At 39.4% G+C, this 72,089-nt stretch overlaps 1 protein-coding gene across 1 annotated transcript; it reads left to right on the top strand.

The window, feature by feature from the left end:
• Positions 1-23,060: 23,060 nt before the first annotated feature.
• LOC149777708 (steroid 17-alpha-hydroxylase/17,20 lyase-like) lies at positions 23,061-49,802 on the top strand. Its single transcript, XM_089938759.1, has 7 exons — positions 23,061-23,257; positions 25,819-26,025; positions 27,039-27,177; positions 28,721-28,934; positions 32,980-33,031; positions 46,412-46,539; positions 47,631-49,802. The coding sequence occupies exons 1-7, from the start codon at positions 23,093-23,095 to the stop codon at positions 47,836-47,838; spliced, it is 1,113 nt and encodes a 370-aa protein (XP_089794885.1). The 5' UTR covers positions 23,061-23,092; the 3' UTR covers positions 47,839-49,802.
• Positions 49,803-72,089: the final 22,287 nt, after the last annotated feature.

Raw genomic sequence — 72,089 nt, 5'->3', positions numbered from 1 at the left:
GGGAATTCCTGGGAGAGGATGGTTTTCTCGCGGAGAGGAAACTATTTGATGCTATTGCTTGTTTGTGTAAAAACGACCCTGTGTCAGTGTGGTTACTTCGCAGCGCTGAAAACGACATGGATACCTTTGATCAGTTTGTAAGACCAAACGGTGAATTATATCGCACTGAAGCGTTTCACAACACGATGAAAAAAACCGCCATGGAATTTGAAGAGCATGATGAACAACTGCTAACAAATTGTTTTACGATTCCATCGGTTGCGGCTCATGTTGCAGCAAGGAAAAATGCGTGGAGACCAACGCGCAAGGAATTTCTACCGGATGTACAATCCAGTTGTTTGGAATACTATCACGGTGGACTATGGAACACTGAATACAACCGCGACGCTATGATTTCCGTTGATATGGTTGCCTGTTATCCAGCGAGTTTTCTCGGGTATGGATCCGCCGCTGAGTACTTTAAACGATTTGGACACCCCAGACATGAAATCACTCGTGTTGCTATTAATGGACCACTGCCTGATTTTGATTTAACCGGATTCGCTCGCATAGTATCATTTGAATTCGCGGCAGGACTTCATCGCTGTTGTTATATTTGGATCGGTAGACACATGGCTGAAAAGAAGTGGCTGCCAATAGCGCTGCTACGGTATATGATTGATTGTAGCATGCTTGTATCGTTGATTGTCAGTGACGCGATTATATCATATCAGGCGCAGACTGAAGTCTGGTTACCAGAACCAGAGCGTCTAGATAGCATAATTGACGAATCCAGAAAACACATTGATGCCGACGAGGAATATATCATCGAATGGTCCAAAAAGATATTCAACCAACGAAACCGCGAGGCAAAAGATCTCGGTAGAAGAATAATCGGTAAGTTCACACAAGGTGGAAAAAACTGCGACTACAAACGATATTGCTCACGGCTGATTATAGATGACGCAGAATATGATTTCGTAATCAAGGACGCAGTGGCAAAAAATAGATACGTGAACTGCAAAACAGCTTTCTTGTCCAATGGAACAAAGTTGGGTACAGTTGTTACCTACAGCGATGGAGACAGCCCGGCATATCCACATTTGAGGGCGTCTATGCTGGGTTACGCCGATATCAATTTATTCTCGATGATAAATAGATTTCCCGACACCGCGGTTAGAGTTGCGATTGATTCATTTTACATAGACGTAAAGTATAAGGGAAACATAGCCGAGTTTACTAGTCCGGACGAGAGTTGGGGTATATGGAGAATTAAAAATGAAATACGACGCGATTATTCCCCGTCAGCAGATGTCACCGTTGAAAATAATTACTTACGCGGTGATAATCTATCAGAATGGTCTAATGCTCCACCGTGTTCTGATCCAATTTGTAGATATAAAACAGTTTATTTAAGCGGCTGTGGCGGGTCAGGAAAGACGACTCGGGCAATTGAATTATTTCGAACGCGGGCAAGTATAATCGTGCTTACACCGACCCATAGACTAGCGCGAGAGATAAAACAACGAAATGTTGACGCCGTTACTTATCACAGCTTTTTTCGATACAGCGGCTGTGAGTGGACTCCTGATCGAATGGGGGAAAAATTTATTCCTGAGGTTATCATCTGGGATGAGATATGTACTGTTTCGTTAGATGTTTTACAAATGTTTCTTGAGTGGTTGCTGCGCGCGAATACAGCGGTGATAATGTGCGGAGATCATGGCCAACCACCACCATTTGTCGGCGAGGGTCCACATGATTGGTTAAAGGGTTTTGTGGACTATTATGAAGAAACCGATACTGATTACCGAGCACTTGATGAACAACTGCGCGAGGTTAAAAAATTAATCAGATTACAGCCGGATAGAGTTCAATGTGAAATAATCCGCGAGGTGATTCCGGAAACGCCGTTAAATGAATTCTGGGAAACATGGAGACCAAACGATTTGATTGTAGCAAGTAGAAAGATAGTCAGAGACACACTTCAGCGGAAGTTGTTTGCGTTGCATAAGGAAAAGTTTCCAACGCGTCCAGTGCCGTTATGTTATAGACCCGCGGACACACGGCGGCAGAACATTGAAGTTGAAATCCCGGGCCCGACAGCGTCAGGGACAAAAAAACAAATTCTTGTGCTGAATGATATTGTGCTCGTTGATATCAACGTCGTCGAGAACGCGCTACGTGCTGATAAATCCCCGTGGACGCTAGGATACGCAACGACAATACATTCCTCGCAGGGATTAACCATCACGGACACAATTGTTTGGATAGTTGATAATCGCATCGAATGGTCAAATCTAGTCTATCTTGCAGTGTCCCGAGTACGGAGGATAAATCAGCTTCGAAGAATTGTTATTGACGAAGCCAGTGACAACGATGACATTATTGATGCTAGCGTCATTGATAGAAAACTCTCGGGTTACCGCCAACAGGATAAAAAAAACAGCGGCGTTTTGATATTGATGCCGAATTAATAATTGCGTTACGACAACAACAGAATAATCACTGCGCGAGTTGCAATTGTGTAATGCGCTGGCGTTATTCGGATAAAGACGCTCGCCAATTTACCGTGGACAGGATCGATAACAGTCTCGGTCATGTCAAAAACAATGTGAGGTTGACCTGTCTTGAGTGCAATAGACGCAACGGCGCTAGTTAAGACCACGCGGGGGCAATTGAGTATCGTCAGGTATCACTTGTAGTTGCTCGCGTGTAAACCCCCGCTGTGGGGCAGTTGAATCCAGTCTATAGATCGGTGGTCTACCAGTTGATCGTGTTATCGTTGATATGTTATGTGTGGTAACACTCCAAATAGGATCAGTAGCTCTTTTTTTACCGCCTTCAAGCTCTCCTGGTTCATACAGATATCTAACAGTGACATCGCCGAGAATCGGCTTGGAAACGCTACCTATTTTTGATCTTCCGGGTATATACTTTTTTTTAATCGCGTCGCTGGGCTCCATGTTGATTGCTCGGGTAATCTCGTTATTTAACGCTGCAATTACGCCTGGCAACCTTTTGACCCATTCACGAGATCGTTTTTCTTGGATGAATTCCTTCGCGTATTGATACCCAAATAACCGTTCAGCAAGAGTCCGATTGAATCGTTCAACAATTGCCTGATCACGATGTAGCGCAGTATGACCTCGTCGTATCGCGACGCTATGATGTTTCAGCGTTAATAAAACAGCGCCGCGAAATTCACTACCAGGATCAACTTGTAATAGATTTGGCCAGCGCAGAGGACCCCTTCGGTAAATCCGCTCAAACGCATCGGCTACTTCAGTTGCTGACTTTGTTTTTAACGGCTCCGCTTGTTTGTATCGACTCGCAACATCAACTACGGTTAGCGCGTATTTGTAACCGTTGTCATGCGGCAGAAATAGTATATCAGCCTGATGAACTTCATTAGGTACGCTGACATCAAAGCGCGAAAAGTTGATTTGTTTAGGCGGTGGTAGATAAATTTGCCATATAGCCAGTTTGGATAACCAATTAGCCGCAACGGCCTTTGTTACCTTTGCAGCGCTTGCGAGTTTACCAATTGCGGCCTTCCCCTTCCAGTATCCTCTCGGAGAATAATAGATGGATTCCATGTTGTTATTATAAACGCTAGCGTTTTCAATTACCAGCGCGAGAAGCTCCGCTTCCAATCATTAATTTACCTTTCATAGCCGATTTTACCAACCATGAAGCCAATTTTTCTTTGAATGATTTATCAGGAATAGCATTTAACGCGTGAATTAATTTTACATCCGCGATATGACGCTGTTGCAGATCGCTACTTTTGTAGTAAGCAACATCATGAGCATGACACGCCTTATCGATAGCGTTTATTGGATACTCACCGGGTTTGGGCTGATTTTGATCATCGAGTCTGATATCTAATCGTGTTCCGGGGCCACAGTAGCTATATCCTGGGAGGTGCTTTCCTCCTGGATACTTTGCCCACGGTGTTCCGGGGAGTTTTGATAACTTGGCTGCAATATCACCTCCTCGCTTTTTTTTAAAGCATCCCCGGGTCTAATAGAAATAAATCTAAATTTCTTTGTACCGCATTGGACACACTTACCAGTAAGTGCCGATCTGTTATTTCTTGTTGTAACGGTTGTCATATCATTTGTACCAGTACGCACTCTACACTTCACACAATATAGATCCATAATTTATGTATAGAGATATGAATATAATTGATTTTTCGGCGACTAAAACGAGAGAACCAGTTAAGCATGTTGCAGCGTTACCAAACTCGATCCGGATGATTATCATCGGACCATCTGGATCCGGCAAGACGCAATTGTTACTCAATTTAATAATGAGATGGATGAAGTGGGATAAGTTGTATTTAATCGCCCCTAGCGTAGATGATCAACGATGCTACGAGGTGTTGAAAGATTATAACGAGAATGCATCAGCGATCGCTGAAAAAAATGTTATTGAGTTTATTACAGATATCAATGATGCCCCAGGTATTGATGATATTGATGGCGACGTTAACAATCTAGTCGTGTACGATGATGTTATGTTAGACAATCAAAAAGACCCAGCTAGGATATTTTCCAGAGGCAGGCATAAAAACACCGACGTGATATATGTCACTCAACGATACACTCAGATTCCAAAAGTAATCAGAGACAACTGTAATATTCTTGCTGTATTCAACGGCGTTGATACACACACGCTACGAAATATTTGGCAGACATGGTGCGGCGGTGACATGGACTTTAATGGTTTTCGAAACTTTTTTAGTCATGCTCAGTCAACCCCACATGGATTTGTAACGATAAATTTACATGATCCTCGGACACGATATCGTATCGGACTTGACCAAATATTCGGTTAAATTGTAACTAATTTTCATTGTAAATAACTTCTTAGCAGCGGGGGGGGGGGGGCAATGACATCGACGCGGTCGTCGCTGTGTTTACCGGACGCTGACGACGCTGGGATCGGCGCGCAGAAAGTATCAATTAAACCAAATGACGATTGGACGACCCCCCGACGACGACGTCGTTTTTTTTTTACCGGACGCTGACGACACCGGATCCGCTGAGTGCAGAAAGTATTAATAAAGCAAAATAACGATTGGACAAAATGTCGGATTCGCCCCCCCTGCTGCTAAAGGTCTCCTGTTTTCAAGCAATAATAGGACCCTAGAATCATGGTTAAGAAGGAAAACGATTGAATCTGTTAAAAAGTAAGTTTCACAGATGTGCAGAATACTTGCATGCAAAGACGAGACTTGATAATATCTGAACACGTTTTAACAGCACATCAATCCAAAGCTTATGCAACGCAGGGGCATGGCAAGTTTTACTTGTCGGTTATTTGGAAATATGATTAGCTCATCCGGTGATGATGATGTATGGGTTTTTCAGCACATTATATGCTATACATGCCGGCCAGTATATTGTTACACGCACACGGGTATTTGTTTGACCGAGCGGTTGTCAAACCCTGGCGCGATTCTCGCTAGAAGTCATAAGTTTGCCCCGACTTTCCAAAGACTTCCATACAACCTCAGTTGTAAATTAGAAATCCCGACGTGTCCATTCTATGCCTAAATTTTCCTCTAATTAATGCAAGACCACAGATAAACCAAACTGTCAACTATTTATCAACCGTATATCTGCGTGTTTTGGCTTCATTATGTTTCCGTACCACCAACCGTTCACGCGTTGGAACATGTATGAGTACTCCTTAACAATGGGAACTATTTTAACTCCACCACCTTAGGCCAGTCAATGTATGCTTTTCAGGTACATTTCGCCGATACAACTGCACCATATTCACCCACATGGCGACATAAACGGTGCCTGTAAAGTCCATTTTTATTTATGCCCTTGTGTAATTTACCGGTTTAATACCGTTAAGTACTGTCCTTGCAGTCACGCTACTAAGGTATACCACTAGATTTTAATATGTACTATTTTACGACAGGGACATTCATTCGGTTTTGGTCGGAATTCACTACTAGTGAACTAGGACATCATGGAAACACACTAACAATTCACTCCGTGACGTTTGCTCCTATTAATTAGCTCATTAGTTCGGGCCAGGAATATTTCCATGGCGCCGAATTCCAATAATCAAACAAGTAATCACACAGATCAAAGAACTGCTTAAAACGGGGCACTACAACCAAGTGCACATACTCTAAATTTACTACAATATCTTGTGGAGCAAGAACCCGGGCAAAAAGCATGAAGAATCACTGACCCACTGGAAGCTACTGGAAAGCCATATGATATGCCCAGGTTGGCCAAGCCCGAGATTCGACCCCATGTGTAGGGGTGAGATGGCAAGAATGGCGGGATTATGACAATCTTAATACTCTATTCGGCATTTCCTAATACAGAGCAGGTATGACCATGTAAGGTGGTGCAAAAATAGAAAACGTGTTTAATTAGAAAATTATATTAATATATATCCTGTTAAACAATTCCGTTTCAGAGCATTTTTGACAAGTTTCGTCTGCTCCGTAGCATTCGAAAATCATTCGTACAGTTAACAGATGTGGAGTAATCTGAGATAACTGAGAACGGTATGTTTCCCTACACCTATGAGTCATTTAACCTATAGAAACCCGGGGAAGTTTAAATTAATATAATTACATGTTCTTTCCTTCCCAGGTATAATAGCGTGTGTCGGAGCAGCACATATCCTTTATTTGGGCAATAGTGTGCAGTCTGCAATGACAAGAATTTCATCCAAGTGTAGAGTATGTTTTCAGAAAAATCATGTATCCCACGATTAAACTCGAAATATAATTCCACGCATATTTCAATGTTTTCATTGAAAAGATCAACTCTAATCGTTAATCTCACCATCTATTTTTTATTCTAAGTGTAAGATTACACCCAATGATCCTCAGCGATAATGGAATTTAAAAGAAATATGCTGTAACTGGAGCAACCCTAAAATGTACACCAAACTATCACTAGCAGCTAAACAGAAGCAAAACATGAAAGAGAGCTGCTTTTCTAATTACCCGAGAAAAACTCGCCTCAGTTGATTCATTACCCTGCGATAATGCTATGCCACTTTTCATCACAAAATAGAAGGATGAATCTGTAACTTGTAGTACTCTGGTCATTTCGTTCATTTATATCCTTTTCAATTTTCGTCACAAAGCTAAAAACGTCTTACAACGCTTACGATGGAATATTGGCGGGTACATGGTGCAAATGAGTACACTGTGGTATAAGTACTTCTGTCCGTCCACAACACTTAAAATGTCTGCATAAGACAAATCACATTTTCTCCTTGTTTATTTTCACACAAATTGAAGCATTACATAAAGCAAATTACTTTTTTAAGTCGCAATGACCTAATTGTTGACATAATTGTTGTCGCGTTTCAAATGAAGATATTCATTTTCATGTTTCACGTATATATATATATATATATATATATATATATATATATATATATATATATATATATATATATATATATATATATATATGTATGTATCATTGTAGAGGACGGCCGGATGTCATTGTAATCGTACGCAGAGGATACGCTACTATATTACTATTTTTACAGGACGATGCGGCGTCGCTGTTGTGGAGATTAAAGCCTTTTTCAGCACATGATAGACTATATATAGCGGCAAGTATAACTGGCGGTTCAATACCCAGGAGAAGAAAAAAAAAAACGAGAAGAACCGTTGACCTACGAAAAGCCATTGTAATATGACCTGGAGGAAGCACTACAATATCACCATTTATGCAGAACGGCGCGGCACCATTGTAAAATGACCCGGACGACGTACTTGGACAGAATTTTTGAGTAAAAGCACTAAGACTGAAGCTTTCTCTAAATTGCATTAAAAGTAATGTTTCATTAAACTATATTGAAAGTAATTTTCTGCTAAAATATATTGGGATTAATTTTTTTTTATTTCTGTACTACAACTGTATACTATTTTTAATAAAGATTGCGCCGTTCCTAGCAAGTGCAAAACCCCTTTGCACTATACAATACATTTCCCATGTATTCAAAAGTCTGCAAATTTTACACTCGGTAATAAGTTGCCGAACAAGCAAATTACTAAATTCTCTTTGAATGAGTAAGTTAGAAGATTCACGAGTTTCCTGTAACGAACAAGCCGACGCGGCAGAATTGTCTCTATGATGACACACACAGATGCAAAACAGCGTCAGTTAGAAAAGACGAGAGCTTCATTCTGAGTCGAAATGTACGATCACAAGTATCTAGACGATGGTTCATATTTGGTCGTGAGGTTACCTTCAAAACTGCGTATCAGTTGAGAACAAACTTGCGCAAAATCAGTTCGTTCATCGAGAATCAGAATACTATGTCCCTTACAGGCAAGAATGTCTGTGTTTGTAAACTTCTTTAAAATATAGGGACTTTTAAAATCTGAGATTTTCACGGTTCCCTCTAGACTTTATGTTTTTGATATATTTTTGTGAGTTCTTTCAATTATGTATCATAATCTGATGGAATGTTTAATTGTTTAAAAAAAATCGTATTTTTGATACGTATTATTACAGAGACGAATTCGCAACTAATTTCATGTTTAACTTCAATTTGGAAATAAAATACTCTATAAGTAATAAAGAAACATGTTTTAATATTGTATTCCAAATAAGTATTCCATTTAAAATTTAGCAAAATACATATTTTCAAAAGGAGTGTTGCATCAAGCCTCAACTATTGAATTGTATACTCTTTGGCTATCATGAATTTAGTCGAGATTCAATTATCTGTATTATATTCTAAAAGGAATAAATTATACAAATGGATGATGTTGGTAAATTCGAAGGAAAAGTGTAATTTTACAAGTATTTCGTGTATGTTGTGTATTTTAACATAAAGTTTTATAGATGCATCTGTAGAATATATATATATATATATATATATATATATATATATATATATATATATATATATATATATATAATTTAAAAAAGATCGTTCATCGCGACTCAAAAGACTCTCTCTCACCTTACAGTTACTCCCCTTACCTCTCGTTCAGCCTCCCCAAGAATGTAGCATTATCAAGAAGGTTAGGATTGACACCTTTTCTTAAGGTATGACGAAAATGTCATTATAACAAGTAGTGGACGAATATCATGGACAAAGACGTCACTCAGTAAAGACTGATTACCTCTTCTTTCGAACTTTTTGCACACAGGAAGGGTCTGTTCTGAAACATCAGCACTAAGAACATCACAAAAGGAACGAACACAATTACAATAGAGAGTATTTCCAGCATAAAATGTATACATCACCGGTGAGAATTCTTCTTGCAGTAACACCTGAAATTCCCGACATGTCGAATGCATACAGTAACTAGTACAGCCCCGAATCCGAGCTGCCTGCAACCCAGGCTGAAATACATCTATCCATGCCATTGCACAGACAAGAAAACCCTCTTCTTCAATTAATAAACAAATTATGGGAAGCCTTGGAAAAAGCTACATTCTTATTTTGCATCGATTTTATTTATGAGAAGTAGGAATAAATAAATATAAATAATGACATTTACCAGAAAAAGTTACAAAGCTATTCTGAAAACCTGTCCCTCCTAACATCTGCCTGCCTGTCATTACATAATACAGAATTCCATTTATTATACATTCTTTGTCTACATCGACTTGAGGAATCACAGACAAAATCTTAGCAATTTTCTCTCATCCGTTCTGATATAGTAAGGAATCATTTGTCAGCACTTGACGAATCTCCCTCCAACCATCCCAATGTCCCATTCCCCTCCAATCATTACCATAGGTCAATTGTGTATTTTGTCAGCTTGGCATCGGTTACTACATAGATTTTAACTGGTGAAAGAAACACTGATGCATAAAATTAGGTACACAGTGCTTATTGTTTCCTTTGGTTGTAAAGGTTAAATTTACACTCAGATAACTTTTGACAGTGACAAATTCTATACCAGAAGAAATCCGATATACGTGCAGTTAGGAAGCACCCGTATCAAAATGTGTATATGTTAATAAAGTACAATCGAGCCTATATGGGGCGGTCCATTTAGCAGGTACGCATGGAGGGGGAGGGGGTAACCCAAATGCATACGCTTGCGTATGGTTGGGGGTATAATGATAATGTAAGTACGAATAGGAACGGGGTTGGGGGAACCTCGATAATAATTTGTCTAATACGTAACCTGGCCGACTGGGTTCAGTCTGCGTTCGAATTTTAGCGGACATTAGAGAAACATTTTAAAGTTACGCAGCTTATTTCTTTGATGCAACTAGACATTCAACGTCGGTGGACAATCTGTTTCATTAAACACGTTAATATTATTAATCCTTGATCGTTTCTGCATGAATTAAATATAGGCCGTTCTGTTGAATTTGGGGACAGGGATGTGTCAAGCGTAGGTATGCAGGTGGGCGTGTAAAAAAAGTACGCATGTGTACAGGGAGGGGGGAGGGGTCAAGCTGATATATGTACACATATATACACGCACGTGGTCTTTATATGCACGTTGTTACTAAAACAGGTTTGATTGAAAGAATCGTTCTCATCTTTTAGTTTATTATTCGAAATACAATGACTGGACACACGAGCCCATATTCCCTCATGACTAATCACACATCACCAAAAAGTATGTTACTCATTCGTTTTCATATGCACTCGTGTGTCGCATGCACACTTGCTTAACGACCTAGTAATTAATTCCCATCTATCTACACAGTCATTTCTGATTCCTATGAAAGAAATCAAGGTATAAATAATCAATTATTGAGAATTATAAATATACACCAGACAGAACGGAACGCGCTATCCCTAGATTCCTATAGAAGAATGCTTAATAATAGTAGGCAGAAATACTATTTTAATACGAATAATACTATTATACAGGTTAGATAATTTTTAATTCGTATTCTACGAAGATTCGAACACAGGTCCGTGGGTAATCGCCAACCACCGCCTTGCATGCACACACGAGCCCAGTTTCCCTCACGATTAAAGACACATCACCGAAAAATGATGTTACTCTATCGTTGATATATGCTTTCTCTTATATAGCCCCATATTTAACATACGTTGATCACACGATTGGCGCAGAAAAAATGTTGACAACGGGTTGTCAACGGCCAGGATTTTTGGTGAAGGCTTACAAACATGAAATGGGGGCCCCGAGTGGCCGAGTGGTCTAAAGAGCTCACCGTTACGGATCACTGCCATCTCACCTCTGTCTGCGTGGGTTCGAGTCGTGGGTTCGGCCTATGTTGGTATGTGAGAAAGCTTGCCAGTAGCTTCTCGTGGGTAAGTGGTTCTTTCCGGGGGTTTTCCTGGTTCTTCCTCCACCATTAATACTAGCCGCCATGTATAGCCTATCTTGTGCTGAAACAACAACAACAATCATGAAATTCGGCTCCCGACTCCCAAGTATTGTAATATTAATTACCGTTCTTACAAGACATCCAAAACGTTTTGTCAACGATTTTACATCAGAAACAAATGTGTTTTGTTATTTAGGCACACATGCCATGGTCGTTGGCAGTTAAAGCTGATTACGTCCCGTTCGTGAGTTTTCATTATATAGAAGAAACAAACGCCCAACGGTCCTTTTCAGGGTCACCCACCTTTCTCGAAAATATATATTATTCATTTTGCCGAAATCAATGAAAACTCAAAATCCCTTTTCTGCTCCATGAAGTACGTGTGTGAGTGCGTGAATGTAGGTCGTTTTTCTAAAGCATCAAAACCACGAGACACCTACGTTTTCTGTCTGGTCTATTCTGGTACAAATTTTTCACTTTTTCTGTTGTTTGAAATTTCTTCACTTTCACAGTTTTGCCCTCCTTTTCGTCTTCTCTTTCCTCTCGTCTTCTTTTGTTCTCTTTTTTTTCTCATTCTCTTTGCGTCGGGATCCTTCCTTTTTGGAAGGTACCTCGTTTTTCTGTTTGTAACCCTCTCCTCTTGCTCCTGTTGTTTCTTAGAGCAGTCTGAAGACCAATGTCCTTTCTCATGAGAAAGATAACAGGTATCAAAACGTTTGTCTCTTTTGATACCTGTCTTGCTTTTTTGACGGTCTGGACATTCTGTAGCCCAATGCCCTTCCTTCTTACAGACACAGCAAGCATCTTGACTCTTTTCTCGAATAGACCAGACAGAAAACGTAGGTGTCTCTTGGTTTTGATGCTTTAGAACACTAATGACGATACTAATGACAATTATGTTTATCGCTTTACGGCTTGATGGAAGTTAACCATATTTGGTATTTATGAAGTCCATGCGATAACCTTGTATAAGTTTTGAAGGGGGCTGTAACAATTGTTAACAGCGAGGTCACTTGCGATGGCCAACAACGTTGCATCAGTTATTGTTGTTGTTATCTTTATTTTATGGTCGTTTTTTTTTTGGTGGTGGTGGTGATGGTGGAGATATTGCTGTTTTCATAGAGAAACGATATTTGCTGTGTGTAAAGTTCCCAACATACAAGGAAACTTGAACTTGAGTACCACGGACTACATTATTTTCCAAAGGCGCAGATAAGTATTTTGTAAAAATCTAATCAAAATTTCCTGTAACTTATTGAATAGAGAATTACTGAATACATGAATTATACAAAATAATGTTTCAACACTTTAAAATGTGGACTTCAGTATATGTTTATACTAGATGCCATAGCACAGACACTTCGCAAAAGAGCATGCCGGGATCGGTCCAACCAAACCATGTAATGAGAAAAGGAAGAACACAGTACAAATAAGAAAATGATTCGTAGTCATAGTAGTCTTGGAAGTACTGCTAGCGTAAGACGATAATAGCAATGAGATAATGATAACGACGATGATAAAGCTGGTTGTTACGAAATGTTCAAGCAAAAATATAAAAAAATACCCACGAAAATGAGGAAGAAAAATGAGACGAAAAGTAATGAACTTGCTCACTCGACTTAAGTGCAGTTCATCTAAATGGTAGCAAATCTGAGGAAGTCGATGTCCCCTACTTTTATGATACCTACTACAGCAGATGCTTATGTCGAGTTACTCTTGCAATAAACTGAATGAATGAATGATAAATGGACTGTTTGATTGGTTAATTGCTTGCCTGATTGATTAATCAAACTACGTAATTGAATGAGATACATTAAACAAAGTTGAATCCGATTTTTATCCAGTTAATTGCCACAGAAGTAATAATCATGGTGGAGCTGCTTAAACAAGTAAATCCAATAGTCTGTGACCTATGATTACAAGTCAATCCAATAGCCTGTGACCTATGATTACAAGTCAATCCAATAGCCTGTGACCTATGCTTACAAGTCAATCCAATAGCCTGTGACCTATGATTGCAAGTCAATCCAATAGCCTGTGACCTGTGATTACAAGTCAATCCAATAGCATGTGATCTATGATTACAAGTCACTACAATAGCCTGTGGCCTATGATTACAAGTCAATCCAATAGCCTGTGACCTATGATTACTTGTTTTACATCCGTAAATAACGCTCTGTTTTCCAACACTTTTTCTGAAACGTTAACTTTGGAGGAATATTCCATTTGTTGGACATGAATATTTTCTGTTCCGGCATTTGCTTGGATTCTCTCTGGACATCCGTTTCTTTTTCCCTCTGTTCATTGAAATAGTTGTGATATCCTATCCATCAACATGGATATGGTTCAGGAGAGAGACTGACGTCCGTAAAATCTTGCTTCGAACCTTTGGCATATTCTTCTCCTTGGAGCAATCTCACTGTTCTCTGAATAAAAAACAAGTAACCCATTGAAAAAGCGTTCATCGGTATCTATGCCCCGAGCCATTAATTTCTTGCAAACATGGAGGCATCTAAAATTACCTCCTGTATGCTATTTTACTTTTGGCTATTCAGTTCAAAGTTTGTTTGCTAAGTATTAATATGAGTTTACTGCAAAGCAATATAATATTTTTCGATTTGTTTGACCTAATTGGAAATAAACCTGGTTAGGACCATAACTTGTTAAAGTTTGTGTATTGTTAAAGTTTGTGTATCAGCACAAAGTACCAAGATTTATTATCAAAATATGTCGACTTACTATCTGTAAAATTTAAAGCTACTAAATTGAAATTCAGAGATACTAGGTGTTTTTTCGAGTTACTATATAGAAAATTCAAATTCATAATTCGAATGTTAGAGATTCTAAGCTGCAATTTCAGGATTGTACCTGAAATTTCGAGAAGGTTAGCCAACTTTCGCGTAACTTTCAAAACTCACAAATCAATCCACTTGGCCCTTGTGCTCCCTCGCAGTTTTTCAAAGTCCCAGGTGGTGTCATATTTCCGGATAATTTCAGTTGGTGTCTGTAAAATACCATCTGGCTTCAGTCGGATTCGATCAGTTATCACACGTTTCCTTCCATTGTCTTACAGCTATAAAATAAATCCTGCACGTAATAGTTACAATAAAATATTAATTTTAAGACTTGATTCCAGCAATGTAAAGATAGTCTGATGAGTTATGGTCACGTTAGCTCGCTCCGGTGGCCTGAATAGTTAGAAAGGCCGCATCCGATGCGGAAGGTCATGGTTTCGACCTCCGCCCAAGTCGTACCGAAGACTTATAATACTGGTACTAGCAACTGCCTCGCTTGGCACTCAGTAATAAGAGGTTAGTGTTAGGGCTGGTTGGCCTGGTGTCAGGATAATGTGACTGGGTAGGACATGATTCCACATGTATACGGCATGATGTTCAAAAGCCATCTTCAACAGCGTGAATACTCCAAGCAGGCGACCCATTTGATTTGTTGTTGTTATAGGATTTAACGCCATTTGTAGCACAAGATAGACATGGCGGCCAGTACAAATGGTGTAGGAAGAATGAGGAAAATCTCCGAAAGAATCACTGACCCAAGAGAAGCTTCTGGCAACCTTTTTCACCTACTCACTTTGGCTGATCCTCAAGCTCAAACTCACACAGACATAGGTGATATGGCAGTGATCCGTAACGGTGTGCAACCATTTTATTTGTAAAAATGGAACAGCCATTGAGAAACTTCTTGAATCGATACAGCTGTTTTGTTTAGTACATTTATTGTTCAATGAAACAAGATAATTTAGTACTCCTTTTGTATATTCTATATATAACTCACGTTCTCATAACGTAAGAAACAATTATATTAAAAGTATTACCTTTTCCTTTCGACATCGGTAATGGTTCTCATATCAAAACATTGTGATCTTTTTATAAACATATTGTACGTCTGCACAGAGAGAGAGAGAGAGAGAGAGAGAGAGAGAGAAGCAGCCTATAAGCATCTCGTCCTCACCGATGCAACGACTGGGTTCACTATGTTCGCCGATAGAGACTAAAAAGTTATGAACAGGTCTCCGTTTGCATGATGTCCGCATGTTCTGTAAAGCGTATTATAGCTAGTTGACCGACCACTTTATTCTCCCGTTGCGCTTTGTTTGTGTAGTACAGCATTGCCTATTCCCAAGGTAAATGTTAAATATAGTGATTTTAATGAACTCGGATATCACGCTTTGCACCTAAAAGGAAGGAGTTATTTCTGCTTGAAGGTGAGGTCAAAATGTTCGCGAGAATAACAAAATCTCCTCCTGGTCCACTGGGATGGCCTATCTTGGGATGCCTTTTGGAAATTGATTCCAGTCGTCCTCACGTCAGTTTTGATAAATGGGCGAAGCAATATGGGCCCCTGATTTCGTGTAAAATGGCCGCCAAAACTTTGTTTGTAATCAGCAGTCCTCTATTGGTCAAGCAAGCTTTGGTGCAGAAGAGTTGTTCTGATGTCTTAAATGACCGACCGGATACATTCATTTCCAAATATATAATGGATAATGCAAAGGGTGTTCTGTTTGGTGAGTTTCGTTCATTTTTATTCCTCTTGCCCTCATTTCATTATGAACCTCTTATCATATTTGTTTGCTTTTCAATATCGTGTTGTTTTTTTTTTATGTTAAAAGATGTGCAACATTACTTGAATAGCAAATCCATTCTACCGCTTTTCTACTTAGAAGAGGATTAAACCGTGTTGTATTTGTGCTTTACATTGACCTGATGTTTTTCGCAGGTATAGTATCATTCTGTAAACGATTTCAATACGTTGCACATTTTGTTTTCTGTATGCAAAAAGAAACGTCCCGGACCAGCTGTGACGTGGAACGATCAAACGGCCCAGTCTGAATTAAAGCACGAGGCAAAATTCACAGCTGCAATAACATGGCTTTCTTTGGTACATTAATTACATGTATATTATATTTTAAGCATGTTTGGTAACTCTACACTAAAAATCTGTCTAATATCCCCTCATTCGACTTATTGCGACTGGATCTCTCCAAAACAATAATAATGGCGTCTATTCTGAACCAGCCGATATTATTTTTTAAGCTACATTGATTGAATAGGCACTTCCATGAAGCTACTTACAGCTGGACCGCTCCTGTGGCCTAAGTGGTTAGTGCGTCCGCCTCGGATACGGGAGGTCGCGGGTTTGAACTCCGGTCGAGTCATACCAAAGACATAAAAATGGTACTAACAGCTCCCTCTCTAGGTGTTCAGCATTAAGAGGTTACGTTAGGACTGGTCGGCCGGTGTCGGAATGTCACTGGGTGGGAAATCATGCCACATGTCTGCGGCCTGATGCCCCTGTGTTAGACATCACTATAAACTATAAACTGCCACAATGCAGACATCGTAGCGACATGACTGAAAAAGTATTGAAGCTAAGTTAAAAATCTAAAGCACGTACACACACGCACACTTTCTGTTGACATGGGGACGTATGAAAACATTTTCTCCCCATAGTACTCGATTTTATTTATTCTTTTTGATACTTTCGTATAATGTACACATATAAATATCGAAGGAAACATTGGTCCATGTCTATCAGGCACACTGGTTTACGACCTCATCACAGGCATACTGGATTACAACCTCATCACAGGCATACTGGATTACGACCTCATCACAGGCATACTGGATTACGACCTCATCACAGGCATACTGGTCTACATGCCACTCTAAAGCATGAGAAGAATATGTTGTTACAAATGGAAATCACCCATCGTTATATTACCTCGAAACCCTTTGTGCTTTGCACGATGCTCGAGCGTTTTGTAAACTCTTGTTTAGAATTAAAGAGAAAATGTCTTACACAGAAAATGTGTGAACCTAAGGGTGCCAAAATCCACATAAACACAGTCATACCATGAATAGGTACCGTAAATATATTCAAACAGTTTTGAGCACGGTTCTGATCTAATACCTGTTGTTACTTTTGTTGTTGTAGGTTTCACGCCATTTTTCAAAACAAAATCGGCTATGCATGGCGGCCAGTATAAATGGTGGATTGAGAACCCTGGAAAACCCATGAAATAATCATCGACGCACGAGAAGATACTGGCAAACTTTCTCACATACCCACCATGACCGAACTCGAGATGTAACACCTGTGAATGTAGCAATGGTAGATAGTTGTACTTCTTATGTTAGGTGTTTCGGCTGGAATAAACAATAACGCAAGAAAGAGTCAAAACAACAAGCTTTGAAAATTGTAACAAAACAATTATTTCCCTATAAAATACTGTAAAAATAATAAATAAAAAAACTTACGGTTTTAAGAATCAAATCCAAAAATAATTCAAGAATAACCCACGGATTAAATTTTCAAAGTCCTAGTAGTGAAATGTTCTAAACAATTCAGTTCGAGTCCCGACGAAGAATCCAAGATGGAAAGCGGTGACGTATACTGTATCCTTTGTGGTGTTGGAATGTCTACCGTTCTGTGTTATTCACGAACAATACTCATGATATTTGAATTTCCTAGTACGATTTACTGAAATATCTTTGTTCTAGAATTCTGTATGAGCACTCATATATTTCCAGGAAACATAATTAATCCTTTTGAATCAAAATAATTCGAATTAACATTAAAATAACTCCAAACTGACACAGCAAAAGAAATACCTTTAGGTCAAGTGTTTAAGCCTAAACTAAGAATGATCTCTACAAACAATGATTATATAGTAACTCGAAAGGCAAAACAGATTCCTGGATGAGGGTCAATTTTCCAGAACCGTCGAGAAGTATTTGCGTAAAAAAGCACATATGACATTGACAAGAACAAATCATTTTGCTCTAAGATAAAAATGAAAGGTTGCTTACTTCTCTCACTGATTTCTGAATTAAGGTCGGGAATTAGGTCAGGTTTAGGTATTTACAAATGAACAGTCAAACTATTTTATGGAAAAGTGATGTGATGTGATGTGATTTTGATTTTTAACGTAGCTTTAACAATTTTTCAGTCATATCGCTACGATGTCTGCAGTGTGGCAGTTTATAGTGATGTCTAGCACTGGGGCATCATGCCGCAGACATGAAGCATGATGTCCCACCCAGTCACATTATCCTGACACCGGGCCGACCAGTCCTAACACTAACCTCTTAATGCTGAGCGCCAAGCGAGGCAGCTGTTAGTACCTTTTTGTAAGTCTTTGGTATGACTCGGCCGGGGATCGAACCCACGACCTCCCGCTTCCGAGGCGGACGCTCTAACCACTAGGCCACCGGAGCGATAATTATGGAAATGTAACGAGTTCCTAGTAAACAAAACTACATTATTTTGACATAATGATATCAAAAATGAAAAGATTTTAAAACTTACAAACAATTAAATTATATCAAATAATATTTAAATTAAATATACATAACACACCAATTATTTGATTTGCCTCACCCTTTCATTATTCTGCATACAACAGTTTTAGTTTTCTCTGATTCTACAGATGATTGGTCCTATACTATGTTCAATTGTATTGAAGTGGAGTTGGTAAGTGTCAGCTCATTTCTTTTTTAGACGGGAGCTGGGATGTCGAAGGAAAATACAGAGTGCGAACTTTAGATAATGACACATCCAATTTTTAGTGTCAGAAAAAAGAACATGTAATTATTGCTCTTCGCTAGTGACATAAGATATGATTCATTACGATTTGATATGTGCCAAACGTAGGATATGATTCATTACGGTTTGCTATGTGCCAAACATAGGATATGATTCATTACGGTTTGCTATGTGCCAAACATCAAATCAGCAGTAGATGTCCGCCCTGGATGTACACAGAAGATTCGTATGCTTTTCATGGCTGTCAGTAGTAGTATAAAAATTGGGGTTCTGCACCCCTCTTTCTTGAATGTGATCTTTATGCAGCAAAAGGGGTTCTGGACCATTTTTTTTTTTGTACGGTAAAAAATAGATGTATTGGACCGTATAGGGTAAAATGGGTGTTTTAAACCACTTGTTATGCAGAATAGGGTGTATTGGACCCTGGATTGCAAAATGGAGCCCTTTTTTGATGGATGAGGGTACAGTGAGAACCAGACGTAGTAATCTCATGGGGGTTCTGGACCAGTTTGTGGTGCCTCTTAGATGTTTATCATGAGCATAAACATTGGATAAGGAAACTTCGATTCCATAAATGTTTCAAGAATCGTCAGTGATACCACCTTGGCAATGGAAGGCATCGTCGCCAGACCTGCCAAAAGTGACAGATGACTATGATGATATTTTGAAACGTCACATCGTCGTTTAACGCAATTTCCGCATCAGATCTTACAGATAAACAATATATGGAGGCTGGAATAAGTGCAGCATCAGCAAGTACAATTACTGCAACAAATGCAATTTACGTTTAAAAAATCCTGAGATACTACAACATATACGTGAAACATGGGCGCTAACAAGAAAACATTTACATATGTACCTGCTGCTGCATCTGATATTGTAAATAATATGTTGGAGTAGCTGCAGGTAGTGACAGCACCAAAGGTGCTAAAAATTGCATTGGTCATATTCCACATCTCGTAGACGCTGTAGATAATCGTTGGAGTGTTTTTTGCATCTGCGTCAACTCGGTATCCGTGAAATAATCCAAATTATGGTTTCAGTTTAACAACACGATAACTGAATGGTTAGAGTGGACCACAAACGGAGAAGCATCTACATTTTCAATCAAAATATAGTGTCCAGCGGCCGTTACAATTTGGAAATTTCAACTACAAGTCGACTAAATGCTAATGTCGGAAGCATTTATAACTGGCTGTTAGTAGGATCGACCGAAAATACAACATGTATAAGACATCAATCGTTTGTGTGACTACTTCTCAGTAATTTACGCTTGATCCTGAAGTATCCACAAACAAGTACTCGTATTTCCGGATTTATGTTGTCAATGCTATAAGTCATTATCCTGGAGTTACTGTTTCAGATATATACCAATGACGACTTAATGTAAATCTTGAAGTTTCATACGCAAGTTAACTATTTAGTGTAATCTCATAAAAATGTCCACAGATCCACCAGAGTTGCTTAAGAATTGTATAATCTTGTTTAATCATCGATGACACAAGTTGATGCTGACTCGCTAGACCCAGAAAGTGCAGAAGAATCAAGAGCGGTAAATATAATTGCTCGAATGAAAAAATTAACTTTAGGTTCACCTAGCTTAAATGAGAACATGATAACTTTGTTAGAGTTGCAGAAATGAGAGGTCCTCAGCTGAAATATACAATCCGAAACTTTGATATAATAAGTAAATACTGTCCTCCTAGTGACTGCAAAATCTAGCGGCGGTACAACACCGGAACAAGAACGAATAAATAAAGCTCAGGCTGTACTTGACAAAGTAGCTGATACAGAAGGAAATAAACTTGTAAGAAATCGTACACTAAGAGACAAACTTGCTAAACACCGTAGTTTTCGTGATCTAGGTATGGACTCTCCTTATAAAATCTTTATACGGTATCAGATATAGAATCACCGCTTGAGCGTACTCCGATATAGAAAACGATTTGTTTTATTAAACTGTAGATGAAATAACGCCCTAGAGATTAGCCAGCGGCTAAAATATTACATGCATGGAGTTACACACTCCGTCACCAGCACACTTGGCTACCTGTCACACTGGTCAATCAAGCAGTCAGTATTCCAGGTTGTTCAATCAAGCAATCAGCGTCCACCAATCTCAATCAGAAACGCCCAATCACCTGGTACTCGACCATCAACGCTTTGCTGAACTTCACAGCTGCTACGGTCAATTCCTATGGTTAGCTCTACAGCTTGTACGACGACGACTCCGATAACTCTGGTTAGCTGAAAATACATCTAACACCGTGTACTATGCATGACGCGGGCATATACGATGAATCGTAATGACTTTACACACAGATTACATTACGAGCACAATAATTACAAAATTACAGAAGTGAACCGAACCGTGCCGAAAAGAATCATAAGGTATTAAAAGTTTTAAAAAATGCAACTTTATATATTGCTAATATAAATATACTGCTAAGTCCCAAACAGGAATAGAAAATATTTGCATGGTACTACGTAAGCCAAAGTTACATAGAAAATATTAAAAAATAAACGTAATAGTACGATAGTTATAACTTGTACACAAAAAATTAATAACTCAACATACCTCTACAGCTGAAGATTTCCAAGCCCATAAAGTAGACCGCTCACTGACAAGACGTTCCATAATGTAAAGATTTTGTCTTACGGTGAGGTATTTACACACAGACGATGCCGCAATTCAGCTCTTCGCAAGTGCGGCATAGGATGAACCGAACTCACTGTTTCGAAATATTTGTACAATATACTTAAATTACCCTTGAGTACCGTTGTACACAAAAACTAGACCCGAGTACAAGTATTTCATAAATAAAAGGATTTATACAAATCCATGACATTTATAAAGCGATAGCTTCACATGAAATTGTTCTTAAGATGCTTGAGCATGGTTATCTCATCAGTTGTAAGGTTAATTTGTATTTATTTTGTCATGATGATGAGAGTTACATGATACAAATAGCTGAGACGTTAAAAATGTCTCGAAAAATCGTAAGTGATCTCATGTAAAAACCGCAGTAGCCTTATATAACGAGAGTTTCCGGATCAGCCCAACATGTGTTCGACGACGATGATGATATGGTCTTTTTCTGAGTTTTCTTTCTGAAGTAAAACTCATCAAATCCTTGGCAAACATTTTATTCTAAAACATCAATACATAACTCTGTTCTTGTGTGCATTTTTCTAACTTCCCTTAGATGACGGAACCTTCTGTCAAATGACCTCTGGTAAGTCTGGTTTCCAGGTTGTTTAAAGCTTACTTGCACAGTCTTGGTCCAGTCTGTTGTCTGTTCAGTAAGATCCACTGATGTTGATATAAGCAACAGTCATGATAATACGTAGTTCTGTCTAGAATTACACTCATCGGACCTTCTCAAGTATTATTATTTTCCCAATACTTGCTGTTTTTATTTGTTTTTCACTTGAGCACAAGCGTTTTCACATTTGAGTTTGATTGGCAGATTATTATAACGGCTGCTACGTAAACAATCGGCAAATCAGTGTGGCATATACTGACACAATTTGTAATTTCTTATGTGTAACCTGAGAGTCGCCTATTAATGATATGGCTGTGGCATATGCCAGATTTCTTTACATGTTTGCCTTCCTTTGCTCCATCCTGTTGTCAGTTTGTAATTAGAAGTCCACCGGATGTTTGCCTTGCTACCAGCATCAGTCATCTCTACCTTGAGATAACACCACATTGGCGCTAGGGTTTTCATCAAAGAGAATTCTTACTGTCTGGGCCAGGAAATCCACAATACTTTCATTGGTCATAATGCGCTTCAGATTCTCTGATTATACTGGCCATTTTTCCGGGTTGATATCCGTAGTAATATTGTCTTTTCAGGGGACTGAGCGAAATCATTGACAGTTGTCTTGACAGTAATGCTCTTGAACATGCCTCTTTTGATCCTGACATTCTCTATTGTATTGCTCAGACATTTTAGCAGCGTACACCAAAATCTATTGCTTTGTGCTATAGTTCTTCGCGTGTTTTCTGTTATGATTATCAGTTTCATTTTTATTTATTCACTGCACCTGTACTAAGCTGTCAACACTTCACCTGTACTAAGCTGTCAACACTTCACCCGTACTAAGCTGTCAACACCTCACCTGTACTAAGCTGTCAACACCTCACCTGTACTAAGCTGTCAACACTTCACCTGTACTAAGCTGTAACAGTCAAATCATCATTATAACATTATTTTCTTGAAGGTTAATACGGACACACAACAACTGAATTAAAAAAGATCATGTACGAAGGTCTGAGCACGCACTGCCAAGGCGCCCCGCAGTTTGAGACCATGGCACAGAAGGAACTGGAAAAGATGATTAAGAATGTAGCAGATCAAAAAGGAAGAGATTTCAACCCAAGCGAGTTTGTGTCCATCTCTCTGACCAACATCGTACCGATTCTGGTGAACAGTCCGTCTCTCTTTGTTTTTCTGACCTTCTTTACGCATAGAACGTATACAGAGATGCCAATTGTTTCTGATTTTGGGAAAACTTGGGCTTGAATACTGTCTTTAGCATAGGTTTTCTATATGGACATAATTAGTGAGAAACGTACTTCAATACTACTAGCATAGTTGTTGTTGTTGTTGTTGTTTAACGCCATTTTCAGCACACGATAGGCTATACATGGCGGCCAGTATTAATGGTGGAGGAAGAACCTGGGATATCCCCAGAAAGAACCACCGACCCTCGAGACGCTACTGGCAAGCTTTCTCACATACCCAAATTGGCCGAATCCGAGACTTGAACCCACGCAGACAGAGGTGAGATGGCAGTGATCTGTAACGGAGAGTGCTTTAGACCACTCGGCCACTCGGGGCCCCACTACTAGCATAGACGGATACAGTTAATTTAAGATTTCAATATAGAAACAATAGCAAAAGGCCATTGGATTAGACTGATAATATGTGAGACATGACGGCGATGTAATAGAAACAATACCAAAAGACCATTAGATAAGATTGATACTATGTGAGACGTGAAAGCAATGATATTGACAAAAGATCACGATAATTCGCAATGAAAACTAAGGTATATGTTTAACACGTTGCGAAACTGATATAGGGTTTCTAGGGGATCAATGTACTCTCGGTAGATTTGTGATTTGGGACATTGATGGCTTGATGCATTGTGACACATGATGGGCCATACTTGGCGGCCAATATATTTGTGGCAGGAAAAGCCCGGAAAACTCGAGAAGACCGATGATGCAATATGAAGTTAAAGGAATGCATTATCATTGGTGTACAATGGTCGATCCAAGACTCGAAGCAGCGCGAATAGAGCTGATATGGAAGAGATCAATAATGACGAGCACTTTAAATCATTTGGCCTCCCAATGCTTCGTATTCTCAATGGAGCGTAAACGTTATTGTATGTGTCTAGGCAGGTTTAGTATCGTAGGAGGACACAGTATGACTATACAAGTTTTTATTCCATAATTTAAATAACGTACTGCGTAATCCAGACTATCTGCCAAGATTTAAACAAGTTAATTGATGCCTGCATGCCCGACATGCTCTGCAGTGACATTACATCATGGAACCAGAGGTCTCATTATGATTTTATATATAGACCAAAACTGTCTAGTATTTGAGTGTCCAGGTTATTGAATATAGACAAGAATGTGACAAGTGACAGTACAGAAATATAAACTGAAGGTCCTGGGTAGTTGGATACTCCTTGTAATGTACGGCACTGCTATGACATCAAACTGAACCTTAACGACTTTAGGCAATCCTTGCTTCATTGTAATATGCAGCTTATCGAAAATTCACAAGAGAATATAATTCAATATTTTCACTCAGAAATTGAACATTGTCGTTATCTTTTCATAGTAAAGTAATTACTAAAGATGAACCTTGTGCGAAATAGGCTTGGTACTGCAGTGGCTGCAACAGGTATCATGGAGAATGATATAATTTTCTGAATTATTAAATATGTTAACAGTAAAGATTTCCTTTGCTAAGTTAGGTGTTTTTGTTAGATTTTGCTGTAAAACAGACTACCTGTTGCCTATTCAATAGGTGATTGGATTGACTGTATCTTCTATGCTGATTCATCCAGTGTTATTTGATCTTGCGGTAATATTGAAAAATGTACATGTCTGGTGTCATGTTTGCACTAGGCAAGTAGTGATTTCATTCAACTTACAACAGGGCATTGACAGAACATTTGTAAAATAAAACAATATTTATTTTGACCATTAGAGACTAAGTTTAAGGCACAAAGTTTCTTTTTTAACTTTCAATCCAGGATTACGTTAGGATCAAATTTATAGCGCAATTTTTCCATGGTTCTTTCAAGTGTTGACATTAAAATCTTTGACAGACGAATCTCCATTTTAGAGCGCGCTGAGCTTAAAATTCTATCTTCAGGTGGAATCGGATAAAGCAGCTGTACCGGTTATATAAATTGTCTAATAAAAAGCTCATTTGTAGCTAAACATTTGATTACCTGAACATTTGGTTAACGAAATATTTTGTTAACTAAATATTTGATAAACTAAACATTTGGCAAGCTTTATATCAATCTCCAGCATTTAAAACACTTGGTTATATTCTTTACATTTTATGACATTTAGACGTATTTGTACATATGTTTGCGTATATATTCGCATAAAATACGTATATACGTACATGATTATAGGCATAGATGTAATACACAAACAAATCATTATGATGTTAATAGATATTATATTCTACATACCAGCCTAATTTTTATTCCATTTAGAGAATTCTTATTAAGCATATTTCTTTTGAAGCTAGGATGAATCTTTTAAGGTTGAACGTTTTTCTTTTACTTTCAATCCAGGGTTTCGTTAGTGTAAAATGTTTAACGCAATAGTTGCATGTTTCTATTAATTGTTGACATTTAAAACTTGGAACCAGATAGGGAATTTACATTGAATCCTATGATGTGATTGTTTTTGTGCATAATCAACATGATTGAAATGTATATCCAGTTTTCCGGCTCCGTGATGGACGAAAAAGATGTAGAGGTGATATTGGAATACAACAGGGCCCTCATGGGGTCAGTCGAAGCAGCGAACGATACTATGCTTTGGATGTTCCCGTTTTTACGCTTTTTGCCGGTGGAAGTCGGGCGGAGATACAGACGCACGATGCAAGCTAAAGAAGAACTACTGAAAACATTCTTCCAATCGAACAAGGTGCTTAGAATGTGTTTGGTTTTTATTTCCTCTGGTCAAAGGACAAGCAAGGTTATGGTATAAACCTTCGTTCTGTCACTCATTTCCAGTCGTCCGCCAATCGGTAAATACGTTTTTCGAACACTATGGCGGTATAATTTCTATTTAAACTTCGATCAAATTTTATTTACCTACGGCAAGGATTTTATGGGAACAAAAATTAAAATGTACCCATTTATCACACGCGATTGGATTTTTGTAATCCAGCAGGTGTTACAAATTCTTGAACGTTAAATCAACTCGATGATGTAAGAATGTCTCTTACTATTACCGTTGTTCCTTCTACCCTCGTGATTTTGGTTCTACGTACCATTGGAATTAAACTTGGGAATTAAATATAGGCTTTTTCGTTCCGTACATTATTAAGAAGATATTGCTCATGTTTATTTCATATGTGTTATTGATGATTGTATAAATCAAGTCATGACACAAAAGGCTTTGTTTGTAGCAGTATATTAGTCATATCGTCATAAATGGTCTTTGAGAGTGACATTGCTTTAGAATTAACTCAAATATCAAAACAATCACTCTTATTTTCTTGGTTGCTGGTAATTTGTCTTTAGTTGGTTTTTGCAGACTATAGTTCACATTTCTAGTTAAATATAAAAGAGGACTGTAAAGGCTTTCATCCTGTCATTGATCACGGATGCCTTCTGAATCAAGCGATAAAACATCATACCGTCCTTGTTTTGTTGCTGCGTGGACAACGTGAATCTAAAAAATATGAGATGTAATCAGACTGTTTATATTGTGAACTGTGCCTCATTTGAAGTCATACATTAATAAAATTAAATAAGATAATATATAATAAACGGCATTGCTCTTACTTGTACACATTTGTAAGTGTCGTTTTCTTGCATTCAGATTTATCGTCTACTTCAGGTCATATATTCTTAGACGAGTATATCACTTCAATGTGTTAGAAAAATACTTGTTCATATCAATAAATACGCACTCTTTAAACATTTTAAAAGGAAACATATGAAGCTGGTCGGGAGCGTGGACTGGTTGACGTCCTCTTGAAGCTCCAATCGCAAGCACAGCTTAATGGAGAAACACAATGGCTGACAGACTCCCATAGCAAGGCTATCATCCAGGATGTAATATTTGGTGGTAATGTTCTCAAAGTTTACCGTTCAAAGGATTTTTTTAAAGACAAAACGGGTGGTAAAATAAAATGGATTCTTAACTAGAACTCAAACATTGGGGGACATCACTCTTTTACAGTTTCAGAACAAGTTCCATTTTGGAGAATGAACCGGCCTACAAATTTCAAAGTCCCCTGATCAATATCAGCATGTGTGGCTTTCTTGGTGGTAGGTGGTGAGCCTGATTACAATACAGGAACACTTCATACTCAAATCAAACTTGATTTGTAGGTGTTGCTGGCAGGCTTGGGCCTGGTTGACATGCACGCAAAGTCAACATAACAACAGGGCCGTTAAAATGTGGAACATCAATAGCAAAACAACAGGGCCGTTACAATGTGGAACATCAACGTCCAGTTCCTTGTGTAAATTGAGATTTAACCTACTTAAAACGATGAAACATTGTCCTCTCAATGTATGCGTTTGAATGTGAGATTGTATGTTTTGCAAAAATAGCAACAATACTTTAAAATGTTATTGTATAAAATAGGTTCTTGTTGGTGAAATCACAATATATGTAAGGTAATCGAGCATTGCTAGAAAAAGGCCATTTTTTATCAACGTGTTTGGTCCTTTTACCGGTTACTATTCTTGAAAATGAAACTAATCTTATTTCTCTTCTTCATGAAACCGGGAACAATGAAGAGATCGACTTGTTGCTAATCATTAATTCCACTTTTCTAAATCTCTGTAATAGGCCATGCATACCATTGGTTATGAAGTAAATTGTTTCTAAAAATGCATTTCTACAGGCGTCTACAAATTTTCCAAAGAAATATTTGTGTATCCGTGATTAACCCCAGCACCATCTTTTTCTTTTGGAATGGAGAAGATTAGTATATTTTTGTTAAAAACAAATTAACTGTTAGCCTAACCTAATGCATCTGAAAACTGCGTGTTCTCATTAATACAGTTAGTAATATACTTGTATGAAAGAAAAACATTATTGGCGATCACTTATGTACTGGCATAAACGAGAGTACGGGTTATGGATAAATTGGATACTATACAAAATTTAAACAAAAGATAGATATCGCATCTAGCAATCATAACCGAAGGTATCGGCTTTGTATTGGAGTTGCTTCAACGAAATGAACGGGAGCAAAGGTTCCCAAAAATGTTTTAATATTTATATTTGCTTATTGTCTGTCTTGAGAGTCGACGTGGACTCTAATACAAGGGTTGCTGGTTCAATACCCGACCATGCCAGAATTAGTCGGCTCCGGCGTAGTCTCCTTGTGAAAAGCATTCAGCTCTCATTTCTCAGTATGACATGGTCAATAATGTGTTGAAATTGCCACTAATAAAGAACCAATCAACCAAACACTGGTAGGGCAAGTTCTATGAATACGTTTAGGTTATCATTAAATTATCCCCTTTTCCCTTTATCGAGGTCTTTTATACTTGCTTAGGTGCAGGAATATTTCTTAATCTGTTATCACGTACAATTTTGAACAAACAAATACTGTTTTCAGAAAGTTCTAATCGGGGAAGTCACATCTTTTCAGGAATTGGTAGCGTCACAAATAGCACCCTCGGCATTCTCGTTGTCCTTCTTCATAACCACGAGTGTGCAGACAAGATATATCAAGAAATCGTCAAAGTGGTTGGCTTGGACAGATATCCCAGTCTTCAAGACAGACCTGCCATGTCCTACACAGAGGCAGTAATACTGGAGGCACTACGCTACATCACACCTGTGCCTATATCCGCTCCTCATCGGTATGTACTTTGGTTTTCTTTAGTCACGGGTCCTCTATTGGTACCTTATCATACTTTTGGAATAAATGGTGTTGGTTGATTTGTGGTGTCAAAGCAACACTTTGAACAACATATTGTGCTGAGACATGTAGTTTGAAGTGCGTTGCCCAAGGACACCCAACTCTGTGTGTGTGTGTGTGTGTGTGTGTGTGTGTGTGTGTATGTGTGTTTTGTGTGTGTATGATTTGGATTTTTAACGTAGCTTTAACAATTTTTCAGTCATATCGATATGATATCTGTAGTGTGTCAGTTTTTAGTGATTTCTGGCACTGGGCCATCATTCCGAAAAAATGTAGCATGATGTCCTACCCAGTCACATTATCCTGACCCCAGGGCGACCAGTCCTAACACTAACCTCTTAATGCGTAGCGCCAAGCGAGAGAGCTGTGTATAATTCTGCCGAGGATCGAACTCGCGACCTTCTGCATCAGAGGCGGACGCTCTAATCACTAGACCACTGGAGCGGTGACACCAGACTGGAGAGGATCCAGAATGATCCGATGGTGGGAATCGAACCTGTACCGTTCTGCTAGGAGTATCATGTATCAACCACCGCGCTTCCGCAGCTCGATGCGGATTAAAAAGCTTGCCCACAACAAGCTGTTCTGCCATCATGTTCAAGAAAAATTACTTTAGTTTCCGTAGGAAGTAATTGCCTTTCAACCTAAATCAAACAACAAAACAGATAAATACGTTGTATGCTACTGTGCAATTGTAGACCAAAGAAATGTTGGGAAAAATAAAACGGTTAAGACATTTATATACTCTAAACCTTGTTTCGGACTAATTTGTTCATGACCTTCCCAATAGTCGAAATGGCGAGAAAGAAGAAACAACACATGCTACCTTGCAAGAAAAATATGATGCCACAGTCATTGCATTCGTAAAAGAGACCATTAAAAATGGAGGATTATGTTCTATTGAAACACACTAATTGACAAGCGCTAATATTGACACTTGGAATTGATATTGTATATCGGGGTAGACAAGCAATTCCTTAACTAGAAGCTACAGTCAAGGCACATTGGCTGTAGCAGGATTGACCTGATAGGATGCTTGGAGCAAATGACAACACAACTCAATGTGATGAAAGATGGAAGTTTATGAAATGAAGTAATAAATATATGTGTATACTCTACAAGATTCGTTGATTCTTTCACGCTCTATACATAAGACTCATTCAATTAATTTACACAATCATTCACAAATGGGAACACATAAGTGTGATTCTTATATTTAAAATGAAGGTGAGATTCATACAATCTCGTGTAATGAAAGTGAGATCCAAATAATCTCAGGTAATGAAAGTTACTCAAATTGTACATCAGTTGAAACAACACCATCAATTGAAACAAATATATTCAATTGCAGTCAACAAAACAATTGTACCAAACAGATGATTTTTGACTCAGTTATTTGTACAGCCCGTATAGTTCACAGCCACGTATGACACATAAATACTTGTAAAACTTGCAAAGGAAACATTGTGACCTGGCTCACGTGTCCATTCTCACACCACACAGTTCTCCTGCATTCTTGGGTTGGCCCACACTTGTATTGGCCACACACACCCTTCATGGATCCACCATGCTCAGAAGTTTACAAATCAGCAGTTCCGTTCTTGTATGGCCTTGATGGTCACACCTACTTATATCCCCATACAGACGGCCAGACCGACAGCCTGTTATACCCGCACATACATACGCACAAACAGCTGCATTAAACCAAACTGTTCATAATAACAGGTACGGAATTAAAATCAGTAGAAACATGCTACTAAATTAAGCTCTTAGTAGCAACTTGTAACATTTCAAACGTTCACACCGTTTCAAATACTCGTAGTGGTAAAGGCAACATTTCACGCTACGACATTAAAACTTAATATGCTTCATATACGAAATTTAAAAAAACATGTAACACTTAACCCTATCGCTGTAAAACAATAATGTATCACGTACCCGTATGGCTGTAGAACAATAATGTAACATGTACCCCTATGCCTGTAGACCAAAAATGGAGAACTTCACTCTTTGACAAGATCCAAAAGACCAATGTGTCAATTATAAAAGAAACTTGCATTAAATCTACAGGAGAATTAGTATTAGTAAGGATAAAATACCAGTGTATACCATGCTTTTGTGTATCTCGCCGCAGGTGGTCTACGACGAGATACATGCTAGTTCAGTCGCTTAACTAGAAAAACAATTATCCACCCTATGTAATGTTGTGCCCATGTACGACAAAAATAATCAAATCGCTCTAAAGCGAAACCAAGTTATGTATTGCCTTATTCTGCGACATTCGCCCACGTTGTCTATAACTGATTCCCACCAACTCAACAATGTTTTCCATTTGCATATAACGTCTGCCAATAAGGAAGACAAACCCTTCTATTAAAACTCCTACTCCATGTCAGTCAAGATAATGCTTAAAAATGTATATGCTAAAATTATTGAAAGTTGCAACAAAAATACCAGGATAAAATGTATAAAATAGGTGAAATGGAGAGGTAATAAAAACACTTCTTTACAAAAGGGCACGTTGAAATGGAGAATTAATAAAATACTTTTTTACAAACGGGTACATTGATATCGAAAATTAATGAGAATACTTCTTTACAAACCAGCACATTGAAATGGACAGTTAATAAAATACTTCTCAAGATATATACTTTGACGGAAGAGAAATCGGTGCATCCAACTTGATGGCAAGGATAGACATCTTGAAAATATGGTCATCTGTGCTCGTTGTTAGTGGATAGTAGTATTGACAGGTTTTCACATAATTGTTTATACCTATACGTTGTTGGTCTTAAATGCAGTTGATGCCAATGCGAACCCTCAGAACCTGACAAATATCATAGCAGATACTTCTCGAGAACGAATACTCATACTGACGTTGAACAAACTAAAAATTAGAACAATTCAGAGTTACTTCTGTAATAAAATTACCCTGATTAATAAGTATTCAATCAATCCCAATATGCTAAGAGAGATTTAGTGTATTATTCCAAATTCAAATACAGTCGGCTCCACTTAAATGCATATCGCTTACTTGCATATATCGCTTAAGTGTATAGCGAAAGTATGGACCCATTTTATATTGTAAATATACTTGAATTCCGCTTAAATGCATACTCCGTTTATATGCATAGCTTGTGTCCTGTCCGGAGGCTATGCATCTAAACGGAGTTGACTGTATTAACAATACGCTAACGTAGTTATGTGTTTCAGCGGTATACAGCTTTGTTTTTATTGTAATGTTACTGCATATGGACACGAGTGTGCTAGTGTGAAAAATATTGCAAAAGTACGAGTGCTCAATTAATGTTTGCATTTTAATTTTAATAGAGCTTGGAGTGTGATGGTGTGAAAAATATTGTAAAAGTACAAGTGCTCAATTAATATTGGAATTTTAATTTTAATAGAGCTTGGAGTGTGTGATGTGAAGAATTTTTAAAATTTAATATTTTTAGTTTTGTTATCTATGATGCGAGACAGTGAAGCACACAAACATAACTTTGTCAGCTCTCTCATTTTCGTTTGAAACCATTATACTCCATTACTGCATATATCGCTCAAATTTTTACTGCAGTAGAATTCTAATCTAGAAGGTTATACGGTACTGACATATCGAGAACTGTCACTCGCCAATTAAAATTCAATTTATTGACAGTCATTAAGAAGTACTATTGCTAGATTGCAAGTATTCTCAAGACTAGTCTTGACTGTTCTAGAATTTGGTACGCCGATTCGTTATCAATATAGAGTCCATCGATCAGTTTTACTTTTACGATGTACATGTACTCACTTTCTTTCTGTATCTTTTTGATAAAAAGGAATCACATGTTAGTGGTAGTATTTGTAAATGTTTAGATTACAATTATATGTGCTAAAGTAGTTAAACAATTCAAACAATGGATGCCGCGATATTGCAGAAAGATCTATGTAATTTGGATATGGCTTTTAAGTTTGTACAATTTGGTTTCTTTCCTTTTTGTTTTTAGCGCCATGGAAGATGTAGAACTTGAAGGATATACCATACCTAAAGAAGCAAAGGTAACAAATGAAATATTTTGAAGGCAATGTTATTGGGAATCTGGTATTTGGTAAAGATCAAATAACGACGCCGCATAATCTGAACAGAACTGTACATTTATTAACATTTGAAATGTTACATTTGTGTTGATGATAATGAAAACAAAGTGTAAATATTTACGGTAAGCAAGCTGATCACTTGATAAATACGCAGATAAGAACTAACATATGAAATCCAGAACAGTGTTATATCTTTTTCGTTCTCCGCGTTGTTCGCTTGTAGAAAGGTACATATTGGCAGTGCCAACAGCCTAATTACAATGCAATCAGAATTAAGCAGGCCAATAACTATTTGTGTAGGTACCTTGCGAAATAGTAATCTAGATAACTTGTCAACTACCAGACTAATTTAATGTCTCAGATTAAAGATCTCCATTGACTAATTACTAACTGAGACGGAAGAGAGAGAGAGAGAGAGAGAGAGAGAGAGAAAGAGAAAGAGAGATACAGACAGACAGAGAGACAGACAGAGAGAGAGAGAGAGAGAAGGAGAGAGAGAGAACATTATTGATCCAGCTCATTGTAAAATGATTAATCCTGAATGTAACACGAAAAAAAATTTCCGTATTGATATAGAAACTTAACTAAATCACCACAATGTGTGTGCTTCACCATGGCGTGCAGCGCCCTGTGTAGTCTGGATATCGTGTTGTTTCTGCACGAATGCAGCTGAGTTATAATTATTTACATAATGAGTGGATCTTTTGTTCCTGATGGTGGAAGGGGGACGAGCCTCCGGCTAAATGGGATGTTGCGTTTGTTAATGATGACCCTTGTGGGATGGCTGGGGTTGTGAATGCAGATTCTGGCTGCATATCATAATGGTAACTCTACTCTTCTTAATATTTAAGAGGTTAAGCCTGTTAGAATATATAGTTCTTCTTTAGAGGTATTTTGGAGTGTGCCTGTACATATGCGCAGATCTGTAGCTTGAATTATGTCAAAGCGTTTGATAATGGATGGTTTGACGGATGCGTAGACCGGACATCCATAATAAAGTTTGGATCTAATTAAGGCCCTGTAGAGCGTTACTAATGTGTCTCGGTCTGCGCCCCATTGCAAACCTTTGATGTTTTTTCCGGAGATTAATGTCTCCATTACATTTTAGTACTATTTCGGTGATATGATGATTCCATGAGAGGTGCTGGTCGAAATACATACCCAACACTTCTGCGACTTTTTCAAATTGGATTAGTTCTCATTGAATGTATAAGGTTGGGGTTGTATAATGTGCGATTTACGGGGGGAGGATAGTACTCCATTTGATTTTTCTTTTGATAGTTTGAAATACCAATTTGTCAGCCCATTTGCCAATGTTAGTTAAATTGACTTGCAGTTCAGTAATTATCTGTTGGCTGCGTGGGTTGCCAGCTTTCTATATGCCACTGTCGTCAGCAAATTGTGATAATATCAATTTTACTGAGGTCAACAGAGCGTTCTATATTGTTTATCATGATATTAAATAGATTATAGGGGGCTCTAGATAGAGTAGTACGTTTCTTGTCTGGCAGCTGCATTCTCTGAATGGACGGACACACTGGTCCGCATCCATCTCCCAAATCTCTCACGTCTGCCTCCAAGAAGGAATTATTCCTGGCATACCCACGTACATCGCTTCAGCTGGCAGGCCAAACGACGTCATGGGGGGGGGTGATGTTCACACTGCATCACTAGGCGTATGAACTTCTACAGGGAAGTCACCGGGTAGGGCGGAAGGTCTCTACAGATCAACGGCCGAGTGTTCGGGTCCAAATCGCACCATATGTACTAGTGGATTGCGGCTGTGGTCGACCAGCTATCGATCGAAATAGCAGGGAAGGCAGATCTCTTCAGTCATGGTTGGCCATCTGTCTAGGAGAGGGAAACTCTGATATAAAACCTACGGTCTGCGGACCTCGCTGTCACCGTTATGGCTTGCTGTGGCATGGCAGATGAACTCCAGGTTTAAAGTTTGGGGCCAGTTTGCGCAGACTGCACTCCACCTAAATCTACATTGCTCAGGCATGAAGGAACTGTCTACTGTCTACTGTTTACGTTCGACTCTATCAAGTCCTGCAGCGATGGGAAAAGGGCGAAAACGGCTGCTAAAAGATGTCTCTGGGACCGCAGTCCCATTCCTGCATGAAGAATGGCCTAGAGAAGGTGGTCTAACCAAAGCTCGTCTCCTTACCCCACCCCTCACCCCGTTGGCCTGCCGCTGACAACGGGCATCTTCCAACGCGGTCGGAATTTAACAGAAATAACAAGGCAGGCACCATCTGATTCACATTGTGGCAGAAGACTAAATCTGGCTTGTTGGAACATCAGAACATTGCTAAACTCAACCGATCGCAACAGACCAGAACGACGCTCTGCCTTAATCGCACACGAACTCTCTCGCCTTGTTGTCGACATTGTTGCACTTAGCGAACTTCGCCTTTCAGAAGAGGGAAATTTGAGAGAACTCTGCGCTGGATACATACTGTACTGGTCAGGAAAACCAAAATCTGAAAAACGACTTTCAGGAGTCGGTTTCATGGTCAAGGACACAATCGCCACCAAGTTAACAAACCTTCCCACTGGTCGCAACGACCGCATCATGTTCTTGTGTCACCCATTAGGGAACCAACAACACGCCACACTCTTCAGTGTATATGTTCCAACACTCCAGGCAGATCCTTCTGAAAAAGATAAATTCTACGCTGACCTGCGCATACTTATCATACTTATCAAGAGCGTTTCAGAGAGAGACCAAATATTCATCCTCGGCGATTTCAATGCCAGAGTGGGCCGAGCCTCAGAAGCCTGGAAAGCCGTCCTTGCGAAATATGGCGTTGGTGGCTGCAATGAAGATGGGCGCCTGCTTCTTGAATTTTGCGCAGAATTACAGTTCACCATCACAACCACCGTATGTCAGCAGAAAGACAACAGGAAAACTACATGGATGCATCCTAGATCAAAACACTGGCACCTTATCAATTACATCATAGTACGCCAGAGGGACTTAAAAGATGTCCTTCATACCAGAGTGATGCCCAGTGCAGAGTGCCAAACAGACCATCGTCTTGTCCGATGCAAGCTCGACTTCCACTTCAAGTCAAGGCCCTGGCAACAAGGAGGTACCCCAAAAAGGAAGCTCCAGATCAAAAACCTGGTGTCGGAAGACGTCAAGGCAGATTTTCAAGAGAGCCTGTAGTCTAGGCTTGAGAACTTAATTGTCCGCCAGATCTACCACCGGAAGAGATGTGGAATCACATCAAGGCTGCCACTCTGCAAACCTCAGAAGAAATCCTTGGATTGACCACTAAGAAAAACAAAGACTGGTTTGACGAAAACAGCCAAGAAATCCAAGAACTGCTTGACAAAAGAGATCAGCGTACCAAGCTCATCTCGAACAACCACCCTGTCCACAGAAGAAAGCAGCCTTCGGCCTTATCTGCAGTTCCCTCCAGTGCAGTCTCCGAGACATGCAACATGAATGGTGGAACGAACCCAGCTGTACCCACACTGCAAGAGACTGTAAAAGCCACATAACAAGTGAAGACAGGAAATGCTACATAAAAAGATGGTATCCCAACAGAGATATGGAAGAGAGAAGGCCTAGTATTGCGCACCAAACTCCACGAGTTCTTCGTTTGCTACTGAGAGCAAGGGAAACTTCCACAAGACCTCCGAGATGCAGTCATCATCACCTTGTACAAAAACAAGGGGGAAAAGTCTGACTGCTCAAACTACCGTGGGATAACTCTGCTCTCTATTGCAGGCAAAATCCTTGCTAGAGTGTTGCTAAACAGACTGGTACCCACCATTGCAGAAGAACATGCTCCAGAGAGTCAATGTGGCTTCAGATCCAATAGGGTCACAACTGACATGGTGTTCGTCCTGAGACAGATCCAGGAAAAACGCCGAGCACAAAACAAAGGACTGTACATAACCTTTGTGGACCTGACGAAGGCATTTGATACGGTGAGCAGAACTGGACTGTGGAAAATCCTTGAAAAGCTCGGCTGTCCTCCTAAATTCCTGACCATCCAACTACATGAAGACCAGCCTGGTCAGGTCAGAAACAATAACGACCTGTCACAAACCTTCTCCATTGTAAATGGCATGAAACAGGGCAGCGTTTTAGCCCTCACACTGTTCTCAATCTTTTTTAGCATGATGCTCTAAAAAGCAACACAAGACATTGATGACGAAGAGGGCATCTATATATCCTATTTCGGACTGATGGCAACCTCTTAAACTTAAGGCGACTTCATGCCCACACCAAGATATTGAAAAAACTGATTAGAGAACTTCTCTTTGCAGACGACGACGCACTTGCTGCTCACACGGAAGCTGCCTTACAGCGCGTAACATCCTGCTTTGAAGAAGCTTGCCAGCTCTTTGTTCTTGAGATCAACCTAAAGAAAACTGAGGTACTTCACAAGCCTGCTAACATGGAAGAGTATCGACCACCAAGGATATTCCTTCATCAAACAGAGCTGAACGTAGTCCACCAGTTCACCTACCTGGGCTGTGTGATATCCTTTGATGCCAAGATTGACAAAGAAATAGACAACAGACTGGCCAAGGCAAATAGCGCCTTCTGCGGACTCTATAAACGAGTCTAGCACAACGCCAGTCTCAACAGAGATACAAAGATCAGCGTCTACGGAGCTGTCATACTGACCACGCTCTTATATGGCGCCGAATCCTGGGTCACCGACAGCCTCCGCACCAGCCCTATTGGCTTTGAAAACTGAAGTTCCACACGAATTTGGCCGGATGTTTTAGGTTGGAAATGTCCCTCGTCGCTGTCTTGGTCTGGGATGAAATCAAAGGCCAACAAGGTGTAACCTTCTGGATAATCCTCGTACGTAATCCGTGACTGGTGCTGGTTCCTAATTGTCCCGTGGCTTCATACAGGGACAAGTACTATCTCAAGTAATTTTTCTTCTAGATGGGTGTTTTTGGCTTCTTTTCCGTACGTCAAGAGATTCTCCAGGTACGCTCGGTAAGGTTAAGTGTCCATGCTGCTACTGACAAGTTTGTTATTCAAGTGCGAATCCACTCCACTGAACAAGGAATGAGTGAAATTATTGACGGAAGCTACTTTATATTTGTACTTTATATCAGGACCGTCCGCCGATGCGTCGATCACTTTCACTTTTAAGTTAAAAGTAACTGCTAATCAGATCAATGTAATCTTCGGTCTCTCTTTTGATTTTTAACTCGACGTGAGCTGATCCTGAGTTCTTGACAGAGGAGATGGGATGAAATTCGACCCATTGGGAATTTCTCAACGTCGTCCTTGTGGGTGGCATGGCAAACAGATCTAGTTCCGACTTGGAACAGGCGCAAGACTCTCGGTACATCATTTTTTTTCTCTCCGATTTTTAATAATCAAAAACTTATAAGTCTCGAGCAGTTCTTCTTCTTTTAGTCTTTCTAGCTTTGTCAGTGTGAAGTCCTCTGTGGTGTGTTTTAGTCTTCAATTTCTGCCTTGTCCTTGCTGTGGCGTCAGGGATGCAGGAATGCCTGACTTATCAACATCGAGGTAATTTATAGTAGTTTGTCGTCGACCCCAGATGTCTTTGTCTGTTTGAAACACGACATTTTTGCATGCTATGAAGAAAGTTTCTTTTGGGTTTTGTTTTTCGATGATGACATTTTGGAGAAATTCTTTACCGTGCTTCAACACAGCATCTTTCAAAGCGCGAACCGATGACACAACACACCACAAAGGTTTGGCAGAAAAAGACGATTTGCATTTAAGGCACACGTTCTCCACACCACACCCACAAGGGTTGCTTTTGTAGATCTTGCGGAGAAGAACTGGGTGACGGATTGGTCACTTTGGTAGCGGTAGATAAGCTGGTAAGATATCCTTTCCAACACACTTTAACTTCTTTGACACGTCGTTTTCCCACTTTACGGGTTCTTCGATCAAGAATGCTTTGATAGTCGAGCTCAGATTCTGTGCTGCCATCTGTGGATGTTTATCCAAAATTTCAAAGAAGTTACAATTAAACCTCATGAAAAAATTGTCTGTATCCTTAAATTTCATCAGAAGACGACGAGCCACTTTATCATACTAAAGCTGAACACTTTTTATGCTTTGCTCGTCTTCCTCTTTGGTCAGGCGTTGCAACTCGTGCAAGTAAAATATTCCTTTTAACACCTCCCCGTCCATGTCTTCAAAGTTATAGACGGCAAGATAACGTCCACGCGCTCTCCCAGTGACACGAAACAATTCGGTGGTCCATAAGGTAAGTAACTATTGTCGAAAGTGTCTTTGGTTTTGCCAATGCACACACGATCTTTTGAGAGGCACTAAAACCAGTAATCGTCCTTCCATTGGATTTAATGTTCACTTCTGAGATCTTGTAACTGCAGAGGTCCATTTTATCTTCTTTGTCCTTTTTATCTTGCCTTCATGAGTCCTCCCAGCATTGTTCCCAATATTCCTTTCAGCAAGGGTCCTAACCACATGGACAAAATTGCTAAACGTTGTACCAATATATTTTCCTCTTGACGAATGGGTATTTTCTTCTTGACCATTTGGCGAAGAACGTGTAGATGCTTGGCTAAGCGTTCTTTCTGATATTTCTACAAAGGTATCGTGCCTTTCAAGACATTCAAGCAACATCCATACACAGTATCGACGACGTCTTTGGAGGCTGTTTGAATGAGTTGTTGTCGCATGCATGAGGGAGATTTGGACAGGACAGGCAACATGTCCCAATGTTTGGCTAAACGAGGAGGAAGCACTTTTCTTTTCTTTCTTTCTTACCCAGAGAATGGTGTGTCCATCTTTTAAGGGTTATCTTTGGGCTTTGAAATGTACAAAAAAATAATCTCCAACCTATACCGCAGGTCTCTCTTATACTGCAATGCGTCGCCACTGGTTGTCTTTACGTCGTATTAACTTGATGATGTCGTGGAGGGGTTCGCAACGGACTAAATCGGGATATTCCTTGCTTGGATAAATCCACTAAACTCTGTAACATGCCCGATCTCTCTTGGACTATGACTTTGTACTTAGGTACTTTGTGAGCAGCTGCTACTGCAGCTACAGAGGAGGAGGAGGGTGCCACCGCTTGAGGAGACGTCCTTGGTTTCCGTTGTTTCATCAAATGAGGAAGATCCGGTGTCAAATTGGGTTAGGCAGGCATCACCAAAAACGGAGAAGTGGAAGACCCTGAGACTACTGGAGACGCGGTCACCGTCCTTGCAGGTTGTGGTTTGCAGATGTATGGTTGCTTCCTGGTCGAAGGACCTCTCTAACGGGGAGAAGCTTTCTTCTCGGGTCTGTTCTGGGGAATTTTTTAAGTGGTCTTTTATTTTACTGCTGTTGTGACCTGGTAATGACACCGTTGCTCATTTCTTCTTTCGGGTTCGGTTGTTGTTTTTGGGAGTGACATTTTTCTTGGGGACGACATTGGGGGCATTAGGATCCCATTTTAAGAGGAAACGAATGATGACTCCTCTTAGCAAACCGCTACCTCCAGGTTTGAAAATGATTTGCTTTTTAGTTTGAGGTCGATGCGGCGATGGCCCAGTTGCGTCATGGCTAATTTGTTTATGTCAAAAAAGTGTTTTGTTTTATGAGGAATGTGAAATATACCTTTCAGTATTTAACATGCTGTCCATCGTAAGACTTCTTTGAGGCTGTCTTCTAAGACACGAGCGCGTAGTTGTGGATTTGTTACGCGATTGATGCCTTACAAAGCACGAATCAAATTGATGGGAAGATGAGACTGAATGGACGTTATGTTGACACTGTGTGAGACAAACCCAAAGTGCTTGAGGTTGTTTATAGATTTTTTTCCTAACTCGACGACGGAGACGTGTACCCGACAGGCCCTCTCTCTTGGAATTAGTGGTGAAAATGCATATAATCGTGAGTGGTAGGTTTTAAATCCGCGAGTAAATGGGCATGTGGGATTTGAGTGGCTTCGTCGTGCGCATGAGTCCGTCAAGACGTTCCTAACTGTTGGGTTAAGATTTGCACTTGCCATTTCTCTTCAGGGCTTATAAACAAGACCACGTAATGAGCTTTGAGACTGATGGTGTGATGGGCTTTACTTTGTTGACACAAATGTTGGGTGATGTAAATTATACTGGCATTACGATGATGGTCTTTGCGCGTAAGCCACAGCTTAGTTTCTTCTTCGTTTTCTCCTAACATATCGTCGAAGATGACAAGATGGGTTTGACTGGGGTCAGGCACGATCCCGTCCTTTTCGCCAGGAATGCCTTCCACAAACACGGTGAAATCGCCTTGACATTCTCGCAAGAGACTGTACGCCGTTTGCCACACTTTGTAATATCACAAGATCCGTTGAGGTAGACGATCAATCAAATGATGTTTATGGTCGATGGCCATTGCCAATTTGAGTTTGCAACAAGGATATAAACAATTGTGGACTATTTTAATGAGCAGTTGCATCGGTTACCTTCTTCCCAATCTTTCCCTGAAATACTCTCCAACCGGCGCTGACGAGTAGTCTGGTGAAAGTCGTTCACGGTCCGTTATAAAAAAAAACTGATTTTTAGTGTCACGTTCAGGGTAACAGAGGCCCCATTCGTAAAATAAGCAACCGTTAAACTTGTACACGATTTTTAGGTGTTATAAGTCCCAACCAACCACCAAATACGTTCCGATGCTCCTTTAATCTCCTCCGTTACGTGCATGTTGGATCCATTTGTCTTCATTGTTACACAAATAATGAAGCCAGCGTAGGACTTTGACCGAGTATTGATGTTTAACAAAGTTCTTCGTTTGAGGGCTGATGATAGCCAGAGTGTTTTCGGGCATGAATAGTTGGCGGTATACTAAAGAACACGCTTTGCAATGGTGCAGGCATCTTTCAAAGGATCGATCCCTCAGTGTTCCATGAATAAATCTCAAAATCTTCCACAGCAACGCCGTAAAATGTCCACATCGTAATGATAATACTTTAACATTTCTTCCTGAAAGTCGAAGAGGTCCGAGGCGTGAGTCTGGTACCAGGAGTTGAAAGCTTCTCTTTGTTCGGTACGCATAATGTTGTGGTTGTAGTTGTGAGCCTTGGGCAAAAGGGGTAGAAGGCAATTTTGATTTTCTTCGTTATTGAAAAAGTGCAGAAAATAACCTTTGGTCATTTCTGTCATTCCAAACGTTTTAGGCATTCGACTCAAAGGCATGGCCAAGTAATTCATCAAATCGTTAAACTGCACTTGTGCCACTTGCACGGAATGAGTTTGGGTCCGTTCAAAGTCACTTTCGGTCGTTCGGTACTTTGTTCTGTATAGTATCTCAAAAGAAACTGTCCATCGTATCCCGATAAATTTTGAACCATCACCGTGTCATGACGATGACAATCTCCGTAATATTTTATATACTCTTGGCTCCACGTCTCGTCGATTGGGTCGAAGATCCATTTAGCGAAATCGGCTATCGTGTTCGGTTTCCGAAAGATTTTTTCACGTTCTTCAGGAATCAAGCTGCAGTGATGGAAATGGATAAAGACTGGCTTCTCGTACGCTTGATGAGCAGTAAGTGATTAATAATGTGAATGCTGGTCTCTTGCATTCATTCTAAATCTAAAATGATGATATTTCCTAATTTTGGGTCATCTTCCTTCTCTTGTTTAGAATGGTATTTTCGAATGTAGTTGTTGTTGGTAACAGGTTGGACTGACAAACGTTCGCTGACAAGCAAGGCAATGCACTCGTTCTTGTCCTTCGTCCAGACAGGGTCAAGACCCCAAACATTCCTCACATTTCGATCCACAATGTTTGTGTTGATCTCGATTGTTATAGGCATAGTCTCATTTCTCACAGTAATATCTGTATCCCAGGTGTGGAGCGTTACTGGTAATGACATCGATATGCTCATCACGATAGGCGTGAATGTATTGTCAGTCTTTGAATTATTTCCTCGAAACAACAAATCCGCGCATTTCTTGAGGATGAACCTTTAAGGTGTAGCGTGGAGCTAAGACGTCTTGAAATTTTTGCGTTTCAGGAATAGCAAAGGGTGTGTCTTTGGATAGCTCATCATGTTGTAAGAATAGTTCTGCATCACTTCTTTGTTTGACTCTGTTCGATTTTCGAATGATCTCGCAGACTCTTTTCCTTTCTACCGAGTCGTTCTTGGCGGCATATGTTCGTCCCACCACGACAGCAATGTATAAACACATCTTGTTCTGAGGATTGTTAATTCAGACGAGAATCTTTCTGGTGCTGCGAAGATCGTCTACCAATAACACCATTTTGTGTCCTGTCCCTTGTGGAAGTGAAACGTGGATCATGAGCAGTGTCGCTTTTTCATCGGTGATATGAAACTTGTTGTTGGATTGTTGCACGTGTTGAATCTTGTCGATAACTTTTGAAGGTGTCATATCTCTTGGGCTGCTAAATTCGATCCGAACGGGGGATTTCAAACTATCACGATGAATGGAAAGTCTCAAGCGATCGTTTACTCTGGCGTCACATTTTCGTTTCAGTGTGGTTAACAGAGAATCCCATACATCGGCGATGAACTCTTCTGCTTTCTCCAGCAGTATATTGGACTTGAAATATTTAAACTTCACCGTGTGAGTGTAAGCCATGATTCTAAATTTTCTAGATAACAGCCTTTCCGTCCCTCGAATATAATAGTACTTTTCACGGATTATTGGTGGTGAAGTTTGGTTGAGTGTAGACTCTCTGGGTATGGATTCTGGCTCATTCATGTCATCTTCAAAATCGCTGACATGAATTTGAGTCAAGACTTCAGCTACTGTGCGAGGCGATGAATCCCATTCTGCCTCTTATTTTCTTCTCCTTTCTCGTCGAAATGTTTCATCTTGATGCAAAAGTCAACTGAATATATTTTGAACGCCATGGGCACCTTGATATCTATGTCAGACCAGTGTTTATATAAAGGGCCAGTGTCTTCCCTCTTAGTATTAATTTCACCCTTAAACCGACCAGAGCGATGAAAGAGCCCACACAGATTGAACTTCTCATCAGAGCTTTGCGAGCTGCCATATGAAACGTTTCTTCAGACAAGCCAACGTACTACTCCCCCTCCTTCTGGGATAAAAGTAAAGATACTTGCTATTTCTGTGAGTAGAAAGGGCAGGGCTACAGAGTTTCCAGACTGTCAAAAAAGCAAGACAAGTTCCAGAAGAGACAAAAGTCAAGGTACCTGTTATCATTATCAAGAAAACGGACATTGGTTTTCAGAATGCCCTAACAAACAACAGAAGCAAGAGGAAAAGAGGGGTTCGGAACAGAAAGAAGAGGTATCCTCCCAAAATGAAGAACCCAAACACGTCGAGAAGGAGAAAAAAGAGATGAAAAGAAGACGAGAAGAAAAAGAGGAAGAATAGGATGAGAAAAAAGAGAGTGAACAAAGACACAGAAGAAGTCTATAAACTTTTTGAAGTGTTGTGTTGTGAATTGGATTGTAAAATTTGTACCAGAATAGACCAGAACTAAAACGTAAGCGTCTCTTGGTTTTGATTGTTTAGAATATGGGCCTAGACCTTCACTCACACATTCACAATTGTACATCATGGAGCGAGAAAAGGATTTTGAGTTGTAATTGATTTTGGCAAAATGAATAATATCTCTTTTTGATTGAAGTGGGTGGCCCTGAAAAGAACCGTTGGGTATTTAACAAACAAACTCAGGTAGGTAATCTACTTTAACTGCCTTAAGCTTTTTCCACAGTCAAGACCAACTTCTGGACTTGCTTCTGTGAATGATTCAGCAGAAATTACTAGAGGTGGTATCTCAGGCGTGTTAACAGGATTGGACTGTTTGGCTCGTTAAGGTCATTTTATCTTGGGTCGTAATAAAGAAGTATGATAGATTTGTTTCAGGCTCCTTAACTCTGCCAAAATATCTAAGAGTATCGTCACCATTTGACTTTCACTGTCCTCTGTTTCTCTTAGACCGTGTTTCTTCTCTTTCACTGTCCTCTGTTTCTCTTAGACCGTGTTTCTTCTCTGCTGTTCTTCCTGTCGTTTCATTCTTTCCTCTTTTACTTCTCGCTAATGCCGTTGAAGGAGAAATGCTTGTTCTTCTTCTTTCAGCTGATGTAAAAACATTCTTAAATTCTTATTTCTGCCTCTGTTTAAAACCCTTGACTTGTGGTAAAAAAGGAGACGGTGGCAAAGATACTGGCATCGGAACAAATTTATGCGAAGAAGAAAGAAAACCGACTAAATACCAATTAAAATCGGTCTCTTTTGAAGCAAGTCTGTGTTGCCTTTATTAGCCGATGCTGTATCATCGCTTCTCGTCTTCATGGCCAGTGCACCCCTAACATCGTCTTCTTAGGTACCGTCATGTTTGAAAACTATCGCATGGATCACAGAGCAAAGACGCTAGCACATCTATGCAGGGAATTTGACATCACAGGCAACTCTCTTCGGATTGGAAGACAGACTCAACACTGTGACTGAATTTTGTAACGGATGTTTGGATTGGTGAAAACAAACACTCAATCCGTTTGGATTCGTACTTACACTATATATAAGGGCAGTTCATTTCATTCCCTTCACCTGTTCTGTTCACAAGATGTTGACTAATGTTGAAGCATCTACTTTGGTATCGTTGATGCTGTTCCGTATGACTTACCCATGTATGTCAAATCATCCGGATCACCGATACGGTCGTTTGGAAAAGAAATATGTATCTGGAGAGCCAATGTTGTTTGAATAGAGTCCTCATCTACGGTCCAGATGTCAGAAGAAGTTTGAGGTAGACAAGAAGAAGACCCATACGATGTCCTCTATGTTAACAAAATAATATTAACATAAAAACCAAAGGCCTTTTTCAGGGCCACTCATATGCATCGAAAAAATTTGCTTTCTTGTTTTAATTTTGTTTAGTCTGTTGTATAGATCTCTGTATAATATATAGATGGTCATTCATGTCTGTATTTTGTGTTATATATGTCTATGTCCCGCCAGTCCCGTTCCCGCCAAGCGTTCTATGTATTTTTCCCGCTGTTTGGTCAAATTGATTTCAGCCTCTTGCTACATTGTTACCGATCTTCTGTACCGTGACGTCACCTCACCTGTTCCATTGCTATTGTCCATATACAGTCACTATACTTTCTGTCCCTAAACAGGCCCATTATTTCCATGGTAAAGTCCCATTGTCCCCAAAGTGCCGGTACTCTATTTCCCATGTTAAATTCCCATTGTCCCTAATCATGCCCATGACCTTTTCGACGGAGATTTCCATTTTCCCTAAACAGCCTTCTATTACTACTGACCTATATATTATCCTTGACTTAGAGAAATACCTAATGTTAAATACTATATACTATAGCGATGTCATCCAAATTTGTTTTCTTTCATGCGTATTTGAGTACGATTTGTCTTGGTTTCCTAGATAATGATCAACATCTGGACGATTCATCATGATGCATCGATATGGGGCGACCCCTGGGTATTCCGGCCTGAACGTTTCCTTGACGACAACGGTAAACTCTTGCCGGCAGAACATACTCTGAGACAATCGTAAGTTTAGGCTAATCAACACTTAGCGACAGCTCCACGCCTAGGATTCTGATTTTATATAATCTTCTGGCTTTAAGACAATCGTAAGTGTAGATTAATCGACCCTTAGCAATAGCTCCACGCCTAGGATTCAGAAATTATATAATCTACAGGCTCGAAGACAATCGTACGTGTAGATTAATTGACACTTAGCAACAGCTCCACTCCTAGGATTATCGTATTATATAATCTACATGCTCTAAGACAATCGTTAAGTGTAGACTAATTGACACTTAGCAACAGCTACACGCCTAGGATTCTGGTTTTATATAATCTTCTGGCTTTAAGAGAATCGTAAGTTTAGATTAGTCGACACTTAGCAACAGCTCCACTCCTAGGATTATCGTATTATATAATTTACAAGCTCTAAGACAATCGTAAGTGTAGGTTAATCGACACTTAGCAACAGCTCCACGCCTAGGATTCTGGTTTTATATAATCTTTTGGCTTTAAGACTATCGTAAGTGCAGGTTAATCGACTCTTAGCAACAGCTCCACGCCTAGGATTCTGGTTTTATATAATCTTCTGGCTCTAAGACAATCTTAAGTGTAGACTAATCGACATTTAATAACAGTGCCATGCAAACGATTGCTTAAAGGTAATCTCTCAAACCCTTTTCTGAATTTCGCTTTAGTAATTATTCTCTATGCAAAGAACACATGCCGACGATAGAGTATTATCCTTAGATATTCAAGAGTGTATGGGAACAGGAATTACTTTTAATTCGTGAGGTGTAAATATACAGCACTTTGAACAGATGAGCGTATCTATAAGCTGACTGGCAAATTTGTATCATTATCGTCTTCTCTACATCTTTAAATACTTTAAGTTACAAACTTGCTTTAATCTACCTTTTATAACGATGAAAGCAAAAACTGTAAATCGCAGCACAAACAAAGCTATACTCCATTAGCTCCAGGAACCGTAAAAACAACGTAAAAAAAGTTTTCCATTAACATTGAGAGTATATTTTAGGCAATCACCAATTATATTATGTTTCCGTGTGTTTCAAGTTAGAAAATACTTTAATTTTCATTCGTCCTAATTTTAGACTGATGAATTTTGGAGCCGGACCAAGGAGTTGTGTCGGTGAAGACCTGGCGAGCTCACGGATATTCCTCTACCTGACTACACTTGTACAGAAATTTGACCTACTTCAGCCGGAAGTAGGAAATGGAATTTCGGACGACCCTCGGGCCTTCCTTCCCGGTGGTGTATTGCGACCTCCTGATTACATGATGCGAGCAGTTGCCAGATAAAATTAATAGTCTTCAAGATACCTTGCTTGATTTTGTTTATAAACTATATATTTTTGTCTGTATGTTTATATATCTGCATGTACAAATGTAAAGTCAAACGTTAAATGTATGCTCTCTATGAGACTGACCCGTCAAAAAAAATGATAATATTAGATGCTGACATACTATCAAAAGTAGAAAGAAATATTCAATTGTATACCCGCCTATTGCATGAAAAAGGATAATTTGTTACCTGTCAAGCTTATTAATGACAATAATTCTTTTTCTTTTTGTAGGAGTTGTTTGCAAAAAAATTATAAAATCTTGTTTAAAAAATAAATGTTATTAAAGGTGCCGCAAAAAATAATGGCATAAAGTTTTAATCGTTCAATTTAAAAAGTACTTTTTATTGTAGAATTGTTTTAAAACATACAATTTTGCTTGTGGTTTTGAGAGAGTGTGTGTACGGCACCCCGGGTATACATATTGCAAAAATTCGCGTGAGCTGTATTACATGTATGTAGATGTTTGAGTTTCATGTTATGTCAATTTTGTGTTACGACAACTTTATCGAAAGGCTTCCGTATAAACATCAACATGGCGTACACTTTCATGAAGGTTGAATATAATAAAATAATTGGTTAGCCGTTAGTAAAGTGTGCATAAAATGCAAGATACAGGTAAACATACCACATCTGTTAAAGATAGGGACAAACAACATGTTGCGTATCAAAAGCAGTCATTCATGAAATGTGTCAAGCTTTTATTTGGTAGAAAAACATGAATATGGAGTAGAAATAGGCAGACGAAGACAACGAATGGCCAGTATTAACTCTAAACACATACTCAATATAGCATTTAAAAGTGCTATTTATTAAACTCGTTGCATATTTTGTAAAGATCCATATACATGTAACATTTCGTTTGTTCCACTGAGAAATACAAGAAAATTTGAATACTTCCTCTCCCAGGAGCCGGTCAATCATCGGGGTTCCGTGCAAAATGTAAGAAATGTGGATACTTTTTGGTCACCTATCAACATGAGCAACACTGGATCCCACTGAGGAAAGAAGCAAATGTATGTAAGTGGTGGCACACATAAAGACCATCCTTTATCAAACAAACTGCACCCGATTAATAGCTGGCGGTTCTTTGAACCTCATGAAATGTATATATCATGTTTCTGTATAGTTATATGTTCTCAAATTTGTTAATTATTCTTTGTGATTACACTTACTCTATTCCCATGCCAGTATTAGTTTTGAAAAGTCATACAGAAAGTATATGTGTTTGGAGTCTAAATTTGTTCAAAGCAGATTGGAGCTCGCAAGTAATCAAATGTCTTCATCTGAAATGACGTGAAGGGAGGAGACTTGGCCCTAAACCTTTCTTGACTTTTTAAAAGTTGTTACCTTATTCCAAGCATTCACATAATACAACAATCTTAGTTTTATGGATTAATCCAATACCAAACTGTTCCTTACACATCAAAAGTCAAATCCTCTTATATCGATCAGCAACTGTTAGAATGTTCCTATACTTATTTCTGACAGTGACATGCTGTAAAATTAATTGCAAGCAAGAAAGAAGTGGCCAATTATGCCCAAGAGTTGTGATCCTGAATTCAAACGTCTAGGGACAAATGTAACTTTTAAATCTTTGTTAGTGACAGTGCTATAAGAAGAACCCGGCACCGAGGACAACCACTCCCTTCAGGACAGGACTGTCATAGACATTCCTGAAAGACCATTCCGGGAGAGCCCATTTGTGACTGTACCCAATGTAGAGACTTTAAGAACATTACACACTGTACATATGACACCTTGGTTACCAAAAACATGTTGTACAGTGACTTGTTTGTATCCCACTTTGATCGTTTCAATGTATTTACTATTTCTGTACTTAACCATTTGGCTTTTATGTACTTTTGTCTTTTCGCGTTGTTGCATTTTAAGAAATAAACGTGCCCGGAAAAAGGATAAAAACTCTTGTCTTGTCTGTTTTCGGGACAAAAGGGACATTCCCTGCACTATGGCTACCTCTACTGTCTCTGCTCCCTCCTCCTTTACTTTCAAAGTGGCATAAAGCCTCCTGCGAGAAAGTCAAGGCGATTTCATCGTGTTTGTGGAAGGCACTCCTAGCAAAAACCACTCGTTCGTGTCTGACCCCAGTCAAGCTCATCTGGTCATTTTCGACGACATGTTAGGAGAAGACGAAGAAGATATTAAAATGTCGTTTACGCGCAAAGGGCATCATCATAATGTCAGTGTCATTCACATTACCCATATTTTGTTTCAACAAAGTACAGCCCATCGCACCATCAGTCTCAATGTTCATTACGTGGTCTTGTTTAAAACCCCAAGAGATAAATCGCAAGTGCAAGTCTTAGCCAAGCAGTTACGATCGGCTTGGCTGACTCATGCGTACCACGATGCCACTCAAACCCCACACCCTTATTTACTCGTGGATTTACACACACACACACACACACCCGATTATTTGCGATTTCTTACCCATCTGTTTCACGATCGGTGCAAAGATAGAGTTCTCGTCGTGTACACGCCACCGTAGTCGACTTGACAAAAGAAATCTATAATAACTTTGGACACTTTCAGTCTGTCACACACAACGCAAAGATGACGTCCATTCAGTCTCGTCTTCCGGTCAAATTGATTCGTGCATTTTGTGCTGCATCAGTCGCGAAATAAAATTCACAAATACCTCCTCATGTCTTAGAAGCCAGTCTCAAAGAAGTATTACGATGCTTTATGATGACAACGTGTCAAGTATTGCAAGGAATCATTCACATTCCTCATGAAACTCAACGCTTTTTGAGAGCAACAAAGTAGCCTTGACGCAAATGGCTGATCCTCGCATCGAAACTCAAACCAAAAGGCAAATCCCTTTGAAACCTGGAGGTAGCGATTCTTTAGGAGGTGTCATCATTTGCTCCGTCTTAAAATGCGATCATACTGCTCCCAATGTTAAAAAAATGCCACTCCCAAAAAAGCTAAACGAACCCCAAAGAAGAAAAAGGGCAACAATGTCAAGACCATGTCACAACCCCAGAAAAGAAAAGTCCACAAAAAAGAAAAAGTCCTCAGAAACATAAAAGCCCCCAGAACACAGTTTCTACCCGCAAGAGAGACACTTCGTCCAGGACCCAACCTTACATTCGTAATGTTGATGAAACAATGGAAACCCACGTCTCCAAGAACTTCTTCAGCGGTGACATCCTCGTCCACTTTAGCTGCAGTGTTAGCTGCTCACAATGTACCTGCTCCCAAAATCATAGTCCTAGAGAGATCGGGCATGTTACACAGTTTACTGAATTTCTTCAAGCAAGAACTGTCCCGATTTGGTCCGTTACGAACCCCTCCACGACGTCTGATGCCAGTCATCAAGTTAATATGATCTTAAGACAATCAGTGGGGACGCGTTCCAGCATAAAATAAACCTGAGGCAAAAAATGGAAATCAGTGTTTTTGTGCTCCTGAATACCAAAAGTTGTCACCCCCAGAAGCCATCCCTCTTCTAACTCCTTCTGCCTCCTCGTTTAATCAAACATGGGGACATATTGTCCGTCCTTTCCAATGCGCATCCACCCTTGCGGGGAAAAAAACTAATTCAAACAAAGACGTCATCAATACCGTGTACGAATGCTGTTCGAACGTCTTGAAATGTACGATACCTTTGTTTAAACACCAGATAAAAATGATTAGCCAAACATCGCCACGTTCTTTGCCAAATCGTTCAAAAGAAAATACCCATTCGTCACCCATTCGTCAAACGAAGTAGATGTTGATAAAACGCGGAGATATTGTGCCTCTGTTGTTAGGACCCTTTCTAAAAGGAATATTGGGAACAATGCTGGGTGGATTCATGGAAGCAAGATACAAAGGACCAAGAAGATAAAAGGGACCTCCAAAGTCCAAATTTCTCAGACGTGAAATCCGATGGAAGGATGAAAACTTGATTTAATGCCTACAAACGATGGATGGAATACCATCGTTGGCAAGAACAACGGAAAACCCTCCCCATTTACCTCCCAGTTGTTCCAGTTACAACTCGAATTTCAGTCGTTGATGGATCGCAACTATTTGTCCGAAACAGAGCAATCACAAAAGTACTATTGCAACGACTACAACTCTTTCACCAGAAAGCTATAGACGAAACAAATCTGCTCACTCTGAAAGATTTTAAGACCCTGATGAAAAGTCTTATCACCATCACTACCACCACCCACCCGACCCCCAGGGGTCTTGCACAGACGCAGCCCCACGAATACCTGAGGAAGAATAGGTACGGGAAGTCTTTTAAACACCGTCACCAGCTCCCATTCCTAGTAAGATTGTGGCGCCCTTGTTGACTCTATACCCTACACCCAATGAGAAGGACTGAAAGTTTGTTTTAAAAAGATAATGTCCACTCCTTCTTCGATAGAAATGAAAAAGAAAGAAGGAAAAGAAGAAGTGAAAAAAGAAAAGACCAAAGCCATTCCATTACCACCTCAACCACCAGTTAAGAGATTGTATCGTGCTGCCAAAATACGACTGAATAGTCTCCGTTTATCTCAAGTGCAAGGATGGTAACAAGAACAAGCCATATACACTATATGTAAACTCATTCGACGAAACTTTTCCAGAACTCTCACCCGAGTGGAGGACAACTATCGTCATTAGCAAGCCGCTTTAGCCGATGTCTCTCATTTGGCCACCTGCAATCACGGCCGCAAATATTTGCTTTGTGTCATCGACATATTTTCTAAATGTGCATGGGCCATTGACTTACAAATCGAGCAGTAAATTAGTGCGATTCCTCAAACTGGCGGTGAAACAAAGCGAACGTCACCATCTTCGACGGCAAGCCGATAAAGGCACCGAATTTCTGAACCAAGCTTTTAAAAAAGAATTAGACAAACGAGACGTTCATCTTTTCACCACCGAGATTCCCGAAACCAAAGCCAGCATTGTGGGTCGTTTTCAAAGCAGCTTGAAAGAACGCATGTGGAAATACTTTCCTCATCTAAACATTCTTAAGTACATTAACGTCCTACCACACTTGGTTCAAGCGTACAACCAATCTTACCATCGGAGCATCGGACATGCCCCTCAAGAAGTGACTCCCGACAACTAAGTGACCCTTTTTGAGCGGCTGTTTTGTCCGTCCCAGACGGTGGCTGTCCCCAAGAAAAGTAGATTCCTGGCAGCAGAAGATTTGGTGCGCATTGGCAAAACCAAAGGCACTTTCGACAAAGGTTACTTACAAAACTGGACCAACGAATTGTTTCGTGACACTAGACGAGTGAGTGGTCGTCATCCTGCCATCTATAAATTGGAAGACATAAACGAGGAAGTGTTAAAAGGAACGTTTTACTTGCCCGAGGTATAACACCTGACCATAAAAGAAGACTAAGTGTATGACATCGAAATCATTCTCGAACAAAGAATGCGTAAAGTTGGAAAACGACGTCTAGAAGAAGTCAAAGTGCTTTGGAAAGTATATCCTACAAGTTTTGATTCTTTGATTGACGCTTCGCAAGTCATCGGCTATAAAAAAAGAAATGCCTCTTAGGCCCTTCGACACAGCCTCGACCGCAGTGACCACTTCGTCACCTAGTTCTTCTCTGCAAGATCTACAAAACCAACCCTTGTGGGTTTGGTGGAGAACGTATGCCTAAAACGCAAATCGTCTTTTTCTGCCAAAACATTGTGGTGTATTGTGTCCTCGGTGCGGCCTTTGCCAATTTTAGTTTGCAACAAGCAGACTAACAATTGTGGACCATTTTACTGAGCAATTGCATCGGCTACCTTTTTCTTATTTCTTCCTTGAAATACTTCTGGTACGGGAACAACGGGACTCTTGCGTTCAGCGTCAGTCACCGGTCCAACAACATTAACGTTTTGGGCGGAGACACTCCTCTGACTTCCAGTGACCCCTCGGACAGTAGCAGAATTCTGGAATTATAAACAACAAGAACCAATTTTACTTAACGCTACCCAGTGACAGTCCCATGGAGGTGTTTCCCAATAACACCGTTATTACACGGACACATTACCTCATACCATCCAATTAGATCATGAAGCCATATTTGAAAGTGTCTTTGCTGGAAAAGATTTACCCCACACAAATTAAAAACATCACTGTAACTCAAAACATATTCCAGGTCGAAATCCTGAACGCCCAATTGCAAAAAGAAAGAAATACAGGATTGGGTTTTCAAGTGACAAAAGGTTAGCAAGCAATCCGTCATTCAGTATTTACACGTTGAAAATTCTGCCAGGCTATTATTTTTGCGGTGAACATTTGGTGGACACAATTGCTGAGGTTCGAGGTAGAATTTATGCAAAGCCCCGAAAGGAGTCAAAAGAAGTGTTAATATTGAGTACCATAAATTGGCTTTTCCCCTACAGATAAAATTTCAAGATACCGACACGTTGTCCTTCAGGTTTAATGGCAATTTGTTTGAAATTTTGGGTGGACATCCACAGATGTAGCACACAATCTGAGCCCAAACATCAACAGTAATATGGATTTTACGGAGCTTTTGGATCCCTGTAGAATTGAACGAAGGACTCAATTTGATGTTTGAGTACTCCGATGTAGTGGATTACACTGTGGTGGGGCAAACCTCCGTACCGTTACTGTGTGTCATTCTTTTCAAAGTGGATTCTACCACGGCCAATGACCAGGAAATCGGAAATACCTATCACGTTCAACGCGAATTTGTACATCCTTACTATTTACCCGTCCGTAATACGTATTTTGACACTGTCAACATTGCTATAAAAGAAGATCTGGGACAAAATATTCCATTCTCCCAAAGGAAAAGTCACGATAAAATTCCATTTTCGAAAACGAATCTCTAGCGATTTATAAGTCATGTATCCAGTGTACCGAGGAGTCGCTCGATAGTAAGGATATGGTTTAGCAGATATGAGGAAATCGGCCTTTTCATTCGTTGGACCCGGTGTTGAAACCGATGGTGACACAAGGAATGCACGCTTTGAAAAATGCCACATGGACGCATGGCAAAGAATTTCTCAAAAATGTCATCATCGACAAATAAAAACCAAAAGAAGCTTTCTTGAGAGAAGGCAAAAATGTCTTGCTTCATTTGGGCAAAGACATTTTGGAAACTCCTGCTTCCCTGACGCCACAGCAAGGACAAGGCATATTGAGAATACCAAGACACCCTTCCAGAGGACTGCACACTCATAAAGATAGAAAGACTAAGAAAAGAAGAACTGTCGGAGACTTACAAGCGTTTGAGTGTTAAAAAAAATCACAGTCAGACAAAAAAGATGCACCTAGAGTCTTGCACCTGTACGAAATCGGAACTGCATATGTTTACCATGCCACCCACCATGATGATGATGCAAGAATCCCAATGGGTCGAATTTTATCCCGTCTGATCTGTGAAGGACTCAGGACCAGCTTCAATCGAGTTTGAAATCAAAGGACAGTCCAAAGATTACATTGATCTGAATAGAAGTTACTTTTACTTATGCTTGAAAGAGAAAGTAATTGACACATCGACAGACGGTCACGATATAAAGGACCAAGATAAATTTGCCCTCGCCATTAGATTCACGCATTCCTTGGTCACTGGGGTAGATTTATATTTGAATAACAAACTGGTCAGGAGCAGCATGGACACTTAACCTTACCAAACGTACCTGGAAAATCTCTTGACGTACGGAAAAGAAGCCAAGAATACCCATCTGGATGCTTGCGTGGTACGGAAACCTGATACAGTGGACAAGTTTAACGATACCGATTTGATTACAGATAAAGACCCAATCCAAAATGTAGGATACAACACCCGACGAAACCAAATCAAAGGACCCAACAAAAATTTAGAACTAATGGATCGTTTGCATTTAGAGATGTGGACGCAAGAGAAGTACTTGTTGAACGGAGTGGATGTCCGCCTGAGACTGAATCTCAGCAGTGTGGCTTTCCATTTGAAAAGTGATGCTGTCTATTACAAAACCATCATCTTCCTCCACCATTAATACTGGCCGCCATGTATAGCCTATCTTGTGCTGAAAAATGGCGTTAAACACCACAATGATAACAACAACAACAAAACCATCATCGAAGAAGCTAGATTTTACGTGCGACGTGTGGACGTGTTACCTAAAGTAGGAAACGACATCAGTCACACTTTGCGCAGAGCGACCGCCAAGTATCCAATATGACGCGTGGAAGTGAAACCTTTCACCATTCCCGCTGGGCATCAATTTATCATCGAAGGTCATCTGTTTCAAGGTCAGTTACCCAAACATGTGATCAGTGGTATCGTCAAAAATACAGTCTTCAATGGACCCATCGAGGAAGATCCTTTTGAGTTTCAGCACTACAATGCATCCAAGATCGATATATACATACACACGTATAAAATACATTATATATATATATATATATATATATATATATATATATATATATATATATATATATATATATATATATATATATATATATATATATATATATATGCACACACACACACACACATATAAATATACGTGCCTGCAGCATGATGTCCCAGTGCTATACATCACTGCAAACTTTTACACTGCAGACATCGTAGCGATATGACTGAAAACTTCTTAAAGCTACGTTAAAAATCTAAATCACACACACACACACATCTCAGCTAAACAAACCAAAGCAAAAGAAAATCTAAAATCTTTCGGCAATGAGCCTCAAACTGCAGGACATAAACTATAAACAATAAAATAGATTAATTACTTAAATGTAATATTGGCAAAATAATCTCCTCTTTTCCAACATATCCTGAAATTTGCCAGCACAGTTTCAGGTATTACATACAATAGTAATAAATCATACGTAGAACACAAACCATTCATTGCAAAATTGTATCATCTCGCTAATGCCATTTGTCTTTGATATCTTTTCGTATATATTCACATCCTGCTTCCCTAACATCATTGCCTTGTTACGACTCTATGGTCTTAAACAATGTAACAGAAGGATGAAACCAACAAAATTAAAGTATACATAACAGCTTACAAGTAACAACCATTTTCAATCTCACCTTTGGATTTTCAGTTCGTTAATACTTTGCCTTTACAAGTACAAAACTTTATTTCTGTATAAATAAGGCCATAATGTTTTAAACTAAACATAGATACACTAACAACAGACAGTTTGGTAACAACCAACTCGCCGTCATTAGCGTGCAGACTCATGCATCATTGCCACAGAATATATGCCAGTAAATGCGATCTTGTGCCATTTTGTCCGTCCATTACGCAGCCCGAAGTTGAAGTCCTCAAGGACCTGCTCCACTATTAAAGCACCCAGTTAACTATAATTTCACATGCTGGGGGAGAGGCCTTGGTTGGTACTAGTCTGACTTCCTACAGTGCGGATGTGAAGTTTGAAGTTAAGTGGGTAGGAGGCGCACATTTAGTACCACTTTACCTGACTTTTTAGAAAAGTGAAAGAATAAAGGTTAAGGAAAGTTCAAATGCAATCAACGAGGATTCGTCCTACACTAATATCATTGAATCTCTTATCCACACACACACCACCACACACATACGTCACCCCCACACACCACCACCAACCGCACAATAATACAAAACAAAAAATTGAAAATATGAACAATGACAAACCCCACAGTTCTCCCGAATTCTTGGGTTGGCCCACATTTGTATCGGCCGCATACACCCTTCATGGATCAACCATGCACACAAGTTTACAGATCAGCGGTTTCGTCTTTGTATGGCCTTGATTGATACATCATCTTCTATATTCATATAGTTACAAAGACGGCCAGACAGACAGCCTGGTATACCCACACATACATACGCACATACAGCACACTGTTGCTGAATTGGGTTGGCCTAGTTGTATTGGAAACGCCAGCCCTTCATGGATCAACCATGCTCACTTACATGCGTATAGGCATACGCACAGTCAGGTACAGACAGTTACAATAAAACCGTGCTGGTCATAATAACAGGTATGGAATTAAAATCTATAGATACATGCTACTAAATTAAACTCCTAATAGCAATTTTTAACAGTTCAAAAGTTCACACCATTTCAAATCCGCGTAGTACTAAAGGCATCAATTCACGAAATGACATTAAAACCTGAATATGCTTCACATATCAAATAAAATACAAATGTCACACTTACCCCTATGGCTGGAGAACAAAACTGGAGAACGTTCACCCCATGACAAGATCCAAAAACGTCCTTTTAGTGTCTCTCACCGCAAGCGATCTACAACGAGATAAATGCTAGTTTAGTTGCTAGACAGTTGTCCACCCTAATTAACGTTGTACGCAGGTACGAAGAAAATGATCAAATCGTTCTAAGGCGATGCAAAGTTATGTCTTGCCTTATTCTGAGACAATGAAAGGGATTACAATATCATCTCCCTCCCAATAGAGATGGAAGTAAATTTATTAACTTTATGTCAGTAATTTAAACTACCGTCGTATGATTCAAACTAAATGGTCTCCACACTGAAGAGCAATACACTTCTTACAGTATAACTGTCAGATATTAAGTACGCTTTCTGATAAGGTAATGAATGGTGTATAGACTGTGGACTTTGAAAAAAATCATAATAAATAATTAAATAACGATTCTAAAGGTGGACGGGCACAACAATTTATATTATATTAAATGTTTCTCTAATATCTTGGTAAATTTAAAAATACAAAATGCAAAGTGACCGTCATGAACTAATAGTAAATTATTTCTTGAATAGAAGTTACATAAGATCACTGAATCAATGTCATATTTTATTTCCCTGCCTCAATATGAACTTTATGGTTAGAAAACAAACTAGCCTTAAATCTACGTGACAGTGAGTGGTAAAATACCTCTGCATACCGTGTTTTTAATGTCTCTCGCCTCAAGCGATCTCCGACGAGATACATGCTAGTTTAGTTGCTAGATAATTATCCACCCTAGTTAACGTCCTAAATACAGAAACTTTCAGATTAATGTAAATAGGTAATCAATGATAGGTAATCATCTGCATTCCGTGAAGACTTATACGCTTTGTCATAGATTTTGTTGATTTTGTTATTTACGTTTTCTCTGTTGTTGTTGTTGTGGGGTTTAACGCCATTTTTCAGCACACGATAGGCTACGCACGGCGGCCAGTATTAATGGTGGAGGAAGAACCCGGGAAAACCCCGGGAAGAACCACCGACCCACGAGAAACTACTGGCAAGCTTTCTCACATACTCAGATTAGCCGAATTCTAGACTCGAACCCACGCAGACAGAGGTGTCATGGCAGTGATCCGTAACGGAGAGCGCTTAATACCACTCGTGGCTCCTACGTCTATGCCGATTTTGCTACATAATATCTTTGTAATGTTTACAAAAGTTAATGCAAGAAAAGGTTTTAAATCGCTCATAGTTGTTTGCTAATTAGAAATTCAAATATTCCAAAATTCTTGTACCACGGTTGTATCAATTTTACTTATAACCATCTGCCTTAAGAATTATCTGACGATCTGTGGGTTTTTTTATTCTTATTATTTAGATTGCCTTTATTGTAATTGCTAGAATCCATTTAGTTTTCGATTTCATCTGTTAGTCTTGTAATTAAAATCAAAACACAATAAAACAATCGAACAAACAGGTACGTGTATGTAAGTTGGCAGGTAAAGGAATAGAATAAAACGAATGAAAAATGAACAAACGAATGAAAATAACAATGAATGAAAAACAAGATAGACAAATTGCAGAATGGCGAAATATATGCATTTATAAACAAATGAGAATAAACAAGAGAATAATAAAGGATAAGAAAAGTTCGCTAAACGGGCATTTTTATGTGAATGGAAATGCAATATGCATATCACGGGAACGAACGGAAGAATATATTTTGAAAGGGGGTAAAATTTACTTCTGTCCTCTTAGCTAATAAATTACTAATCTAGGCAATTGAAAGGACTTAACGAAACAAAATCAAGCCATTATGTTTTGTTTTCTCTGCTAAATCTAGTTAATAGTTTATCTTCGAGTGCTGTTGGGTATAAATTGCTAAGAGCAGAGGAATACAGATTAGTTTAAACCGTATTTGGGAAACATTGTCAAATTCAATAACAATCACGTAATTTTGGGAGATTCAGTGGAAAGCATAGGCTTATTATCATTGTCTCCCCCTCCCCAGTAACAACAAACGTAACATCAGTGATCTCGATACTGGTGCATATGATTATACAGAAAATATGAATAAAATTACATACAAAGCATAACAATGAACATATTTCCCATGGTACAAGACGTAGTTTACAGACTACAAGACATAGTTCAAAGAGTATAAGACATAGTTCACGGAGTACAAGACATAGTTCACAGAGTATAAGACATAGTTCACAGAGTATAAGACATAGTTCACAGAGTACAATGCATAGTTCACAGAGAACCAGACATAGTTTACATAGTACAAGACAAGTTCACAGATTACAAGACATAGCTTACAAAGTACAAGACAGTTTACAGAGTACCAGATATAGTTCACAGAGTACAAAACAGTTCAAATAGTACAAGACATAGTTCACAGAGTACAATACATAGTTTACAGAGTACAAGACATAGTTCACAGAGTACCAGACAGTTTACAGAGCACAATACAAGTTCACAGTGTAAAATACATAGTTTACAGAGTACAAGACATAGTTCACAGAATACAAGACATAGTTCACAGATAACAACACATAGTTCACAGAGTACAACACATAGTTCACAGAGTACAAGACACAGTTTAGCGTAAGCTTCACATTATGTAGATTCCAATCAATGTTCTTCTGTTTTTCCAAAGTAATATGGCGTTTTACGCCAGGTCTTGTGGGTAGAAAATACATTATATTATATTTAAACCAACAAGGTGAATCCATAAACTGCCCTACCAAGGCCAAACACACTCTTTAATGCCTGATTCGTGTTGTATATCCAGGGCCAAACATAACTCTTTAATGCATGATTCGAGTTGTATATCCAGAGCCAAACACCCCTCTTTAATGCCTGATTCGAGTTGTATATCCAGGGCCAAACACCACTCTTCAATGCCTGTTCCCAGTTGTATATCCAGGGCCAAACAACACTCTTTAATGCCTGATCCGAGTTGTATGTCATGGGATAGCTTTTTATCCATTCATATATATATATATAGCATATTTGTACATAACACCAAAAAACAGCTGATTCTTTGATAAGTATTAACTAGAATTCTTTATTTGTCAAAAACAAAATAAATCAATCAAAGTATAAGGGGAGAAGTCCAAATATTCTGGCACTATTTGCTGTATATCGGTTATATGATAAAATATGAATGTTCCAAACAACTCGGACTAATTTAAAGTACTATAGTAACTGATGTTTAGGGAAACAGGGAGAACTCGCTCGTGCAATGATCAAAGCCGTGATAAGGCACTAACAACACTGGTCAACAGTGAAATCATTACTGACTTGAAAAGGCCCTAATCTGTAGTATTTTGGTGTGCCGAACACGAATATAACCGTGAAAAATTTGTATTGGCTCTCGTTTTGAAGATATTCATATACCTCATTTTCTATGTTTCACTGTGTAAATTTCTCCAGTAGGACTGCAGCAACATCCGGAATAATGATGTAACATTGCATAATACCATCATGCTCACATCATCCACAGTTGATTGCATCATTTTCTGATGCAATGCAATACTAATGCCATGCGGCTGCTGAAGTAAGTTGACGTCAGCAGTGTACTATACATGTTAATGCCAGGCAGCTGCTGAAGCTGACATAAGCAGTGTACTATATAAAGCCCAATCAGATAGGTTCAGCATTTAAAATATTTTAGACGTTGTGCGAGACAGTTCAAGCTACTGTTACATAAAACTTATTATTTTATCCATTTACGTACAATAAAGAACAGTAATGCCTCGAAAGTGTGTTAATACCGCGGACAATTTTTGCTATATTTGTGGGGAAGTGACATTTGCCAACCAGAAGAAAAGTATCAATTCTCAAGTGAAGAAGGCATATCATCTTTACTTCGGATGCAAGGTTGGTGACCAAGACAAGCCTTGGGCTCCGCATATATGCTGTGCTACATGTACAACACAGCTTTCACAGTGGTTGAATTGCAAAAGGTCATCAATGCCGTTTGCAGTCCCAATAGTGTGGAGAGAGCCAAGCAACCACCTAAATGACTGTCACTTCTACTTGGTTCCTCCTCTTTCCGGCGGAATAACGAAGCGAAAGAAGTCGAGAATAGTCTACCCAAACATTCCGTCTGCATTGAGACCAGTTCCACATGGTGAGGGACTTCCTATTCCAGAACCTCCAGCAGAATATTCTCTTGATTCATCTGACGAAGACAAAGGTGAGTCGACCTGTTCTTCTCCTGGTCCATCAGCATGCAGTGATCCAGATTTTCACTGTGGTGCATCATCAACCCCACACAGAATAACACAGGAAGAACTAAGTGACCTGATTCGTGATTTGGACTTATCAAAGAACAAGGCAGAATTGCTAGGATCAAGACTCCAACAATGGAATCTTCTAGAAGAAGATGTCACAATTACTGCATATCGAAAGCGCCACCAGCAATTGGAGCCTTTCTTCAGAAAGGAAAGTAATCTGATATTCTGTTTCGATATTGAGGGCCTCATGAATGCTTTAAAAATCACTCATGACCCACAAGAATGGAGACTATTTGTGGACTCTTCGAAACTGAGTCTCAAGGCTGTGCTTTTGCACAATGGAAACATTCTTCCATCTATTCCAGTAGCGTATGCTGTCCACATGAAAGAGACATACGATAACTTAAGGCAGCTACTGAATTCCATTGAGTATAACAAGTACAGCTGGCACCTCTGTGGTGATTTGAAGGTAGTTGCCCTTTTAATGGGACTGCAGCAAGGATATACAAAATACATGTGTTTCTTATGCGAATGGGATAGCCGAGCAAGGGAAATGCACTACATGAGGAAGGAATGGACTCACAGGCAGAATGTAGCCATTGGAGAAAAGAATATCCAACACCCAGCTCTGGTTGAGGCTCAGAAAATCTTGCTACCACCCCTTCACATCAAACTAGGTTTGATGAAGAACTTCGTGAAAGCCATTGACCGGACTTTGCCAGCATTCCGATACCTGCATGAAAAATTCCCTCAACTCAGCGAAGCAAAGATTAAAGAGGGAGTTTTTGTGGGTCCTCAGATTCGAGAGCTTTTCAAAGATGACCGGTTCAACAACTTGCTGGAAGGTGACGCGAAACAAGCATGGAATGCTTTTCGCCTAGTTTCTACAAACTTCCTCGGAAATGTTAGGGCAGAAAACTATAAGGAACTAGTAGAAGACATGTTGATGAAGTATAAGAAACTTGGCTGCAATATGTCTCTAAAGATTCACTTCCTTCATTCCCATTTGGATTTCTTTCCTAGCAACTGTGGTATTGTTAGTGATGAACACGGCGAACGTTTTCATCAAGATATCGCAACAATGGAACAAAGATACCAGGGAAAATGGTCCACTACAATGCTGGCTGACTACTGCTGGACACTCCTCAGAGATGCTCCCGAACAGCTGTACAAGAGACAGGCGAAGAAATCTAAGATGTAGTCAATGACTTGATTTTTTATAGGTAGGCTATTACAGTTGACATTTTACTATTGGAATGCATTTCGTTATGTAAACATTAATTTCTTGCAGATTACAAAAAAACTAGAGCCAATTTTGCAATTTGACTGTCATATTCGTGTTCAGCACATAAAAATTGATAAGAATTGACTAATTTTATTTCAGTAACATGACTTTTGTAAAAATTTGTTGTCCAGTGCAATGAGCTATTTATGCAATCTACTACGACTTGTCTATGCGACTCCGCCCAATCTTTTTAAAATTACCTTGGCGCTTGCTGTTTCACGCAGACACTATACAAATTGAAACTAGTCGATTGGAAAATGTACCAGTCAAAGAAAGAAATGTTATTACTGTGACAGTTATGGTACTAGAGACGAATACTACCCATGAGTCATTAGTCCTCTCTTTAGAGACCAAAATGGACGACTTTAGAAGCAATTTTACTACCGTAAACGTAATATCCTAGAATGTTGTGAACTATTTTCTACAGATAATTGCGTAATTTGTGTGTGTGTGTGTGTGTGATATTTGGAGTTTTAACGTGGCTTGAAAACCTATTCAGTCATATAAAGATGTCTGCAGTGTTGCAGTTTATAGTGACCTCTAGCACTGGGGCATCATGCTGCAGACATGTAGCATGATGTCTTACCCAGTCACATTATCCTGACATCAGGATGAGCAGTCATAACACTAACCTTTTAATGTTGAGCACTTAGCGAGGCAGCTGTAAGTACCGATTTTAAAAGTCTTTGGTATGACTCGGCTGGGGTTCCAACCCGCGACCTCCCGATCCGAGGCGGATTCTCTAACCACCGGTCTCACTTTTATAATGAAAACATTATCATAGGTTTTTTCATCTACTTATAGCTTTATATTTACACGATAATTTATAAATGCATTTGAAAATAATTGTGCACACCTCACGACAGATATTTTTACCGCTAAAATTCTTGTATACTAACCATCTCTTAATAGTCCCGAGAGTTATTTGTCTAAAGTGAAAATTATTGAATCAAATGATGCTTTCAATATAAGTGTGTTTTGCAAGGCATCTAAAAATTATATCATGTTCTAATATAGTCAAAGGAAAGTGGATCTTAAAATCAGAAATATATAGAGTGCTTTTAATAATTTTTTCTGGAAGCACTTGGAGGTAAATAAACATGGTCACTCGGCAATTAGCTATTGTCTTGTATATGGAAATGTGTCTTCTGTCCTTATTTACTTATTTATTTATTTATTTATTTATTTATTTATTTATTTATTTATTTTATTTTATTTAAACACAAATCAACGCTTTCTCATAATACTTCTTTCAAAAGGGGAAAGGTCATTACACGTCGTCGGTTACATTGTTTCACTAACGTATTTATTAAAACCATTTGAGGATAATTATGGAGAATATTTTCAAAATGCAAGTTTGTTGTGTTTCTTGTAAAACACTCTGTGAAGATTGAAAAATCAGTTTCTCTTTGGAAAATTCACCAAAACCGAATTCCCACAATTTACAGTTAAAGTAAAGTTGGACTGTGCAAAGTTACCACTCCATTACATCCATTTACCCAGTCTCCGTTCGCTATTGTGTGTAATGGGATTTTATAACCAGCGAAACCGCCATAATGGAGGTGTTTTATTTCGGATTTGATGGTTGTAATGCCATTTTTCACCGCAAGAGAGGCCATACATAGCGGCGAGTATATTTGGTGGAGGACAATTCCGTGAAGAACCACCGATCGACAGGAAACCACTGTCATGCTTTCTCACATTCCCACGCTAGCCTAGATGAGATTCAAACCAACACTGACAGAGGTGAAATGTGAGTGATCTGTCAGTTCGAAAGACTTAGACCACTTAAGCACCCGCGGGCACCTATACAAATTAGAAGTGTATTGATAGCACGGTCATTTCATGTAAAGGCGGATGACTTTGTGCCGTATACGTTTACAATTCTGAATATATAAAATGAAAAGTACTAATATTTTCTTTATTCTAATTATTACAAACACATGTTCTTAAAATAAGTAATAAAAAGGGGTGACAAGCAACCGGCTTTGTAAAAATTCAACAAGTCATTTATTTCCCTAGAATACCAAAATGAAAATTGTAAAAGGAGATTACGGCATTGCGAAATAAATCCCAAATAATCATAGATTATTGATATTTCAAAATAATTTTCAATGCTGATAGTGTTTGTCTGCGTACGTTAATGTGCCAACAGTCTTTTGTTGAATCATATTATTGCAATCCAAGAATATATCGTTGCTTGCATTGCGCTATAAATCCAAGTCCTTATTTAAATGAATGTTACTTTGGGGCAGTTTTTATTTCCAGAAAAGAATAACTTCAATTAAATAATTTGAATAAATAAATTCCAGCCAAAAAGAAATACTGGGCACAAAAATGGTTCTGCTTCAAGAGCTGATAGCACAAAACAATTATATTTCCAATAAGCAAGTTTACGTAGTCCACTACTTGACCTCACGTCACAATTAGCATTTTGAAAACACAAAAACAAACAACCCTAAACTATTACTTAATGGAAATTTCATTCTGGAAGGTTCCAAATGTTTTCCAGATAAAATCGTAGTTATAATAAGAAATTATGTTACCAACGCTATAATAAAGAACATGGTAAGCACAATGTCATTGACTCATGCCAAGGTAATAAACCTAATAGTTAACCCTTGCACATAGATAAATATTTGATGTGCAATAGTTGTTAACAGAATTTAAAATACAAATTATTTAATTCAGGTAGAAAATGAACTTGACTTTGGACAAGGTCAAGTCCAAAATATAATTATTAATTGTTATATATATATATATATATATATATATATATATATATATATATATATATATATATATATATATATATATATATATATATATATATATATATATATATATATATATCTCATAATTTTTTTAAATAAAGACGCTGAAGATATGAATCTACCAGTAATATTTTGTTACAGTGTGCAGTAATATGAAGACATTTATGATTAGGTCATAATGCTAATGCATTTTTGTTTTGAAGTGTATTGCAAGCAATTGGATCATCACAGGGTCAGACATATTAAAAGCGATCGGACCATCACAGGGACAAGCATATTACAAGCGATGAGACCATCACAGAGACAAGCATATTACAAGCGATCAGGCCATCAAAGGGACAAGAATATTACTGGCGATCGGATTATCACAGGGTCAGGCGTATTAAAAGCGATCGGACCCTCAAAGGGACAAGCATATTACGAGCGATCAGATCATCACCGGGACAAGCATATTAAAGGTGGTCAGACCATTGTAGTAGGGACTTATTATTTGATTTAACTGTTTTCCTATTTCTAGTCTTGTACATAGTCATGTTGAATATAATCCACATCTTCCAAAACAATACAAGCATTATCTTTACAGCACGCTCACCCCATGACCTTATGGACCTTAATCATTTGGTTCAACAGGTCTAGCTCTATGGTCTATGTAAGTGAGAACATGCATTTGTGTTTATGCAAATTAATTAAATGATTACTTACAGGACTTACAATTAGCTTTAGATTTTGAAAATGCTGATGATATTAAAAACAAGATAGTATATTCAGTTTCTCTAATTAGCAAGAATATCTTATATATAGATTTTAAAGAAATAAATATTTTATACTTGCACTCTGACAATCTTTGCCAACCCTTAGACATAAACTGCATTTATTTAATATTTATATTTTGAGGAAGAGGTTGAAAGTGAGTGTGAGTCTGATCAGATTATATTATAATCATTTATATGTTTTCAAAACAGCTTCTAGACAACTTATTAGTGAGATATCAAATGTTTAGATGAATGACGGAAATACAGATCCATGTACCAGAAACAATCAAGCTAGTTATAGAAACATGATATTAGGATGTTTCCTTGAAGTCCGCCATGTGGCACCATTCCGCTCCCCGTGACCAATTAAATAGTCCGTTTCGGATATTAAACAAACTTGCATGCCCCTATGAGCGATTACGCCTATAATTTAAATATGATGATGATGGTTAGAGGAAGCTTTTGAATGTGAATTAAAGAAATATATAACCTAGTTGTTGTTTGTTGGCTCTAGCAGCAAATTCCCCAATGTAGCTACCACCTTCCCACACAACTACAACACCATCAAACCGCCAAGCATATTACAAGCGATTAGACCATCACAGGGACAAGCGTGTTACAAGCGATCAGATCATCACAGGGACAAGGATATTACAAGCGATGAGACCATCACAGGGGCAAGCAAATTACAAGCGATCAGACCATCACAGGGGCAAGCATATTACTAGCGATCAGATCATCACAGGAACAAGCATATTACAAGCGATCAGGCCATCACATGGACAAACATATTACGAGCGATCAGACCATCACAGGAACAAACATATTACAAGCGATCAGACCATCACCTGGACAAACATATTACGAGCGATCAGTCCATCACAGGGCCAAAAAATTATTAGAAGCGATAAGACAATCACAGAGACAAGCATATTACAAGCGATTAGACCATAACAGGAACAAGCATATTACAAGCGATCAGACCATCATCGGGCAAAGCATATTACAAGCGATCAGATCATCACAGGCACAAGCATATTACTGGCAATCAGACCATCACAGGGACAAGCATATTACAAGCGATCAGACCATCACAGGGCCAAACATATTGCAAGCGATCAAATCATGACAGGGACAAGCATATTACGAGCGATCAGATGATCACAGGGACAAAAAACTTATTAGAAGCGATCACACCATCACAGAGACAAGCATGTTACAAGGGATCAGATCATCACAGGACAAGCATATTACTGGCGATCAGATCATCACAGGACAAGTATATTACTGGCGATCAGATCATTACAGGTACAAGCATATTACTGGCGATCAGATCATCACAGGGACAAGCATATTACAAGGGATCAGATCATCACAGGTACAAGCATATTACTGGCGATCAGAACATCACATGGACAAACATATTACGAGCGATCACACCATCGCAGGGCCAACAATTTTATTAGAAGCGACCAGACCATCACAGGGACAAGCATATTACAAGCGATTAGACCATCACAGGGACAAGCATATTGCAAGCGATTAGACCATGACAGGGACAGGCATATTACAAGCGATCAGACCATCACAGGGACAAGGATATTACAAGCGATCAGACCATCACCGGGCCAAGCATATTACAGGCGATAAGATCATCACACGGACAAGCATATTACTGGCAATCAGACCATCACAGGGACAAGCATATTACAAGCGACCAGGCCATCACAGGGACAAACATATTACAAGCGATCGGACCATCACATGGACAAACATATTACGAGCCATCAGACCATCACAGGGCCAAACATATTACGATCGATCAGGCCATCATAGGGCCAAAAAATTATTAGAAGCAATCAGACCATCACAGGGACAAGCATATTACAAACGATGAGACCATCACAGGAACAAGCATATTACAAGCGATTTGACCATCACAGCGACAAGAATATTACAGGCGATCAGACCATCACCGGGCAAAGCGTATTACAAGCTATCAGATCATCACAGGGACAAGCATATTCCTGGCAATCAGACCATCACAGGGACAAGCATATTACAAGAGATCAGACCATCACAGGACCAAAAAATTTATTAGTAGCGATCACACCATCACAGGGACAAACATATTACAAGGGATCAGATCATCACAGGACAAGCATATCACTGGCGATCAGATCATCACAGGGACAATCATATTACTGGCGATGAGATCATCACAGGGACAAGCATATTACTGGCGATCAGATCATCACAGGCACAAGCATATTACAAGGGATCAGATCATCACAGGTACAAGTATATTACTGGCGATCAGATCATCACAGATACAAGCATTTTACTAGCGATGAGATCATCACAGGGACAAACATATTACTGGCGATAAGATCATCAGAGGGACAAGCATATTACTGGCGATCAAGTCATCACAGGGTCAAGCATATTACGAGCGATCAGAGCATCACAGGGACAAACATATTACAAGCGATCAGACCATCACATGGACATACCTTTTACGAGCGATCAGACCATAACAGGGCCAAAAATTTTATTAGAACCCATCAGACCATCACAGGGACAAGCATGTTACAAGCGATTAAGCCATCACAGGGACAAGCATATTACAAGCGTTAAGACCATCACAGGGACAAGCATATCACAAGCGATCAGACCTTCACCGGGCTAAGCATATTACAGGCGATCAGATGATCACGGGGACAAGCATATTACTGGCAATCAGACCATCACAGGGACAAGCATATTACAAGCGATCAGACCATCACAGGGCCAAACATATTGCAAGCGATCAAGCCATCACAGGGACAAACATATTGCGAGCGATCAGACTATCACACGGCCAAAAAATTTATTAGAAGAGATCACACCATCACAGGGACAAGCATATTACAAGGGATCAGATCATCACAGGGACAAGCATATTGCTAGCGATCAGATCATCACAGGGACAATTATATTACAAAGGATCAGATCATCACAGGCACAAGTATATTACTTGCGATCAGATCATCACAGGGACATGCATATTACTGGCGATAAAGTCATCACAGGGACAAACATATTACGAGCGATCGCATCATCACAGGGACAAGCATATTACGAGCGATCAGACCATCACAGGGACAACCATATTACAAGCGATCAGAACATCACATGGACAAGCATATTACGAGCGATCACACCATCACAGGGCCAACAATTTTATTAGAAGCGACCAGACCATCACAGGGACAAGCATATTACAAGCGATTAGACCATCACAGGGACAAGCATGTTGCAAGCGACCAGACCATCACAGGGACAGGCATATTACAAGCGATCAGACCATCACAGGGACAAGGATATTACAAGCGATCAGACCATCACCGGGCCAAGCATATTACAGGCGATAAGATCATCACACGGACAAGCATATTACTGGCAATCAGACCATCACAGGGACAAGCATATTACAAGCGATCAGGCCATCACAGGGACAAACATATTACAAGCGATCGGACCATCACATGGACAAACATATTACGAGCCATCAGACCATCACAGGGCCAAACATATTACGATCGATCAGGCCATCATAGGGCCAAAAAATTATTAGAAGCAATCAGACCATCACAGGAACAAGCATATTACAAGCGATTTGACCATCACAGCGACAAGAATATTACAGGCGATCAGACCATCACCGGGCAAAGCGTATTACAAGCTATCAGATCATCACAGGGACAAGCATAATCCTGGCAATCAGACCATCACAGGGACAAGCATATTGCAAGCGATTAGACCATGACAGGGACAGGCATATTACAAGCGATCAGACCATCACAGGGACAAGGATATTACAAGCGATCAGACCATCACCGGGCCAAGCATATTACAGGCGATAAGATCATCACACGGACAAGAATATTACTGGCGATCAGACCATCACAGGGGCAAGCATATTACAAGCGATCAGACCATCACAGGGCCAAACATATTGCAAGCGATCAAGCCATCACAGGGACAAACATATTACAAGCGATCGGACCATCACATGGACAAACATATTACGAGCCATCAGACCATCACAGGGCCAAACATATTACGAGCGATCAGACCATCGTAGGGCCAAAAAGATTATTAGAAGCAATCAGACCATCACAGGAACAAGCATATTACAAGCGATCAGACCATCACAGCGACAAGAATATTACAGGCGATCAGACCATCACCGGGCAAAGCGTATTACAAGCGATCAGATCATCACAGGGATAAGGATATTCCTGGCAATCAGACCATCACAGGGACAAGCATATTACGAGCGATCAGAGCATCACAGATACAAGCATTTTACTAGCGATGAGGTCATCACAGGGACAAACATATTACTGGCGATCGGATCATCAGAGGGACAAGCATATTACTGGCGATCAAGTCATCACAGGGTCAAGCATATTACGAGCGATCAGAGCATCACAGGGACAAACATATTACAAGCGATCAGACCATCACATGGACAAACCTTTCACGAGCGATCAGACCATGACAGGGCCAAAAATTTTATTTGAAGCCATCAGACCATCACAGGGACAAGCATGTTACAAGCGATTAAGCCATCACAGGGACAAGCATATTACCAGCGTTAACACCATCACAGGGACAAGCATATCACAAGCGATCAGACCATCACCGGGCTAAGCATATTACAGGCTATCAGATGATCACGGGGACAAGCATATTACTGGCAATCAGACCATCACAGGGACAAGAATATTACAAGCGATCAGACCATCACAGGGCCAAACATATTGCAAGCGATCATGCCATCACAGGGACAAGCATATTGCGAGCGATCAGACTATCACACGGCCAAAAAATTTATTAGAAGAGATCACACCATCACAGGGACAAGCATATTACAAGGGATCAGATCATCACAGGGATAAGCATATTACTAGCGATCAGATCATCACAGGGACAATTATATTACAAGAGATCAGATCATCACAGGCACAAGTATATTACTTGCGATCAGATCATCACAG

This window comes from Sinohyriopsis cumingii, chromosome 17 (genome assembly GCF_028554795.1).
Source record: "Sinohyriopsis cumingii isolate HCF-2022 chromosome 17, ASM2855479v2, whole genome shotgun sequence".
NCBI classification, from domain to species: Eukaryota; Metazoa; Mollusca; class Bivalvia; order Unionida; family Unionidae; genus Sinohyriopsis; species Sinohyriopsis cumingii.
The sequence above is the reverse complement of the archived record's forward strand: the minus strand, read 5'-3'. Positions and strand labels throughout refer to the sequence as shown.

Excerpts from the sequence above, each read along its gene's own strand:
- LOC149777708 (XM_089938759.1), top strand. The coding sequence starts at position 23,093 with ATGTACGAAGGTCTGAGCACGCACTGCCAAGGCGCCCCGCAGTTTGAG. Across the intron at positions 26,026-27,038 it reads CATTCTTCCAATCGAACAAG|GAAACATATGAAGCTGGTCG; the intron begins GTGCTTAGAATG and ends ACATTTTAAAAG. Across the intron at positions 28,935-32,979 it reads CCTATATCCGCTCCTCATCG|CGCCATGGAAGATGTAGAAC; the intron begins GTATGTACTTTG and ends TTTTGTTTTTAG.